At 33.8% G+C, this 72,089-nt stretch overlaps 1 protein-coding gene and 1 non-coding gene across 5 annotated transcripts in view; both read left to right on the forward strand.

The window, feature by feature from the left end:
- The window catches only part of LOC136206032 (protein kinase and PP2C-like domain-containing protein), a 10,122-nt gene extending 5,089 nt beyond the window's left edge, over positions 1-5,033 (forward strand). For all 4 annotated transcript variants that reach the window (XM_065996930.1, XM_065996933.1, XM_065996931.1 and 1 more), the window contains 7 exons: positions 120-171; positions 1,951-2,488; positions 3,189-3,258; positions 3,351-3,570; positions 3,646-3,750; positions 4,204-4,299; positions 4,470-5,033. In XM_065996930.1, the coding sequence (XP_065853002.1) occupies positions 120-171; positions 1,951-2,488; positions 3,189-3,258; positions 3,351-3,570; positions 3,646-3,750; positions 4,204-4,299; positions 4,470-4,664 (1,276 nt within the window). In that variant the 3' untranslated portion in view covers positions 4,665-5,033. The remainder of the gene's footprint in view (positions 1-119; positions 172-1,950; positions 2,489-3,188; positions 3,259-3,350; positions 3,571-3,645; positions 3,751-4,203; positions 4,300-4,469) is intronic.
- A 42,800-nt stretch (positions 5,034-47,833) lies between these two features.
- Positions 47,834-47,940, forward strand: LOC136207567 (small nucleolar RNA R71). The gene has a single exon (XR_010676703.1). It is a non-coding gene; the product is annotated as a small nucleolar RNA R71 (small nucleolar RNA).
- The last annotated feature ends 24,149 nt before the right edge of the window (positions 47,941-72,089 follow it).

Here is a 72,089-nt window from a genome sequence, read left to right on the forward strand (position 1 = left end):
TAAAATTTCAAGTTTGATTTTAAAGTATTTATTAAAATATTAGCAAGAACTTAATCGTATAAGTTTATCCATTTATATGGCTAATATAAGTAAGAAACTTCATTTTCATTCTTTTCCAGTGAGCTTCTTACTGGAATTGTCCCATATACAGACCTTCGTGCAGAAGCTCAGGTGAGTTTCTATATTTTTGGCTTGTTTCGTTTATTCGTTTGTTATTATTATTTTCAAGGGTAAGGGTCTATTTTTCCCCTAAGCTTATAGGGAATATCAATTTTACCCTAATCGTATAGAACGACCAACATTGCCCTCATGGTAGAAACCCTAGCTCAGTTTTACCCTATTATGAACGAAAGCTATTTGCCTGAACCATAAGCATATGATTCGTTCACCACACAAAAATAAGCATACGATTTCAGTTGCTATTGTGTGTTAGTGTAAACTAATTCTTTTGTTATATCATTAATGAGGATGATGAGCATTTACCAATTTGTAGCGATTGGTATATCAAATCTAGATTATATACATGCTGTGTTTTGTTGTAGAGTTCATTGAGCCTATGGCTGGAATGTTCCGACGGTTCCTCTTCTTGATGGAGAATATATTGATTCATGGAATGAGGAAGATGAAAGGACACATAGAGTGTTTAGCTATGAAATAAGGAGTTCTCCTAAAATTTATCCTATCAACACTAAAGATACTATATTCGGTGTTAGTCTTAAAGTTGTTGAAAATGAAGATTTCATCAGTTTTTACATTTTTTATCTTTAGCCTCTCTAGAAAGCTTGTCTAAGTTTGTTCCCCTTTGATTCCTTTGATGGTCTACATTTTGTTTTCCAAATGTAAATATGTTTGATCTCCTCCTAAGGAGTTATTAGTCCTCTTTTCTGGGTTAATAATCCACTGGAAATTTTACATTTTGCCTTCTCGTTATTTGTTTGTGCATTTTGTTATGTTTTTAGGAACAATATTATTTCAATTCATGATACTTTGATAGAAATTGCGGTTAAGAATCAATACAGCTGAGTTAACAATTCCAGTTTCCGAGAGCAAAATTGTTACGAATATCGACAATTTAGGCTATTTCATTAAAACTAAAAAGATCTCTAAATTTATTTGCTTAAGAAAGAGAATGTAAAGTTTATCAAAGTTCAAAGGGATTATTATTTAGGCTTAATGCTTCTCCAGCCCCATTAACTTGTCCAAATTGGTCATTTTACCCCTCCAACTCATCGAATGTCCTATTTACCCCTTAACTCCATAAAAATGGTATTTCTCACCCCCTTAACTTGTCCAAATTTGTCATTTTACCCATTCTCAACTCATCGAATATCCTATTTACCCTCTTAACTCCATAAAAGTGGTATTTCTCACCACTTATGATCATATTTACCCTCTTAACTCCATAAAAATGGTATTTCTTATCCCTTTATAGTAGTAAAAAAAGTTGAAAAGAGAAAGAACGAATAAAAAATACAAATAACAAGAACATTAATATAAACAAGTTAAATACATTATATGTAAGGATAATGTACCAAAATAGGCCTATGATTTTTGGGGAAGTATCAATTTAGGTTCCACTTACAAAATAGCATAAATATAGGTTTAACGTTTAAAAAAACTTATCAATTTAGGCTTCGATAACGGATTGTAAGGGGGTGAAAAATACCACTTTTATGGAGTTAAGGGGGTAAATAGAACATTCTATGAGTTGGGGGGATAAATGGACAAGTTGAGGGGGTGAGAAATACCACTTTTATGGAGTTAAGGGGGTAAATAGGACATTCGATGAGTTGAGGGGGTAAAATGACCAATTTGGACAAGTTAAGGGGGCTGGGGAAGCATTAGGCCTATTATTTACATTCTAATGCTGAACATTCTTTTCAGATTTCTATTTTCCTGGCATGATACTGAAAATTTGAACATTCGGGTTACATGATTCAATTGCTGCAGGCTCATACTGTACTGGAGATGAACTATACTGAGCAGCAACTTACTGCAGCAGTAGTGTCTGACAAATTGCGACCTGTTCTTGCTATTCCGGTATCAGGGGCATCTGAAAAAATATTGTCACTGATACCAAGGTGCTGGGATGAAAATCCTCAAAATAGACCTTCATTTAGTGATATAGTTTCGGAACTTGCTCCGGTCTTGGAACAAAGATTGAGATCAATTGATGAAAATTTGGCCCCGAGCGAACCTTATGATCCATCCATTGGCAGTGCCAACAACCTTCAAGCAGTTCATGAGGACGTTAACTGGTCAACTCAGGGAGAATTGTTATCAAAGAAATCTTCTTTAGAAGTTACTTCAGGTTTGAGAAATTGGCTTGATTCTTCGTACGATCCTCAGGCTTATCATCCTGTACTTTCTTGGGGATCCTTTGCTACATGTGGGAGAAGGGAAACTATGGAGGACACACACTTCCTCATGCCCCACATGTGCAGTGAAATGGATATCCATGTTTTTGGTATCTTTGATGGTCATAGAGGTATGCTAACTGGTTGTAAATATTCCATTCAGACTGAATTTGAGGAAAATATAATTTGAATGAGAATTTAGTAGATTGTTCATTTGGAAAGCTTCAGAATTATTTAACTGATGTAAGTGATTCATCGTTATAAGCTTTGGGGATCAGTTAGCAAGACGATCTTGCCTAAACATGTGCTTGATTTTGGAGGATTGGAGGGGGAGGGGGAGTGGGGGCAAATCCATCATTTCATGTACCTAGACATGAATTTCTCCCTCCTCCGCTCCCCCTCCAATCTTCCTGATAAAGCACACCGGAAGAGGTGCTTCCGGCATCTTATTTTTATATTTGATTAAGAGAAAATAGTAGAAGAGTAAGCTTGAGAATATGTCTTCATCAAAGAAACTGAATTTCTCTTGAGTATTTGTTTGCTTTGTCCGGGAAAGTAGCTTGCATCGTAGGCTGCTAAAGTATCAGTTATTACCATGAAAACGAGAAAAACAAAAGCACTACTGATAAGAAAATTCAATTGTTTAAAGTGAGGAATGACAAAGGCCAAAAATCTAATGATTAGGGAAAATCTGACATTATTATTAATTTTAGATCATTCTATTGTTTTTGAGAGTCATTGTTTCTCATCTCGATTGGTTCTTTGATTCTTAGCTCCCTCTCTCTTTCAAATTTCTTAGTAATTGAGTAGATGTGGCTGGCTCATATGCAGGTGCAGCAGCTGCTCAATTTTCTGCTAAAGCTTTGCCGGGAATTCTAAAAAGTTTAACTTCTGCAAGAAGGTTGTTCTTGTTTCCTCCTTTGGGTTCTTTTTGCTTTAATATTTCCATCTTTGATGTGTTTTTGAAGTGAGTAAACATTTTTATGAATGCAGTCCTGCCGATGCATTATCTGAAGCATTTGTTAGCACAGATTTTGCATTTCGGAGTGAACTGGATTCTCTTCGCAAATCCAGGGGAATTATTCAGAAAGACTGGCATCCTGGTTGCACGGCTCTTGCTGCTTTAATAGTTAAAGACAAGCTTTTTGTTGCCAATGTTGGAGATTGCAGAGCAATCCTATGTCGAGCTGGCCGTGTGTTTCCTCTAAGCAAGGTAAGTTGAACTACTTCAAACAATACTTTATAGTTTTCCGAGAAAATTTGAAACTGAGTGACTTTGATGTGACAGGATCATGTTGCAAGCTGTATTGACGAGAGGGAGCGAGTTGTCGGTGCAGGGGGAGAAGTTAAATGGCAAGTCGATACGTGGAGGGTTGGTCCTGCAGCACTCCAGGTTTTTTTCTCTTTTGATTTCATCATCTGTATGCGACTTTATGATTGACAACGTTACGTTACTCTTTGATACAAATTTTCTGTTCTTCTCATTTCATTTATAGGATTAAAGCATTCTGACTTCTGAGACTCTTTAATTTTGTTATTTTTACACGTTAAGCCCATAACATTTTATTCTTATGCATCGAGTCCCGGATCATTTATAAACCTATTCATTCATTCATAAATCTGTGAATTTACCATTCGATCAAGAGCTTGATTAATGTATGTGTTTATAAATGATCAGAGGCTCATTGTGTAAAAACAACAAAGTTCCAAGGCTTCAAGGAACATATATATTTAAGCACATATAAGAATTTGCGTAGACAGCAATGGAAAAACACTGAATTCTGTGCTTTTCTTCTTCTTCTTCTCCTCCCTGAGAAAATGTTGGTTAATTAAATTGGCTAAACAGGTGACTCGCTCCATTGGGGATGACGATCTGAAGCCTTTTGTGACTGCAGAACCCGAGATAACTGAAACTGTTCTGTCAGGGGAAGATGAATTTTTGGTAAGAATAAATTTCGGAAATTTTGAGATGAAACTCCGCCTAAGAAAAATAAAAGCAGTATTCACTTTAGGAAATTAAAGATTCATAATGCAGAACAAGTTCAAATGACTATTCATCAAACAAGAGAAAAACAATCTAAAATCATATGCTGATGATGTGGTGATTATCAGGTGATGGCTAGCGACGGGATGTGGGATGTGATAAGCAACTCAGAGGTTATAAGCATAATCAGAGACACAGTAAAAGAAGCCGGAATGTGTTCCAAGAGATTGGTGACAGAAGCTGCCGAAAGAGGAAGCAAAGATAACATAACAGTCATTGTTATCTTCTTGCGCCCTGTCTCTACCACGGAGAGAATTTACTAGCTCAAGCTTGATGTTAGCTATTGTTGGTAACTTCTGGTATGTATAAGAGTTGTAAGTTAGACTGGATGTGGAGAAGTGTTGGTGATTTAAACATTTGTGTATGTATGTATTTTTTCTTCTTCTCCAGATTGTTTTTTTATAACATAAGAAAATATTTGATCCAGTCTTGAGCAGACCCAGATCTTCTCCTTATGCCTGCCGGATGTTCCCAGTTGCGTTTCTAGAAGCTTCTCCCATGTAAGGTTGCTTTATGGAGTCCTTCTCTAGACATGAATCTTTGGTCCCGTAGATTGAGCCTTACTGATACAGAAAGCTGGCACTCTCGGTTCCTTTTTTTAATTACATACAAAGTCAATTTACTTCTATTTAGGCTAGGAGTTTCCACTCATATATAAAGCCGTCTAATTCTTTTTGTGAAAGGTATGCATTATATTATTTAGAGATTCTCTCTAAGTTAATGCATCAAACATCCTCCAGATGATCTAGATGATCTAGCCAAGCCCGTTCATTTGTCTAAGAACAAGTAGATTTACCATATTGAACCACCAGCTCTTGGCTGGTTTTACATGAAAGAAACCATATATAAATGATCAAAATTAAAAGAAGAAGATGAAGTAGATAGACAATTAAATGATCAAATTAATGATGATTGATTACAAACAAAAGCATCCTTTATGTGTGGCACTAGAAAGACAAAAGAAATGATAAGTTGAATCTATCCCTAACTGCTTATATGGCGCTAACTGCTTATATTGCAATGTATAGATTAATCCTCTGGGTTGAGTTGTTTAATATTTTATTACAGATAGTATCTGATATGTATTTTCTCCTAGTCATATTTTATTGCAGGTATCACTTTTTTTTCAACAGGTTTCATATTTGTTTTTTTACAACTTTTCCCTATATTAAAATTGATTTATAGTAAAAATAAAAATGAAGTTTCATTTCACTTTTTTGTTTACAGAATTCACAAGGATGCTAATTAGTAATTGGCTTAAGATGCAGGGCTGTCCCTGGGTATAGGCCCGGGGTGCGCCAGCCTAGAGCCAAGGGCTGGAGGGGGGCTCAAAAAAATTTGGAGTTATAAATAAATTGCTTAAGATAAATTGTTTATGTTTTAAATATAATAAATAAATTCAAAGTACCAGAATATTGTCTTGTCCTCCAACTAAAGAGGTCAGGGGTTTGGAGAAAGCGTAGTTATTTCATATATTTCTTACATATATACTTTTTGTAGCAGATTCGTATTTTTCTTGTAGTGTATGAAAATTAACTTTTTTTAATATAGACAGTGATAAAATCATACAAGATGACCTAATTCTTTCTAAAGCTCATTGATAAAAAAAATTTAAAAAGTCTGTCCAACATTTACATTTTAATTAATAAATTTTATATTAAAGGGGCCCTTCCTGCTTATTTTGCCTAGAACCTCTAAATTGTCAGGACCAGCCCTGGTCATCTAGGGCTGCAAGAATGATCAAAACGAGTCCTGAAATCACATCATCTATTTGTCACGAATAAAGTCAGTCCTGAGATTTCGAGTGGAACAGTAAATAGTTGTTTTTTTCCCATGGCATTTGGTTGTAAGTATGATTCAATGAATGCTATCTTCTTGCTTGGAGATACTGCCTTAAATTGCATGGTGAGCTATTTGTTCTTGGAGTCAATATATAAAATCATTTGCAATTATGAATTATTTCTCTGGATTATTATCTTCTGTCTTTGAATCTTCTTTGATTTAAACTTTTAATTCAATTAATTCTTTTCCATAGTCAATTGGGTGAAAAGTGAAAAAGGACAGTATGCAATACTGGTTTTTTAAGGTTAATCCTAGCAGGATATCAGGTGTATGTAACATCTCACTTTGTGCATTCATTTCATATAGATATATGCATTACATGACATTATTAGGGACATTAGAAAATAATATTTACACTTTACATGTCATTATGTCATTGAATACATGATAATTTATATAGATAATAATATTAGGATAAGTGAAAGTATATGAAATAGATGTTTAAGTGTGTCTTAAAAGTATAGGAACTAAATTGAATAATCTTAAAAGTATAAGGACTAAAGTGTAATTTGCTAAATTATAATAAAATACTTTATATATAATTTCAGATCCAATATAATAATAATAGTAATGATGATGATGATGATGATAATAAGAATAAGAATAATAACAATAGTGGTAATAAGAGTATAAACTCATGGGTAAATAAGGAATTGTATCCAAACCCATACGATAATCTTGTGGAAGGATTAGATGAGTCATTCATCTCAAATTCTCCAGAAAATTAGAGAGAGAAACACTTTTAAGAGTGAGAAAGTGAAGAAAAAGAGAAGAAGAAGTAGGAGAAGAAGAGAAAAGTATGTTTATACACCACTTTGCACAAATTATTTCATAATTTTGGAAACTGATTTTAAGGAAGTTGAAGAAGGGAAAGTTTTGAGTTTAGGTCTTAGGCAAATCTAAAAATTTATTGCATGCAATTTGGTTAAGTATTTTAGGAGATAAGGTATAATCTCTTAGACTAGCTCTAAGTTGAATCTTATGCATAAAACTGATACCGTAGTACGTTTTTGAAGCCTTCAAAGATTTTATTTGGAGAGATGTTACAAATAAGAAATGTTCATATATGTCTTAATTAGTGTTCTGGAAAGTTTGGTTAGTATTGAATTTGTATGTTAGGATATAACTAGGAAAGAAGTTCTTATGTGCTATGTTGCCTATGTGTTGACACAGGGTTAGATTATAATTTTGATTATAAATAGTACATAGCTTATACAATTCTGAATTTTGGATATGTTATACTCCTGTTTGTCTAGTTTAAGTAGGAAAAGGAATAAGATCATTTGGAGTTATATCTTTTGAGTTATGAATGATTTTGTGAAATGGTACATGAAAATTATGAGTAAAATAAGACTCAAAGAGAACTTTTGTAATAAATTATGTATAGTTGGACATTCTATAAAACTTTAGTATGATATGAATATATGAGTCTAGGATAAAATAAAATCAGAATTAGGTCATTTGGATAAGTGAAAGAGGAGTTATAAGGTTTTAATGTTAAAACGTCATATTAGTATAGACACAAATATCATTTGATGGAAACAAGTGTAATGAAATGAAAAATAAAAACTAATAAGTAAATAATATTGTGTTTAAAGAGGGTGTAATTTATATTTAATCATATGCTAAATTATATTATAGGTGCTCATAATATCGAAGATATTCCGGAGGAAGGTTCAAACCGTCATCGAGAAAATTAGCAGCCTAGATGTGAGTATAAACATGATATGAAGTTAATTTTAATTGTGTTTGTGATTTGAGAATTGTGGTGTTTGATGTGAATACATATTGATGTGAATTGTTGTAATTGACTTGAATAGATATGAATTGATACTAGTTGAACATTATTTATGATAGTTGATGTAAATGAGTATGTGTATATGTTAAATGTGATACTTGTTGAATATTACTTGTGATAGTTGGATTTAAATGAGTATGTGTATATGTTGTGTCATTTAATTGATATAGAACATATGTACTCGATTGCATGAAACGTAAATGAATGACATTGTGACATACCAGTTCAGTCACTGTTATGACTACTTGAATTTATATGGACTATTTAGACCTATACGGTCAATATTTGGACTACTTAGACCTATACGGTCAATATTTGAACTACTTGGACCTAAATGGTCAATACGTGGACTACTTGATTACAGGGACCGAAAGATTAAATTACTTGATTGCAAGGCTTTACAGTAATATATGTTACCTGTTACTTGATCTCGGGTAGTGACTAGGTGGAGGTGTCACAACATTAATAAAACGGTTCATTCATTTGCATATGCATGACTTGGGTGTGAGACTTGTTTGTGTGAATGTGTGTGATTGGTAATTCATTGATTGTTTATATTCACTAAGTTGCGACTCATATAAATCGCTAAATTTTCCAGCTAGTTGAAGTGAAGGTTAGACTGGGACTTTATACGCTTAAAGAACTGTACATTCTATGGATGAAAGGTCGGTCTGTTGGGTTCCATCTCTAACCCTATGTATATATTAACGTATATATGTTTAATATTACTACGAGTATAAGTTATAAATGCTTTTATCTACTGAATAGTCTCAGTTTAAAAAAAAATTCTACGTATAGGGTGTTACATTTATTAATCTCAAAACTTTCCCTTCTTCAACTCTCTCAAAATCAGCTTCCAAAATTATAAAATAATTTATGCAAGGTGGTGTATAAACATACATTTCTCTTCTTCTTCTTCCTCTTCTTCTTCTTCTTCTTCTTCTCACTCTTAAAGGTGTTCTCTCTCTAATTTTCTAGAGAATTTGAGATGAATGACTCATCTAATCCTTCCACAAGATTACCTTATGGGTTTGGATACAATTCCTTATTTACCCATGAGTTTATACTCTTATTACCACTATTGAATTCGAATTAATAGAATTCGAAAATTTTCAAAAATTAATATTTTAATGCTTTATTTTAGTTTATTTTCTAGTTTCTTTTCGACGAATATATCTTTAGAAGATTATTTCTAATAAAAAAAGAATATTCTATATAATATTTGAATATATTTGTAGTATTCTCATCATCATCATCATCATTATTATTATTATTATTATTATTATTATTATAATATTGGATTTGAAATTATATATAAAGTATTTGATTATAATTTAGCAAATTACACTTCAGTCTTTATACTTTTAAGATTATTCCATTTAGTCCCTATACTTTTAAGACACACTTAAACATCTATTTCATATACTTTCACTTATCCTAATGTTATTATCTATATAAATTATCATGTATTCAATGACATAATGACATGTAAAGTGTAAATATTATTTTCTAATGTCCATAATAATGTCATGTAATGCATATATCTATATGAAATGAAATGCACAAAGTGAGATGTTACAGTGTAACTTGCTGGTTTCAGTTCAACATTGTCTACTTACGTCGATGAGCCGTGTAGGAACCTATTCAGTTAGCTAGTGCATTGATTGTATAGAAATCCATAGTACTAAATCACGACTCGATTTGCAAACCTTAATTCAGTTAGAGACTATATTTTCAAGGTAGTCGAAGAAGAGTCGAAGAAGAATCAATCCCGACTTGATGATTACGTTTGTGTTCATACAATGTTGAATATACTTAGGGCCGGCCCTGGGCCTAGGCCCGGGGTGCACCGACCTAGGGCCTAGGGCTGGAGGGGGCCCAAAAAAAGAGTTATAAATAAATTGCTTAAAATGAATTGTTTATGTTTTATAAATATAATAAATAAATTCAAAGTAGCAGAATGATATTGTCTTATCCTCCAACTAAAGAGGTCAGGGGTTTGGTTCCTATGACTGTAATCTTTAATATATTTTTAATATATAAATAATATGGGTAGTTATGAGTAAGAAGACAAGTTTCATTTTATTACCTCATTTTAAAATAACTATTGTTTCATTTTATTACCTTAATTTGATTAAATTTAAAATTTAAAAATTAATTTATCCAATGATATGAACAAAAATCAATTTAAAATTTAATAATAAAAAAGCAACAAAAACAATAACAATAATGACAATAAATCTAATAAAATTAATAATACTGTTGTCAATAATTATTGTGTATAATTTTATCATCACTAATTTTTATTTCAAATTAAAAGAAAAAAGGTTTTCTAATGTAAGAAAAAAATAAATGCATAAAGTATATTATTATTATTATTATTGTTAGTATTATTATTTAACTCCTACAAATAAATGTGTAGGACAAACAATTATTTTATAGGTGAATTATGGAGGAATCTTCCCTCCAAAAATCTCCTACAACATTTTACATTCTGTAGGAGACTCTATAAGGGATTCCTACAGAACAAGTTTGTAGGAGAAATCGTAGTTATTTCATATATTTCCTACATATATACTTTTTGTAAGAGATTTTCGTACTAGATCCGTATTTTTCTTGTAGTGTATGAAAGTTAATTTTTTTTAATATAGTCAGTGATAAAATCATACAAGATAGCCTAATTCTTTTTGAAAGCTCATTAGTAAAAAAAATTAAAAGGCATGGCCAATCTTTACATTTTAATTAGTAGGGGCCCTTAATATGTTTAATTTAAAATGATACCAACAACGTGTAATTTGAAATAAAATACACACGATGATACAAAATAGGCAAAATGAACATGCTATAAAAATGAAAATAAACATGTCAAAACAACAAAGAAAAATGGAATAATACATCATCAGTTCCCTGAATTTGTTCGTAAAACTAGATTGGCTTCCTGAACTTTGTTAGTGTCTCGCTAGCTCCTTGAACTTGCTTATTTCGTATCACCAGCTCCTTAAACTTGTCCATAAAAATATATTAGCCCACTGAACTTTGTAAGTGTCTCACTAGCTCTCTATACTTGCTTATTCTGTAACAAATACAAAAACCATAATATTAACTCTCGATCCACATCCATCTCTCAAACCTGCAACACTAACTCTTATAATATGTTAAAAGGTAGGAGAAGAGAAAAAATTACCTTTCGAGTAGCTGAAGATGTATTATTAGAATTTAGGTTTAATAAGTTCAGAAAGCTCGTGAGACATTTACAAAGTTCATGGAGCTAATATATTTTTATAAACAAGTTTAGGGAGCTCGTGATACGAAATAAGTAAATTTAGGGAGCTAAGGAGATACTAACAAAATTTAGGGAATCAATCTATTTTTTTGGACAAGTTCATAGTGCTAGTGATGCAAGAAAAATCTTTTTATTCAACCATTAGTGTCACACCCGACCCAAAACGACATCGGGTATGAAGGAAAAATGAGATAACGATCTTCGAATTCGACTCATCAGTTTTAACTCGTTAAATTCTTAATTTAAATTTTCTAATAGATAAAAATTTATTAGGACCACCTAAAATTTATTTAATTATTTGGCTTGAACTCGATAATTCTATCGAGCTTCCTACGTATCCCAAATAATCATTTAATATTTAAACCGGGAATCAAAGCCACGTAGTTCTACCCATTAGATAGTTCTCTCAACTTATTGACACGTTGATGAAATTAATAGACTTTACATTTATTGCTATATAGATAATTTTATCGCTATACTATTCATGACACTATTAATGACCGTAAATTAATATTTAGTGTCCCGAATTTATTTGATAATTTAATAAATACGTGCATACCTATCGATTCGAAAATATAAAACTTTAAACTTAAATAAAAATCACGTTATCAAATCAAATCACAAATAAATATCGATCTCTTTATATCAGCATTTTATCAAAACAACTCGTTGTTGGGGTTTAGTGTCCTATGGACAATTGTTCTAGGATATAAACTAAATATGAATGAAGTGTTCTTTATATTATTTTTTTTAATAAGATATGGTTTCGTAACTATATAAAGGCAACCCCTTTTAAAGAACTAAATAAGTCTAACAAAAGGAAATCCCTAAGTTTGTTTAAAGTGATTATAAAGTGTTCATACAAGCATGAAGTGAGACGAAACTTTATAATAAACTAATAAACTTAAAACCACCCCAAGTCAAGTAATATGTTTAGGATTGACATATCACTGTTGAGACTTGCATGTAACAATGTCTTCTGTCAAGACAGAAAGCTGATCTCACAAGCTTCAGATATACAGATAATCTGGACAGTTGCATGGATCCAATGAAAGTGAGTTCATTAGGATTGGGGACCCGAATTGAGATAACAGGATGGGTAGATTCATCCTTGTCACCTGTTCATCTCATTGGTATTAATAGGTATAAGTAATCTTTAGACTCAAAGGAATGTTAATTGGTGATTCTGGATTATGGAATGTGATGCTTTGATCCTGTTGTAACACGATCCATAACAGAGATGACTCTGGGGTGTGAACGACAGACGTTGGGTATCACAGGAAGTAATTGCAGGATAATTATACATTGGATTGAGCATTTGTCACTCCCGATAAATGGGAAATACGTCCAAGGATCGCTTGTGGAAGACTTGACTCTAAATCCTTGCAAGGTGATAGCTTAAGACTTGAAATACAGATTTCACTTAACCTATCTAATTGGAGTTGACTCGGCCTGTACAAGTAAAACGAACGTCTTGCTATATGTGACTTGACATTATCCATAGTCATAAGATTCAGTTCAAGGATGTAGTTGATAAAGGATCGAATTATATTGTAACTAATACGGAAAGGTCAACGACAGAATCAACCTGTCTTCTTATAGCTCTGGGGGAATGTTTCGGATTTGCTAATCACATTTCGCGTACTCATTCCGTTATGCAAAGATTAAATATAATTCTGTGAAAATTAATTTAATAGTTGCATACGGCTAGAAGCAATAAGAACCTAATGGGTCACACATAAGACTTGGAGCCCAAAAGAGAAACACATGTTAATTAATTGATGGAAGCCCAACTGAGTCCACTAAGGCCTAGGGGTGGGGCGATTTTTATGTATGATAAATACATAAATATTTAATTTGATTTTAACAATTCTAATTAGATTATAATTGTGAATTAAATTAATTAAAGTATAAATAAGTTAGGAGTTTTAATGAGATTAAATTGCTCCTATTATTATCCTATAAGGTTATTATTATTATCTTTATATTTAAGATATAATTGTAAATAATAAATAAGAATTATATTCCGAATTAAATTCTTATTCAGTAACCTAATTCTATCTAAATAAGGTTTAGATACAAGAGAATATAAATACCCCCCTTATATGTGATTTTTGAAACACACATACTCAACCCGGGAGAGAGAATTCCGACCCACACTAGAGGACGCGATTATCCACCGCTTCTTTCCGTTCAATTGATTTTCATCTCTTTCTCTTATTCCTTGATCTTGTGTTGATTTATTAGAGACAATCTATTCTTGATTGTTTTATACGGTTGATATCTAACTTGATTTTGGAGTGTGTTTTTGTCTTGTGCTCGGGAACACGAAGTAAGAGTTATGGGCACTTCGATTGCAACAGTAGATAGAACATCGAAAGGTATTTCCTTCTATCTCTCTTTATATGAAATAACGATTAACGGATCTTGGGTTAATGGAAAAAGGTTAAAATTTTTATATTTCCGCTGCCAAACGTTTGCCTATTTTCCTTCAGTGGTATCAGAGCTTGCGTTAAATCCGTTATTTCATATATGAAAATTTAGAAGTTTTTCAATCAGATTGAATAAATATTTATAGTTAGGTTAATTAACAAAAGTATTTTGATTAATTAGTTCTAAAGATAAATAAGTTTTAATTAATTGTTAATTAAAATAGTTTATGCATATGTTCCTAATTATTTCGGTTGATAATCATTATAACAAAATCTATTAGTTTTATAGTTAGATTGATAAAAGTTAATTTTATTGATTCTAAAGATAAAACGGAAAATCTATAATAGGTTTTCTTATTTTCTGAAAATCGTTTTAAAATCGTTTTAAAACCGTTTTAAAACTGATATATATATATATATATATATAATTATAAAAAAATATAAATGGACTGCAGCTCGGGTCGCGCCTCGCGGCGCAACCCGGCCGCTGTCCCGCGGTTGCTGCCTCGCGGCAGCAACCGCGCAGCGGCTGGCCCCCACTGCCGTAAGGCAGCGGCAAGGGCTAGGCGCGACAGGGCTGCTGCCAAACGGCAGCAGCCGCGTCCTCGGGCCCGTCCCGAAACCCACGTATTTTAAAATCGTTTTAAAATAGTTTTTAAATATATATATATATATATATATATATATATATATATATATGTTTCAGAAATTAATAGTTTTCTGTTTTGATTATCGAATGAATGAATTTATTTAAAAGTTTGTTTTACCTATTTGTAAATCAAAAGTATTAAATGAATTGAAATCAAAATAATTGGGACATGCATAAATTAAAGTTTTGTATAGTTGTATTAATCTAAAAGGTTAATATAGAAGATACGAAACTATTAGAATTAAAATTGGATGAAAGTTAATTTGATGAGTTGATGTGATTAACCTAAATATTACATAAAATATTTTATGTAATCAACCAATTAAATTTATTTAATTGAGTCTATGCATGTTTGGAGTTATGGACATATTTGGACCATCTTTTTAGTCTTTTGGTATTTTTGAAATAGGGCCTGTGAGTCCTGCCTTTCTACTATCTATTGTAATTTCTCCTCTCATCTAATTCCCTTCAAGTTAATTGAAGTTTTCTTTAGTAGTATAGAAATTAATATGTAATTTCAAGGCGACATGGAGAAGACGGAGGACCTAAAGAGAAATATGTAATAGTTACTATTTCCCTAGGTTTGGCCTTTTATTCCGTCTCTGGCTCGACGGAATAATTTAGATGATATGTCACTACAACAAATATTCAATATTGTGACGAAAATTCGTCTAACAAAATAATTTTTGTCACAATTAATGTACTTATTGTGACAAAACATAATTAGTAAAAAAATGTGAAAATTCCAAACAAAATTATGACAAAATAATGTTTCGTCCAAATATTTATCACAATAAAGCACCAGTCAATCAATATTATGACAAAAAAAATTGTCACACATTTTTGTCATAAATACATAAGGTTGTGACAAAAATTCATATGTAAAATTTTTTTTATCACAACTAATGTATTTATTGTGATCAAATAATAATTAGTAAGAAAAGGTAAAAAAACCAAAAGAAATCGTGAGAAAAAAATATTTTGTCGAAATATTTATCACAAGAAAATAGAACTTAATACGTATTATGATAAAAACAAATTGCCACGTCATTTTTGTCATAAATATATAAAGATGTAACGAAACATTTATACGATAAAATAACTGTTTTCGCAATTAATGTACTTATTATGACAAAATTACAATTAGTAAAAAAATGAAAAAACAAAAGCAAATTATGACAGTAATATTTATCAAATTAGACTAATCTATTGTTTCGGAAATCAATTTATAAATTTTCATATTTATCTCGGGATTAGAATGTGTCAGAGATTAATATAAGATATATGATTAAGCCTTAATCATCTTGAGCTTTTAGTTCAAACGGTTTCATGACATGGTATTAGAGTTGCTTGGACCAAACGGTCGAGGGTTCGAGTCCTGGCAACCTCATAAATTTGTAGAATTAAAAACACATTACGGGTTGGGCCTGTGTTGTACACGCTGCAAGCCCAATGGGTATTTGCATGTGGAGGTGTGTCAGAGATTAATATAAGATATACGATTTAGCGGGTTGGACCTGTGTTGTACAAGCTGCAAGCCCAATGAGCATTTGCGTATGGGGGTGTGTATATAACATTTTTCTTACTACATTATGTAGTCACAATAAATCATATTTCACGGTTATTTAAATTTTGTCATAATAGCTAGATTAATGACAAATTATAGTTGTAACAATAATTAAAAACTAATTATGAGGTAATACAATTTTGTCACTAAAAACTTATTAAAACGGGCTTATTGTGACTAGGATGGTGACAAAAAACTTTGTAACAAGAAGTTTCTTATGACAAAAATATAACTTATTTTGACAAATTAAATTGTCGCAACAAGCTTGAATTCTTATAGTGTGTCCATAACGCCAATGTATGTGTCTGATGTATGCTAAAGCAAATCAAGACTAATTTAGATTATGAGACTTAAAATAAAAATCCCTCACTAATTAAAAGTTAAGTAAATAAGCAAGTTATTAAAATCGGTTGCCCCTCCCTAATATTATAATTCAGCCGGCAGTACTGGGGGCCTTTGGGTTGTTGAGCAAACTCAAGCTCGGGGTCTTATGGTAACATCTGAATTATTGAAAAATCATCTTTTTATGAATATGGGTAATACTTAAATTAGATTATGATAATTGGATGAGCAAACTCATGTTGTCATAAACTAATGGGCAATATGGTTGGGATTAATGTGAATAGCATATTAGTTACTAATGTGGTTAGTAACCCAATAACCTAGGAATCACATCAAAGATGTGATTGATTGCATGAATCTACCTAACAAATGAGACTAGCTTGTTAAGCAAACTCAAGGTGAAATCTCAAGAGTTAGGATCCTAGCTCACTAAAGGATTTGCGAAATTCTTCAAATTAATATGGAGGGCTATTAATTTGGCAAAATAGTGGGAGAAATCTAAAATGAACAAAAGGCCTATAGTTTTAGATTGATGTATTTTAAAGCAAATGAATAACATACGTTTACTCTTTCTCACTCTCAGGTTTAAATTAAAACACTCCTAAAATCATGACTAAAACCAATCTGCAAAATATACTTACCGATAACAAGTTGAACGGTTCAAACTTCACCGACTGGTTTCGTAACCTCAAAATCGTTTTGAAGTTCGATAAGATAGGGTATGTACTTGATACAACGATACCCCCTATCCCAGCTGATGATGCTCCCATCGAAGAGATTGATGCTTACCAAAAGCACAAAGCTGATGACGATCATGCGGGATGCATCATACTTGCATCGATGACACCGGAATTGCAAAGGCAACATGAGGAAATGGATGCCTATTCCATCATCATGCACCTAAAGGAATTGTTTGGGAAACAAACTAGGTGCGAACGCTACGAGATATCAAAATTGCTATATCGTTGCAGGATACAAGAGGGCACATCTGTGATGACACATTGTGTCAAGATAATTGGCTATATTACCAAGCTTTCTAGTATTGGATTCACGATGGATAACGAACTAAGCATAGACTTAATTCTTCAATCCCTCCCAGAGAGTTATTCACAGTTCATCATGAACTACCAGATGAATGACTTGCAAACCTCTCTTGAAGAGCTTGCAAATATGCTCAAGTCAGTTGAGCCCAATATGAAGAAAGACAAGGCAATACCGGCTCTTGTCATAGAGGGATCAAAGAAGAGGAAGGGGAATTTTCCCAATCCTAAATATCCCAAGAAAGGCAAGAGGGCCATGCCCACTAGAGCTAAGGGAAAGGAAGTGAAGAAGCCCAAGGGAGAGTGCCACTTCTGTGGTAAAGACAGGCATTGGAGAAGGAACTACAAGGAGTACCTAGCCTCCCTCAAGAAGGGAAAGGACGGTGCTTCAACATATGGTATGTTTTATATTGAAATAAATACAATTTCACAGTCTGAATCTTGGGTACTTGATACCGGATGCGGATCTCATATTTGTACAAATATGAAGGAACTAAATCGGACTAAGGAATTGAAGAAAGGAAGCATAAACTTGCGAGTAGGAAATGGAGCAAGAGTTGCCGCCCTCGCTGTTGGAGATTATGCTTTAAGTTTGCCCTCTGGGCTTGTAATAGAATTAGGGAACTGTTTGTATGTTCCTGAAATGTCCAGAAACATTATTTCTATTAGCCGTCTTGTTGACGACAGTTTTCATATTTCAATAAAAGATAAACATTGCGAATTTTATAGAGATGGGATTTTCTATTTTTCAGGAATATCACAAAATGGGATTTATGTGCTAGATGACAAAATTTCTGTTTTCGCAATTGATACCAAAAGACATAAGCTAGATAATTCGACTTACTTGTGGCATTGTCGTTTATGCCATATAAACAAAAGATGCATGCTTAAGCTATACCAAGATGGGCTTATAGATTCAATTGATTCTGAATCATTGGAAACATGCGAAGCATGTTTAAAAGGTAAAATGACAAAGACACCCTTTAGCAATAAAGGTGAGCGTGTATCAGACACTCTAGGATTAATACATTCAGATGTATGCGGTCCTATGTCAGTCCAAGCAAGAGGAGGATTCAGATACTTCATAAGCTTCATAGACGACCATTCCAGATATGGTTATGTTTACTTAATGAAGCACAAGTTCGAAGCTTTTGAGAAATTCAAATGCTTCAAGAATGAAGTAGAAAATCAATTAGGAAAGAAAATAAAGATACTTCGATCCGATCGAGGTGGCGAATATCTTTCAGATGATTTTTCTGAATTATCTAACTGAATGTGGAATATGCTCACAATGGACATCTCCATATACACCACAACACAATGGTGTATCCGAAAGGAGGAACCGTACCTTACTAGATATGGTACGATCTATGATGAGCATATCGTTGCTTCCAAAGACATTCTAGGGCTATGCCTAAAAAACTGCCCTCTTCACCCTAAATCGAGTACCAACTAAATCCGCTAGTTCCACACCATATGAATTGTTCGTTGGTAGGAAACCCACATTCTCATTCATGAGAGTATGGGGTTGTTCAGCATTTGTCAAACGCATAGTGTCAGACAAACTAGATTCTAAATCTGATAAGTGTTTCTTCATTGGATACCCTAAGGAAACTGTGGGGTATTACTTCTATCATCCAGATGATCAGAAAGTAATAGTATCCAAGCACGCAACCTTCTTAGAGAAAGAGTTTCTCAAAGAAATAGAAAAGGGAAGCATGATTGAACTTGATGAAGTTCAAGAACAAGAAACACCGACTGAAACAACAGAGGCGGTTGAGGAACCCGAAGTAGTCCCATTAGATGAGACTCAAGTGCCACCCATTCGTAGATCACAAAGAGTTCGTGAACTCCCAATTAGATATGGTTTTCTAGTGGGAGATGATGATGAGGTTCCTGTGTTAGACGACGAACCCGAAAACTATGAAGAGGCTCTTACCAGTCCAGATTCTAAAGCATGGCTTGAGGCCATGGATTCTGAAATGGATTCCATGTACACCAACCAAGTGTGGACTTTGGTTGATCCACCCGAAGGGATAAAACCCATTGGGTGTAGGTGGATCTTCAAAAAGAAGACTGACATGGATGGAAAGGTTAGCACCTACAAAGCTAGGTTAGTTGCGAAAGGATATCGTCAGAAACAAGGAATTGATTATGACGAAACTTTCTCTCCTATGGCTATGTCCAAATCAATCAGAATAATGCTCGCTATTGCCGCTCACTATGATTACCAGATTTGGCAAATGGATGTGAAAACAGCTTTCCTAAATGGAAACCTGCTTGAGGATGTATATATGATGCAACCTGAAGGTTTCATATCAAAGGATGCAAACAAGGTTTGCAAACTACAGAGATCCATTTATGGACTCAAGCAAGCATCTAGAAGCTGGAACAAGCGTTTTGACGAAACCATAAAACAATTTGGTTTCGAACAAAATTGCGAAGAAGCTTGCATTTACAAGAAAGCAAGTGGGAGCTCAGTTTCATTTCTAATATTATATGTGGACGATATATTATTAATGGGAAATGACATAGCTCTACTACAGTCGGTAAAAGTATGGTTATCAGGTAACCTCTCCATGAAAGACCTTGGTGAAGCAGCTTATATACTTGGTATAAAGATCTACAGAGATAGATCAAGAAGACTGCTTGGTCTTTCACAGGCTACATACATTGAAAAGGTGCTAAAGCGGTTTAGCATACTTGAATCGAAACGAGGTAACTTACCCATGGTACATGGAGTAAAGTTAAGCAATCATCAATGTCCTAAAACCGAAGATGATAAAAAGCGCATGGCTGTAATCCCGTACGCCAACGCAATCGGTTCGATTATGTATGCTATGCTTTGCACTAGACCTGACGTAGCGTTCGCGTTAAGTATAACGAGTCGTTATCAAGGTAATCCGGGAGACGAGCACTGGAATGCCGTCAAGAACATTCTTAAGTACTTGAGAAGGACTAAAGACATGTTCCTAGTGTACGGAGAAGGGGATCTGAAAATAGAAGGATTTTCAGATGCCAGTCATCTCACAGATGAGAACGATTTTAGATCCCAATCAGGATACCTGTTTATCTTGAATGGGGGTGCGGTCAGTTGGAAGAGTTCCAAGCAGGGAAGCGTAGCTTTCTCTACGACCGAGTCAGAGTACATCGCTGCTGCGGAAGCAGCAAAGGAAGCGGTTTGGATTAAGAAGTTCATTACTAAACTTGGTGTGGTGACTGACATTGTAAATCCCATTACACTGTACTGTGATAACAATGGAGCCATTGTGCAAGCAAAGGAACCACGGTCTCATAATGCATCCAAGCATTACCTAAAGCGATACCACATTATAAGAGAGATTGTGGCAAGAGGAGATGTGAGAATAGAAAGAGTACCTACTGAGGACAACGTTGCAGATCCGTTGACAAAGCCCTTAGCCCAGAAAGTACATGATCGTCATCTAACTTCTACTGGGATAAGTTGTAGAAACAATTGGCTTTAGTCCAAGTGGGAGTATGTTGGGGTTTAGTGTCCTATAAACAATTGTTCTAGGATATAAACTAAATATGAATGAAGTGTTCTTTATATCATTTTTTTTAATAAGATATGGTTTCGTAACTATATAAAGGCAACCCCTTTTAAAGAACTAAATAAGTCTAACAAAAGGAAATCCCTAAGTTTGTTTAAAGTGATTATAAAGTGTTCATACAAGCATGAAGTGAGACGAAACTTTATAATAAACTAATAAACTTAAAACCACCCCAAGTCAAGTAATATGTTTAGGATTGACATATCACTGTTGAGACTTGCATGTAACAATGTCTTCTGTCAAGACAGAAAGCTGATCTCACAAGCTTCAGATATACAGATAATCTGGACAGTTGCATGGATCCAATGAAAGTGAGTTCATTAGGATTGGGGACCCGAATTGAGATAACAGGATGGGTAGATTCATCCTTGTCACCTGTTCATCTCATTGGTATTAATAGGTATAAGTAATCTTTAGACTCAAAGGAATGTTAATTGGTGATTCTGGATTATGGAATGTGATGCTTTGATCCTGTTGTAACACGATCCATAACAGAGATGACTCTGGGGTGTGAACGACAGACGTTGGGTATCACAGGAAGTAATTGCAGGATAATTATACATTGGATTGAGCATTTGTCACTCCCGATAAATGGGAAATACGTCCAAGGATCGCTTGTGGAAGACTTGACTCTAAATCCTTGCAAGGTGATAGCTTAAGACTTGAAATACAGATTTCACTTAACCTATCTAATTGGAGTTGACTCGGCCTGTACAAGTAAAACGAACGTCTCGCTATATGTGACTTGACATTATCCATAGTCATAAGATTCAGTTCAAGGATGTAGTTGATAAAGGATGGAATTATACTGTAACTAATACGGAAAGGTCAACGACAGAATCAACCTGTCTTCTTATAGCTCTGGGGGAATGTTTCAGATTTGCTAATCACATTTCGCGTACTCATTCCGTTATGCAAAGATTAAATATAATTCTGTGAAAATTAATTTAATAGTTGCATACGGCTAGAAGCAATAAGAACCTAATGGGTCACACATAAGACTTGGAGCCCAAAAGAGAAACACATGTTAATTAATTGATGGAAGCCCAACTGAGTCCACTAAAGCCCAGGGGTGGGGCGATTTTTATGTATGATAAATACAGAAATATTTAATTTGATTTTAACAATTCTAATTAGATTATAATTGTGAATTAAATTAATTAAAGGATAAATAAGTTAGGAGTTTTAATGAGATTAAATTGCTCCTATTATTATCCTATAAGATTATTATTATTATCTTTATATTTACGATATAATTGTAAATAATAAATAAGAATTATATTCCGAATTAAATTCTTATTCAGTAACCTGATTCTATCTAACTAAGGTTTAGATACAAGAGAATATAAATACCCCCCTTATATGTGATTTTTGAAACACACATACTCAACCCGGGAGAGAGAATTTCGACCCACACTAGAGGACGAGATTATCCACCGCTTCTTTCCGTTCAATTGATTTTCATCTCTTTCTCTTATTCCTTGATCTTGTATTGATTTATTAGAGACAATCTATTCTTGATTGTTTTATACGGTTGATATCTAATTTGATTTTGGATTGTGTTTTTGTCTTGTGCTCGGGAACTCGAAGTAAGAGTTGTGGGCACTTCGATTGCAATAGTAGATAGAACATCGAAAGGTATTTCCTTCTATCCCTCTTTATATGAAATAACGATTAACGGATCTTGGGTTAATGGAAAAAGGTTAAAATTCTTATATTTCCGCTGCCAAACGTTTACGTATATTCCTTCACTCGTAACCAATCAAACGTTTTTATCAAACCAAATCCGTAATCAAATAAACGCTTTATCAAACCAAAATCATAATCAATCAAACTCGTAATTAATCAAACGTAAAACCTTATATCAAAATTAATCAAGTCTTAATCGAAAACATAAAACCTTATATCCATTCTAGAGTTTCTCCCCTTATGTATCAATCCATAATCACACATATCAAGAATCACATAGTCGAGACGTCTCTTTAACCTTGCCTAATCCCGTATTGGTCTTATCCCACACTTCGCTGCCAATACCCGACTAGGTCTTTACACTGTGTACACAAGCCATGTTCCTCACTGAACATGGTCTTCAAATATCAGAACCACCAATCCGGATCACTCTAAATGGATATAAAAAATCATAAAATCACAATATACTCAGGTCTCTTTTCACAATCAAACGTCCAATTTATTCCAAAATCATAAAACCATTTGACTTCGAATAACTATTTTCGTAAAAATAATCACAATCGTTAAAATCAAATAATCTTTTAATATAACTAAAATTGTTACAAATTCGTATAAAATCATCGATTCATAATTTAATCGAACTCCAAGAATTAAATAGCTGAAAATATTGTACTTAAATATTTTTATCTGACTATTTTAGGTCACCGAACCAAAACAATAATCTAAACTGAATAGTTAATTAGAACTATGAATACCCTTAGACTCTTAGACTCGTTAAACTAATCTTATATTCAAATTATTCTACTACTTCTATATTCAAATTATACAGACTTTATTTAACAAACATCGGTATTAGTCCTTCTAATTTATAACTTATTTTAACTCGACAATTTAAAGTCACTTAAATATTAATCAAATAACTTAAACTAAATTTTACACCAAACACTTTTATCTTATTTGTCACTGAAATTGTAACGTGTTAACTAAACTGATATCGTTAATTTTGATTGAAGGTTCAGTTAGACTCGTGACACTGCTATGAGTCTATACGTAAAAATTTTATATTACAAACACTGGTACAAATTTTATATTAATACAATTTAAAATAATCAACTATTCTTATTGGTCTATTTTGATATCTGAGATAGTAATTTAAACCGACGTTAATTATTTTCGACCGATTATACGTTTAAACTCGTGACACTGCTTAATACCGAATTAAATTTCACTTCCATAAATCTAAAGGACAACTGTCTAGATTTTATATTTTTATTAATAAAATATAGACTTGATAAATCACTACTGTTAAAATTTGACGAGTACTAAAACTAGATTTACTCAAAATCATACCGAAAATATTTATAAAATATAGGTACTGAAATATCGTCGTCAGCCACCGAAAATTCATCGTCGCCGGCCACCGAAAATTCATCGGGTGATCCGTTGTCACCAAAAATTCTATATCTTTTTTGTAAAAAAAACACAAAGAAACCTTATATTTATTAAAGTGAATTTTCATGAAATCATCCCCTTTTATAATGTACCAAATACTTCTTTATGTAATTGACATCTAATAAAACTTATCCTAATTAATTGACACCTAACCAAAACTTAGCCTAATTAATTGACACCTATTTAACTAATTTACCTTTAAGTAACACGTGTTAATCAGCATAAATCACCACAATATAAAGGATAACATTCCTATATTTATTTATTTTCATTTTCCATGTTATTTTTTTTTTCTATATATATATATATATATCTATATATTAAAACAATTTTGTTGATATCATTTTGAAATATAGTTTCGTGTACATCATAAAAACAATATTGGTTAATATCACATTTGATACTTAATAAAATCATTTGTTTTTTATTTACACAAAACTTTTAATTTACACCTAAAAGTATGAAATCAAACCCAATAATATATTTAAAATCACAATTAACTATTTTCAAAATCGAAAAAAAATTTAGACAAGGACGTGACAATTCTATGCCATTTTGGGTGGGATGTGACAATTAGCCTATTACTAACCATACTGTGATACCAATATTGATTTAGATATTTACAGATAATCAAATGTAATCATACTTATAATCATATTTTATTAATGCTTCACTATAAAATATCTCCTGCATATAGCAAAGTAGTTCTTTAATTCATTGAGAATGAGTGACTGGATTCAAAAGTTAGATTATTCAATTTTGGATTTTAGCATTTATTTGTATATAACATAAAATTATTATCAAATGATGCTTTTATTGTGTATTAAATAATTTCCTTTTATAGTGGTTAAATAACAGTGATAATAACTATCGAGTAAATCATATTACTTTGTTTTTTACAAAGTACCGTTACTTGGTTTGGTTTTCACCATTGGATTAATTTTATGCTCTATCATCCAATGGTGAAAACCACACCAAGTAAGGTTACTTTGTAAAAAACAAAGTAACCATAACGGGCATCCATATTACTTTCATCAACGAATAATTTGTTTGCCTGAACTTTTAATAACATTAAAAAAAATCTACTTATATTTATGTACTTCAAGGACAAAAAATAAAGGCTTAATACATCACCAATTCCCTGAACTTGTCCAAAATAGTATATTGGTTCTCTGAACTTTGCAATCATCGGCTCTCTAAACTTGCTTATTTCGTATCACCAACTCTCTAAATTTGTCCATGAAAATATATTAGCTCCCTGAACTTTGTAAGTGTCTCACTGACTCCCCAAACTTGCTTATTCTATAACAACTAAATACAAAAACCATAATACTAACTCTCGATCCTCATCCATTCAATCTCTCAAACCTGCAACACTAACTCTTATAATAGGTTGAAAGGTAGAAGAAGCGAAAAAAATTACCTATCGAATAGATGAAGACGTATTTTTAGAATTTAGGTTTAATAAGTTTTTGTATTTAGTTGTTACAGAATAAACAAGTTTAGGGAGTTGGTGAGACACTTGCAAAGTTCAGGGAGCTAATCTATTTTTATGGACAAATTTAGGGAGCTGGTGATACAAAATAAGTATGTTTAGGACGCTGATGAGACACTTACAAAATTCAGGAAGTCAATCTACTAGTTTGAACAAATTCAGAAAGCTAGTAATGTATTAGGCCAAAAATAAATAAAAAAAATACCATATAAGAATGATAAACTAATTTGATATAATGATTTCTTCGTTATTACTTGAAAAAAAAAATTATAAAATAATTTATTGTCTTATGGACAAGTTTACAAATAAAAAGTATAAACTCTAATCATAACAAGGAAAATCAAATCATTTCACAACAAGTTGGTTTTTTTATATAGAACAATTTATCAAAAAATTCAACATGAACACCTTTTCCTCTAATGTTTTTATAGAAAGGGTAATTAATTTATTAGTTTCTATACTTTGATAAAACACACTGTTTAGTCTCTGTATTTTCAAAAACACATGGTAAGGTCCCTAACCTTTTTCTTGATGAACTGTTTAGTCCCTAACATTTTTCTCGATGAACTGTTTTGTCTCTGTCGTTAGACTCTCATGAAGATTTTGTTAGTCAATTTGGATTTGAGTCAAAATCTATTTAAAATAAAAATGTAATGCCTTAACTATCCTTTACCACAAAATCAAATATGTAAGACCATTATCTTCATTGTTTCTCATCTCTATGTTCTTCTTTTCTTTTCTTTTCCTTTCCTTTAGACTCTACTGCATCTGAAATCAACTTTGAATATTCTTCTTCTTGATTATGGGTTAGAGATTCAATTCTTTCTCCATTTTTTATGAGCGCGAGTTGTGAGAGAAAAACATAAAGGTGTGAATTGCTTTTGACTGATAAATAGTAAAGGGTAATTTAGTTATTTCTGAATTCATAAACGGTAAAAAATCTAACAAACAGACAGAAGGACTAAACAGTTCATTGAGAAAAAGGTTAGGGACCTTACCATGTGTTTTTAAAAACACAGGGACTAAACAATGTATTTTGTCAAAATATAGGGACTAATAAATTAGTTACCCTTATAGAAAACAAAAGAGGAAGAAAGTAAACATATGAACTATTTTTTTTAATAGAAGTAAGGACCATGCAAATGTTTGGAAGCAGACATCCCAACATCCCAAGCAAGAGAAATACCCAAATATTATTAAAAAGATAAAACGTGAAACAAAAATAAAGGAGGGAGAACTAGAAAAAATGTAAATGTTCTAAATTATAAAGGTCATAAAAAATAAAAGAACTATAAAAAAAGGAGCAGATCTCCACCACATGATCTTAGTAGAGGTAATACCAAAGCAAGCTAAGCATTAGTAACTTGGTTCCATTCTCTTTAGATATGAAAAACCACTATATCCATAACCGAACACTAAGGTAAGCATTTTAGCCAAGCTTGACAAAGCTACTAAGGGACATCCACAGATCTAAGCTTAAGCAAGTGAACTACATACATTGAATCTGATTCGATTCATAATTTAGTCTAGCCTCTCTTCCAAGCCACATCAATCGTAAAAATTATAGCCTTCAACCCAACAATGTATATAAAGGCAAAAGAAATAGAAAAAACAAAACATCCACGAGTAAAACCATGAGATGTTCTGAAAATACATCCTGCACATACTACACCCCACACCCCAAGCATAAAACCATCAATATTTACCTTTAACCAATAGAGGAGGCGAGGTCCAACGTATCCGGACGATAATAGGGGCATGTGACGGTTTATGAGGGAGAAATAATTTCTGTAAAATAAGTGAATCTGAATGGTTACTTTAGCAACTTGGTGAAGTCCAATCGACTCCACGAGTGACAGATGGAAACTTGATAATTGTTATTTGAATTGAAGGCAACTCTGATTCGCAGATGGCTAGATTATGTGAACGCCAAATCTATTAGAGTTGAGGGACTAAAATTATAATTTTACAAGGACTGAATATGTAACTTTTGAGAGACTTATTTTATATTGTCGGAATTAAAAAATGGCACAGAAAAACTCTCTCCAAACTTTTATTGGAACTAATACTCTTTTTTATAAGCACACAAAATAAGAACTTTGTCTACGACACTCTTAGCTCAATTTAATTTTTTCTACATATATATAAAATACAATCCCAACGCACACACACACAGACACACACACACACACACATATATATATATATTAACTAACTTAAACCACAATTCAATACATATACTTGTCTAATTTAGAACCACATATTAATGTAAATTAATATTAGAAAGTAAAACTGCAATTTCACAAGTATTAAATATGTAACTTTTGAGAGACTTATTTATGTTGTTGGAATTAAAAAATGGCACAAAGAGAAAAACTCTCTCCAAACTTTTATTGGAACTGATACTCTTTTTTATAAGCATACAAAATAAGAACTTTGTCTACGACACTCTTAACTTAATTTTATTTTTTTCTACATATATATAAAATACAATCCCAATACCAACACACACACACACACACACACACACACACACACACACACACACATATATAAATATTAACTAACTTAAACCACAATTCAACACATATACTTGTCTAATGAAGACAACTCTAAGAACCTAGTGAGAGAAGGTCTTCCTTCTCTACAGGTTCTTTTACCTTCTTCCCTTCCTTCCATACTTCCGCCGCCCACCACCCCTCTTCTCCTCCTTTCCTGAAACCGACCCCTCTCCCTTTTCCCCTTCTTTGGAAAATATATATTTTTGCCCCGATCTCACAACAAAGTCCAAGACTACTTCTATCTTGTTGAGGAGGAAGAAGGAAGCTTGTTTTCCTTCCTCCTCCTCCCCCCGTTCTTTATTTTTCGTGCTAGTTGTTTTTCCTTTCCTTTTCTGTTTGTATCATTTTATTTTGGTTGGATCTAACATATTTTATCCGATCTCTGGATCCGTTTGTCATGCATCTGTTCGTTAAAATCTTTGTTTTTATAACCTATACTGTTGTAGCAGGCGAGGAAAAGGTAGATCTTATCTGTAGATCACTGGATCTACGAGGTTGCAAAAGAAGGGACTTAGATCCGATGTTTCAGAATGGTTCAAAGGATAAAGATTGGACTACAGTTGCTCCGCTGCGAATCTGGGGTTATGATAAATATATGTTTCAACGGTCTTCTATTTTAGTTGTACCTTTCATGGCTTTTTTTGTTTTTTGTAGTATTTTTCGTGCCTTCGTGGATCATGTAATAGGCTTTGCCTATATGTATGAGAGGTTTTACTCCTTACTATTTTCATGATGTACTATTAATCTTATTACTTAATGAAATGATAGCATTCTCATAAAAAAAAATGAAGACAACTCTGATTCACAGATGGCTAGATTACGTGAACGCCAGATCTATTAGAGTAGAGAGACTAAAAATGTAATTTCATAAGGACTGAATATGTAACTTTTGAGAGACTTATTTTATATTGTCGGAATTAAAAAATGGCATGAAGAGAAAAACTCTCCAAATTTTTAGTAGAACTGATACTCTTTTTTATAAGTATACAAAATAAGAATTTAGTCTACGATACTCTTAACTCAATTTTATTTTTTCTACATATATATAAAATACAATCTCAACACACACACACACACACACATATATATAAACACTAACTAGCTTAAACCATAATTCAACACATATACTTGTACTTGTCTAATTTGAAACCATAGATGAATTTATATTTGATTTTATAAAATTAATTATTTTGAAATAAAAAAAGATAACACATAACTATTTGAAAAAAAAAAACCATCCACTCTCTCTTGCTATAAGCAAAAATGTCCTCCCTCTCCATTAACCAGGTTTTGGTTTTTTCCATTAACATTGCAAAAACAAAAGAAAGATACAAAGAGAAAAAGCTTAGAGCTTTGCACAAATAATTCTCAAAGGATCATGGTGATCATAGCTAGCACTACAACAGATTCAATTGATGTTTGTGTGAAATGGTAAAGGGAGTTCACTTTTTAACTACTCAAAGTCGCATCAAAAGAGTCAACTCTCATTCCATGATGTTCAAAAAATTAAATGTTTAATACCCTTTTCAGGCTACATGAGATTCCTGTTTAAATATAGAACTATTTTTCGCGATATTTTCTATAATTAAACTCCATCACCATAAACAAAAGAGATACGCTTCTCCAAACCTTATGAGTGATAATCAATGGTTCTATGTTGTTCGTGTAAGGAAAGAAGCGAAACTACTAAGCTATTATTTGAAAGAACCCAAACGGAAGGACATGTCTTGTCATTATAAGCAACCAGTGAAAGGCCAATAGAGTTCTAAAAATGATCTGGGATGCAGTCGAAAGCGACCATGGGTTCTGCGATAAAGATAAGATCAAGTTAGTGAAGATGGCATAAAAGCTTCATAGCCTTTTAAGTTCGGGGGTTACCGAGGCCCCAACAATTCCAAAAAAGTACAATCATTGATATCATTGAGATGGATGGCTGAAATGTTTGGCTCAAGCTTCAGACGATTATTCAATTGACTGAATATATATTTTCTTTTTCCGTACTCCTATTTACCACCGATTGACTCTGCAATGTATGTTTAGTAGTCGAGATAGAAATATTAATGTTGTGTACTGCGACCTCCGAAATGCAAGTAGGCTGCTGAGTATTAAGTTTTTCTGCTAGTGAAGCTGAAACAGGTCTAATGATGTTTATTGGGATCGGAAAATCCACTCATTCCCTCCCATTGAGTTCCTTGCAAATTGGTTCAGTTGTGGAGAAATACCTGAATACAATTGGATTGCATTTAGATCACTCGGACGATCAACCTTAAAATTAGAGCCATTCATGCTGTCGGCCTCCGATGCACTATAATTAGGCCATATCCTTTATGATTTTGTAAAATTCTGCTTTCCATTAGAGTGTTGCACACTGGCTGATTCATATAGGACCATCTTTTCTACATTATTTGCATTTCGAGCAGAATGGTGGCTAGTTTCGATAAAGCTGGTTGTTTCCTCATCCATACCAAACGCGATGTCGAGCAACCCCTACTCCTGTTGGTGTGATGCTATATATGTTTCTTACCTTCCTGTTATGGTTTGTCTGTCATCTTAGACTCCTCCCTACAAGGATTCTTCCCGCAATTTATAGCTGAATGCCCAATCGACTTAGAAATCGAGCAAAGGTCCAACAACTAATCCTAATCTAGGTAAACACATTGCATCATAGAGTTAGTATCTACCCTCAGCTTGTATTGTAACTCCTTAGATAAGTCCAGATCAATTAGAACCTGAGGATAATGCCATAGTTCGCCATCAACTGTGTTTCCATCAAACCATAGAGGAATTTCTACCGCATGAGCGATTTTAGCAATGATTCTTTTATCCCCAAGATTCCCATGGCAGATGTTAAAATCGCATCCATACCTAAGTTGAGGTCGATTTGTGTGAATCCAGATTAAAACTTGGTGATACAAGCAAGATGGACAAGATTATGACGCAAAACATTCATGGAAAATCACCTTTAAAAGACTAGTTTGTCCTTTCACAGAAGAAACAATCGGAAATAACCGCTCAAGAAGGATTCCTCCTAAACAACTTCCCAAAAGGGCAAAACAACTTAATTACGATAGAAACGGCTCTTTTTGGCGGGTTTACAGATTTATGCGTGGGTTAATAGCAGAGAGAGAGAGAGAGTAAAAGAGATGTGGATGATAGCTATGATCCACTTGCAAGATTGATAATCATTGAATAGTTATCCTATGGCCAAGATTTAATCTTCACTATGCCAAAACCCCTTTCAGACGACGGTTAGAAACCGTCGTCCCGCGAGATATAAATCTGTCACAGGGCTCGCTGCCGTCTATTGCACCTTCAGACGACGGTTAGGTTCTGTCATTTGAAGATACTATACATGACATCATCCTAGTTTCGTACTGTCATATGAACATTGTTACGATGCATCTTTTTATTTATTAACGTCACTTTTAATGTCATCACATGACGTACTAATAATTAAAAATGTCAAGTCGCTACATGGGAAATTGGCATATTGGTATTCGCGGTGACAATTTTTATAATAATTTCTGTCGTAGTAACTTGTATCAGATGACATAGGTCTTAATCAATCATGTTAAGAGATTTATTTTAGATGACAAATTCTTTTAATTTAATGTCTTTTTATTGTTGTTTAGATGATATTTTTTTAAACGTAAATGTCACTCCTTGCCTTCTTCTTCGAATGATTCTGGAAATGAACAATAATTATCAAATGAACAAGAATTTCTGTATATCAATGATTTTAATTTTATTGGAGACTAATGCTCATAATCTGTTTACATTTGAACTACACAAATTTCTGAATGTATAGGTAAAAAAAGCAATTAATGTATCTCCAAATCTATCAATATGTAGTCAAACTTTCAGAGGCGTGGTGGTGTTGATTGGAAAGCCAAATCCAACTTGAACTGAAGCATATCTAAGTCATCATCTCCTAGAATCCCCAAAGTCTTGATATCTGCAAAACCAATTGATGATGCTCATTAATTACGTACCGTATACAGATAGACCTAATTAATCTCCTTTTACCCTTTCTCCATTCTGAGACCCTTCACTTACCCACCCACATTATAAATAGGAAGCGTTTACCAATTCTCAATATTCACCCAGGACAACCTAACACTATACTTATATTTTGTTATTTCGAGCATGGATAGACTTGTAAGGAACCTCTATCGTAATGTTGAGTTTCAGATTGACCAACTCCGATATGAGGCACCCAGGTGGCTTGTCAATATATATGGTCCTGACCGGCGACAATGGACTGCCGTGATGAATGGCCCTCCAAACACCCCTTATGAAGGAGGTGTATTCATAGTCGATATGGACTTCCCTGTCGATTTCCCCTCCACACCTCCAGTTGTAAGAACATGCATAAACTTATTAACACACATAAATCAGTTCATATATTTGTAAATACACTCATGATATTACTATTGTTCGCAGGTCATATTCAGGACCAAAATTTACCATCCTAATATCGGTCCCTTGGGGCATGTTTCTATGCCCCAGCTACTTAATCGCCCTGCCCATAGTATTGCCACGGTAAGATGATGCTATAAATCTATGTATTTTTTACCCGTAAATTTATCTATTCATGTTTGGGGTCTAGTTTATCTACTCATGTTTGGGGTCTAATTTAATTTATCTATGCATTTTATAGCTGCTGTGGAATATTTATGGACTGCTGGTAGAGCCCTTCATTGAGGGGCCATTTCCTGGCCGAGAGCAAATTGCTGAATGATACATCAGCAACAGGGCAGGTTATGTAGCAACTGCCAGGAGATGGACTGAAGAGCATGCAGTGGATATATGATATGCAAATAGCAAGCAATTGATGTGACATGCGAATAGCGTACAAGGGGGCGTGATGTGCGAATAGCAAGGAAATTTGGATGCTGGGCAACCATTGAGTTAGATGGTGTGGACTACTAGATGGACATAGAACCAATCTTGAAGAACAGAATGATTACTGATTACAAATGTACTTGGTAATCAATCTGATCTTCAATGTTGGCTCCATGCCCCTCTAGTATTCGACGCCATTTAACTCTAATGGTTCCCCATCATCCCGATATCCTTGTTTACCATCTGCACATTCTTGAAGAAAGGAGATTTGGATGCCAAAGAAACACCGAGCTGGATGGTGTGGACTACTGGATGGGCATAGAGCCATTCTTGAAGAACAGAATGATTACTGATTACAAATGTACTTGCTAATCAATCTGATCTTCAATGTTGGCTCCATGCCCCTCCAGTACTCCACTCCATCCATCTAGCTCCAGTGTTTCTTTAGCATCAAAATCTCCTTTCTATTCGCGCATCACGCCCCCCTTGTACGCTATTCGCACATCACATCATAATGCCACCCTTGCACGCTATCCTTTTTTGATAGGCAATACAAAGTAGACAACTTATTCAAGTAGACATATATATATATATATATATATATATGTATATTCAAATGGATCATAACATGCTATAACAAAGTAGTCAACTTATTCGTTTATGTCTATTAAATTGAATCAGTTCTACTTCCTAACACATAACATGCTAAATTGATATGAAACATATGTCTATTCCTGAATCAGTTACTTCATAAACAGAACATAAAACAAGCCAACATGCTTCATACATAGACACATAACATATAACATGCTAAATTGATATGAAAGATATGTCTATTCCTGAATCAGTTACTTCATAAACAGAACATAAAACAAGCCAACATGCTTCATACATAGACACATAACACATAACATGCTAAATTGACATGAAACATATGTCTCATCAGCATAACTCATGTTAAAATAGAAAAGAATCAGACAAGTTCATCATTTTCAGCTTTAAGAGTATGTATGATCACCTACCTTCCTAAACATAATATCAAGTTCATAACTTATGATGATAGCATCGAAAACCCATCAACATCCTGAATGGTTTCAATCAGATAACAAGCCAAGTGGAAGGTATATTGTAAACTTATCTCCTCACCATCCTGAATGGTTTCATAACATTTTCAGCTTTAAGAGTATGCCTAACATGTTATAACAAATAGACAACTTATTCGTGCATGTCTATAACTTGTTCTCATAGCATCATAAAGCCACCACTATGTACCTGCCACTTGGATTGTACAGTTCATGATGAAGTTAGCATGGTGATGAAGTGTATGATACTGTCACCACAAGCTTAGTCATAAACTTGTGTTGTTAGAATCATACAACTTCATCACCATGTTAAACACTTTTCCATGAGCATAACAAGCCAAGTGACATGATACATAGTAATGGAGATTTAGGAGTATGCCTAACATGTTATAACAAGTAGACAACTTATTCAAGCAGACATGTATATTCAAGTGAACATGTTATAACAAGCATACAACTTATTCCTTACTTATCATCATAGGTCATGTTCAAATAAAAAAGAGTATGGTGATATCTTATCATTTGTAAGCCATATCAGTACATGCAATTAGCCTAAATTTACCCTTTAATACATGCTTCATACATGCTCAATGACCCTTTTACAATGTTCCTCTAATACTTGATGCATGATTAATAAGCTACATGCCCAAATGAACAATCGTACACATACTCATACAGAACCTCAAACATAAACATCAACAGAACATCAAACATAAACATGTTTTATACACATACACATACTCAATCACTTCTATCAGTATAACTCATAGGTGTAAGAGTATTGCCAATCACAATGAACATTCAAAGCTTTAGAGTATGCCTAATCAGCCAAATGCTTAATGATCATTCATACATAAACTCTATGAGTCCTAGCTTCCTAAACAGTTATATCTAACCAATCAGTTCATACCAATCATTTCATCATCACCCACAACATCATACATATATGTAATCGTTCAGTTCAAACCCACATAACAATATATATATACTCAAAATCAGGCTAGTTTCCTAAATCAATGAGTTCTATGTTCATATACATACACATACTCAATCAGATAACAATCCAAGTGGAAGATATATTGCAAACCTATCTCAGCAGCACCACCCACAACAACATCATACATGCAACCAATCAGTTCAAACCAACATAACAACAATATATACTCAATAAGTTAAGGAAATCTTCCCATATGCTAAACGCAAGAACTGATTGACAATCTCTTCAGTCAGCCTTCGCATGTAGCATTCTTACTATCCCTACAAATATTATATGTTCAAATAAAAAGAAATCAGAACATCTTCAGCAACCGGCACTGTATTGCCCTAGGTTAAAAAATATAATGACCCAAGAATTTCAGCGGTGAATCTAACAATGAATACAATAAAATCAGTATCTAAGTGAGAGATCTAACCCTTTAAATCATAGCTCTGAAAATCAATAGATCCTTATTCCAGCTGCTGAAATCGACATACACAAAAGTAAATCGGATGAGGAAAAGAGAGAGTAAGGAACAATGAAAATTAATAGATACTTACCAGTACCGTGTTTATAGCTCACCCAGTGATTGCATGTTCAAATCAGCCGGAGATAGAGAGGGATGAAGCTCTTGCGTAACCTAAACTGGGGTTTGGGATTAGAGAGAGGGTTTATATATCAGCTGAAATTTCAGTCAAACAAGAGCGCCTACAATTTGGTATGGCCGCGTAAGTGAAATTTCATTTGCCGCTTTTTTATTTTTGGCAAACAATGACATTCATTTATTAGAAGTGTCATCTGTTGAGTAAGTGAAATTTAACGAAAACGTGCATTTTCTTTGGATAACATGATTATGTAATCGTAATGTCATCTGAGAATCGAGCGCATTTTTTATTTCGCTTTCAGATGACATACATTTAAAATACTGTCACGAAAAATATTCAGACGACACGAAAACAAATGTCTGTCATGTATCTTGTGTCATGTGAAAGGGAAAATGGCATAGTGCTTATTCTGTAATGAACAGTTGTTTGGCATTTTTGCCATTTTAATTAGGTTTCATTTTGTGTAAGTATTTAAGGAACCTTTTGTTATTGGTGGAGGCATCTGATCCAAAAAGCCACGATAGTGTTATTGATGAAGTTAAAGCTCCAACCTTTAAGGAGTAATTTTTTTCTCGCCAAGTGGCTGTTCACTCATCACAATAAGTGAATAGTCTTCTTAACAGGTCTAGTCAACCTTGATTGGTCTTTGTAAGTACTTTTGTTCCATTAATGAAATGTTTTTTATGAATTGTTGTGAATAGAGTTCTTAAATGCTTAGACTGGATCAATCTTTGTGATAGCAACAAGGGATGAAATGGGAGTGCTCTTGAGTTGCAAAATATCTATTTGCATGTGTCACTAGGGATGGAGACGCGAATAGTCATGCATCAGGGTTTTCATTTATGAAATGCTTTCTAAAACTTAATGATTGGGGTATAAATAATGTAAGGAGACTTGGTTATTCTATGCTCATAGTATATGGGAGGCCGGTTCTTATTGACCTAAGATGAAAGAGACCTGAACCGTAAAGTATGAACATTATTGTATAATGTGAACAGTTGTGCAACATAATTACTTGTTCTGGACCGTGCTATGCATATGCCTTAGTAAATCTGAATCAACCACCTTTATATTGTATTATCTTGTATTTTTAGTTCAACAACAACCAACCTTCACTCAATGTTTTCTAGCTATTAAGGTAACAATTCACATAGTTTAGCTCTCAATCCCTGTGGAAACGATACTTAGTTTTTGTTGAGCGATTTCTGCAAGTGCACGACTTTTGCTTGTAGTAATAAAAAGATATCGATCCCACAGGGAACGTTTTGATGAATAAAAACTTATTATTTTGATTAAATTCATTTTCTCTAGGTTAATAGAAAAATCGTTAATTGGTTTAAATGGATATAGATTCTGATTCTAATTTTGCCAATAGTTTAGATTACAAGTTATAGAAATTATGTTTAGGTTAACGTAGAATTCAAGGCTTATTTACACAAAGCAGGAAAACAACTTATAACTTTGATCTGATTATTAATGTGTAACAATTTATCGATTAATTCAACTTATTAGGCTTTGAACTGCAGACAATCTTTCCTCGATCGGCCTAAGATTGAAAACCTTAATCAAATTTGGTGTTTATATCTGATCAATCGAGTTCTCGTAAATAACCAACTATAAATCCAAATTTGCTTAAGTATTCAACAAAGTTTTCATGGAAAATAAGTTTTGTGTAAAAAGGTTTTTATGAAAACACCAAATAAATTACTTTAAGAATATCGCCTAGATCAAACTTAAAATAACAACATCAAAGAAGGAATTGTATTGAAAAGATAATTCATTAGTTTGTCATGAAACTTCACAAGTTAACAGAGAAGAAAAAGCTTGGATAACATTTTAACTCATTGAGTTCCGGGTTGTCAATCCTTTCGTCAACTTCGTAGGCTTGTCAGACCCTGGGTGCTTTCTATACTGGTTCCTCTCGCTGAATCCTTGGAATAGAACCTACTCACTTAGAACAATACTCGAACTTAAACGATAATATCTGTGTCGTATCTAACTAATTGAACAACTTGTACAACAAGTATGCTTTTACAAAGTCGAAACTAAAAATCTCTAACTTGCTTGAATGCTGAAATGCATCCCCTATTTATAGTTGTTGATGAGTTATGTTGAAGGGACGAGTCTGTTGGTGAAGAGTCGTTCCTATCCGGATGAATAAACGTGTCGTTTTGGATTAAAAACATGTAAAATGTGTCTGACAAAGTTGCTGTTTCTATAGAGATTATCATAATCTCGGTCGCGTCTTTGGATTGAGAGGGAAGAGTGCACGAATTCGCGTTTCTTTGCTAAAAAAACACGTGTCGCGACCGAGATATTGGGAATCTCGGACGCGACAGAGACTTTTGCTCTCTTCTTGAGTTGCTTCTTTAGTCTCCGGCGTGGCCTCTGAATCTCGTAGGCGTCTTTTACTCGTAAACTTGATTTCTCTCTCGTTTTTACTCCATTTTAGCTCCTATTTGGATTTTTCCAAATAATTTAGTACCTTGCACAATAGAAACAAATACAAACGTAAAATCGTTCTAAAAGAATATAATTAACATAATTTAAACATGAAACTGACGTAATTATGTATGTTATTTTAGGTATATTTTGGGCTTATCAAGTGTCCTACACTTAAGCTTTTGCTAGTCCCGAGCAAAATTGTCACTAAATGTATGCTTCAAACTATCTTAAAAACAGAACATACTTCCACATAACCCTTTTTTTTAAAAATTAGTTAAACCAAAAGATGAATCTTGTAAGGTAAATTTATACACAAAATATCAAACTAGCTAAAGTTAAAGTGATTTATCATTCGTCTTGTATTGATAATTTTTATAATGAAGCATTCGGGACGGGTGTAAGCACACATGTCTTTGACTCTTTCGTCTCAAGGCATTTCAAAGCACAAAATTTCCTTTCCCAAACGTAAACTAAAATATATAAACATGAATTAATATGAACTTAGATTTTAGTTAACTTATCTGCTAGTCACGCCCGTGATAAGGGTGGTATCGTCCGTGACTTTATCAACATTTATTAATTTGTATCCGTTTAAAAGGTCCCAACCATGCCATGGGTGGACGCAACCGCGACTTTAGACTTTAAACATGTTACTTTGCTTTTAATTTATTTTAACGCTCCTTTCATACCTCGATCGTGATAAAGGTGGTCGCAATCGTGGCCAAAAGTATATCGTTTTACTTATTATTCTTCCCTTTCATACCTCGACTATGACATGAGTGGTCGTAATCGTGACCAAAAGTTAAGAATACGACTACTTAATCTAATTATTAATATGAGTTATAAAACAAAATTTTAAAATGGGAAAGAAAAATAGTATATTCATCCTCTATTGACTTAAAATTCAACATGTATTATGGCTATAGTTTCTTTAAAAACTTCAATTGACTTTTAAAGTAAGACGAAATCAAACCGAGAAAAAAACTAAAAATGTTAGTTTGATTAATGCCTATAAACCTAATTTGAAAAATAGAAATAAGAATTATATTTATCATGTATTGGCATAATATAAAACAAAGATCGAAATAAAGAATTTTTACTTATATACATTCACTCGAGACGTTTTTTTTTATAAAATCGTTTCGGAGATTAGTAAAAATATTCAAACTTTAATTGCCCCATATAGAAATATTTACTATTTCTAACAATAATGATTACCTTCAAAATAAGCATATGTTATTTAATTTGAAAAATGTTAACATAAGTTTTAGCATATGAATTTTATGATAAAAACCTTATTATATAATGAAAATTATATTTTTGTGAATAATGAAAATTTAAAATAAGCATTCATACGAACAGTCATACGTAAAAATAAACATTCATTCGTACTCAAAAATAAAGATAAATGAAACATCACCTCCCACACTTAAATTGGACCATGTCCTCATTGGTGCAAAAAGTGAAAATTTCATTAAAATAGAGTACGAATTCATAGAAAACGAAACAAAATAAAAATAGAAAATATTGTACGGAACATAACAAACATAAAATAGAAATAAACGGAAATGAGCTAGAAATGAGGAAAAGATAAAACCTATCAATTTGTAGGTGACCCCGGGGGAGATGGTGTAGTCACAACTCATTGACGGCGAAAATATGAAAATAGCCGACGTCTAGTGGATGTCTGCTCCCTCCTCAAACTATGGATGTTTGCATCCACTGCGTTTATCCTTGAACTCATTTGGCGATTATTAGCAACGACTTCATCCAACCTCAAATTAATTTGATGGTTGTTTGCATTCACTTGGTCCAACACACGTTGCCAACCTACCGTCTCATCACGCTGTGCCTCTTCATCATGCCTCGCCTCTTGCCCGCCAACATTCTCTTCTTCCTCATCACCCACCTCTTCTTCCGCTTGGGTACCTAAACCTTGTGAACTCGATGCTCCACCACCCAAATTAGCAAATAAACTTCTAGTCCTAGACTTATATGTCCTAAACGTGGGTGGTCCTTGCTTAAGCACTAAATTAACCTGTTGAAGTGCGGAAATGTCCAAAAGAGGTAAACCAAAATTATGAGGAATATTTTGAAAATCCGCTAATTCACCCTTCGCTCCCAAAACAATTCCGGTAATTAAATTACCCATAGGAACTTGCCTATTTACTGAAACGGAAGCTCGGTGCAAATTATCAAAAATCATATCAATACTATCAATCCTCAAATCCTTAAAAATTCAATCAAGCACAAATAAATCCTGACTTTGGACTTTTGACCCTTCGACTCTACCAAAAAGCGAATAGGATAAAAATTTATGAAAATAGAAAACAAAATTATCCTTGATTAATTTACTCGAAGTGTTTTTTGGACGAAAAATATCCAAATCCGTCAAAGAGTTCCAAACCGAGTGGGTTTCAAAATTCTTTGGCTTATGATAAAAATCTTGTGTAGGAATACCAAACCATGCACCCATTTCTTCATACCCAACCTCAAATCTTCTACCCGAATTTCTAAATGTAATTCTACCAACCCGTTTATCATATGTCAATGTCACTAAAAACTCAACAATATCCGTCTCATTATGTGGAAAATGCATACTAGCAAACTTTTCCCATCCAAGTACGTTTAAATATTCATGAATCCGTTCGGAAAATGAAAAAGCACTCACCGTATCAAAATCCAAGAAAAGCATATCGGTGAACTCCAATTTGTTTCCGAAAAAATGTCTATATCGTTGTCCTTCCGCATCCATCTCGATGTCAAAAGTCGCTCCATACTAGACCCATAATCTGTTTGATGAAGTTGCTTGAGTTTTATGTGCAACTCTCTTTTATCTAGGCATGGTGTTTGAAATTTTTGGTGAGAAAAATAGAGAGAGATGAAAGAAAAATATGAACAATGGTGTTTGAGTTTAGGGTTTTGGTTGGAAAAGATGGTGAATAAGGAAAAGATATATTGGGAAGAACAAAAGATTTGTTTGGGGAAGAGAAAAGATGTATTGATTGGTGAAAAGTTGAGGTGATTAATAAATATGATTGATGGGTAATGAATGTGGAAGAAGAAAAGGTTTATAATTATGAGTTGGAATTGGAAAAGATGTAAAAATTTAGCCAGTTTTCGCACAAAATAACGCGTGTTACGATCGAGATTCTTGGAATCTCGGTCGCGACAAGAGTTTTTAAAGGAAGAAATTTTCTTCCTGAAATTCCTGTTTCGCTGCTCGTCTAGAGATTTTCAAAATCTCTACCGAGATTCTGGACCTGTAAATTGTAATCTGCATTTTTGACAATTGCAACTTGGAAACATTTATGTCTTCTTACACTTATATTCCATTAATGCTATTTAATCCCTGAAAAACTTAAAAAAAATTGAAAAATAAAATTAAAGGGTAGCTTTAAGGGCTTTCCTTAAACTAAAAATGAATAAGAAATAATGGAATTAAACACTTTATTAACTTGAAAACATATATACATCAATTAAAAACATCAAAACATATTTACAATTAATTATGAATAAACATAGTAAAATAATCAAACAAAAATTCAATCTTCATCCCGATGGATAGGAATTCTTCGTGCTTGAGTCCGGTTTATTTTTGCTTGTATTGTTACTTGTCTTTCTTGTGAAGAAAGAAACCGCGGACCAAGATGAAACTCGTGTTTGATAAGTCATTCGCTTTCCAAGAACTCAAAGTCAAGGACGGGAAATGGTTCATTCTCGCTCCAAGGAACAGAAATTGTGCCCTTGGTACCCAGAATAATTCCACAGACAATATTCCCATACCCAACCTTCTTGTTCTCCGAATGTGAGGTAGATATCAAACCTTCCATCAAAATCTTCGATGAATTCACAATATTTACCTGAAATATATCTCCTAAAACATACAAATCTGTGTCATGGACTACACTGCCAAAAACACGACTAAACAAACTATAGCAGAGAAATTTATGGAGATACAGTATGGAGTTTGAATTAAATGACTTGTTGAAAGCAAGACGTGGATTAAATCTCCAGAATCCTATCAACATCCTCCAAATATCTTGTGATGTCATATCTCTACCAGGATGGTGTTGTGATGTATTCTGTGGTGGAAATCCAAACCATTCATGCAATTCGGGATAACCGAACGTAAATTCTTTTCCATTGTTACGGAAACTGATTCGAACTCGCCGCTTGTCGACGAAACGAACTGTTGAAAAGAATTCCACTGCCCAATTTCCAATAATTGGGAATCGCATGGATGAAAACTTGGTCCATCCTAAATTGTTAAGGTAGCGATTCATATCTTCGCTAATTCTGAGTTCATCATTTAAGAACTCGTCCATGTACATCATGCCATAGAACACGACGTAGAGGAAATGCAAATATCTTCGTCCCTCATCTTCATTAAAAATGGGGAACCACGCACTGTAACGTGTTGATCAATGTCAACACATTTTCCGCAAACGGAATTATGTTTCTTCATTTGTTTTGGAGAAGAAGTCATGTTAAATGATTTTTGGTTGTCTGTAGACTTAAGAAAATTGTAAACAGAGAATTCAGAATTTCTGAAAGAGAAGAAAAGATATGAAAATTCTGAAAAACATTTAATTTATAGGTTACCAAAACAAAAAATTATGACTTTTAAAATTGAAAAGGTGCCAAATGGTACCTTTTGGTGAAAAGTTAACCTTAAAAATTCGAATTTATGCATGAGAAAATAGGAAGGAGAAGAAATACTGTGAACAACACATTAAAAATGCCGTGTCGCAATCGAGATTCTTGGAATCTCGGTCGCGACACGCTTTGCTTTTCAGTAAAGACTTAATGTTGAACCTTTCCAGTCGCGGTAGAGATTTTTAGAATCTCTACGCGAGGAGAAACTTTCCTAAGGCTGAAAAATGAAAATCTCAGTTGAGATTGTAAGAATCCATGTAGAGATTTTTAATAAAATTTAATTTTAGACTTAAAAACACATTTATTTTGTTTAATAAGATACAAAAACATTTTTTTTAATATCTTTTTCAATGATCAAACTTTATTATTATTAATTTTTTTCTGATCTAACTATTAATTTCTAATGAATTAAACTTAAACTAAAATAAAATAAAATTTTAAAAACTAAAAACTACGAACTAAAAACTACAAACTAAAAACTACGAACTTCTTAAAAATAATCCACAAATTCAATTACTTGGATTGGAGCTCCATCATAATAAATTTTACAACAATTACCATTAACATTAAATCGTTCTACTTTAGAATTTTCTAATTCCAAAGCTCCATATTCAAATGTTTTAGTAACTAAATGTGGTCCAGTCCATCTAGACTTAAGCTTACCTGGAAATAACCTCAATCGGGAATTAAAAAGTAAAACTTTATCCCCAATATTGAAAGTTTTGACCTTAATTCTGGCATCATGCCATTTTTTCACTTTCTTTGTGCACCTTAGCATTTTCGTAGGACAAGTAACGTAACTCATCCAATTCATTCAAGTCGAACAAACGCTTTTTACCTGCGCTTTGTAAATCATAATTAAGGGTTTTGATTGCCCAATATGCCTTATGTTCTAATTCTACCAGTAAATGACAAGCTTTACCATAGACTAATCTATATGGTGTCATTTCTATAGGTGTTTTGAATGCGGTACGGTATGCCCATAGCGCATTGTTAAGTTTGTGAGACTAGTCTCTTCTAGAAGACGAAACTGTTTTCTCTAATATCCATTTGAGTTCTCTATTTGAAATTTCTACTTGACCATTCGTTTGAGGGTGGTATGGAGTAGATACACGGTGATGTACTCCGTATTTCTTCACAAGCGATTCAAATTTTCTATTTATGAAATGAGTACCTCCATCGCTTATCATTGCTCTAGGAACTCCAAATCGATAAAATATTTTGTTTAAAAACTTAACAACTACCTTAGCATCATTAGTCGGGGTTGCAATTGCTTCAACCCACTTTGAAATATAGTCTACGGCTACTAAAATGTAATTTTTGCCAAAAGAAGGAGGAAAAGGACCCATAAAGTCGATTCCCCACACATCGAAGATTTCAACCTCCAACATGTTTGTAAGGGGAATTTCATCTTTCTTACCTAAATTTCCTGCTCTTTGACACTTATCACAACGGTTAATAAATGAACGAATGTTTTTAAACAGAGTAGGCCAAAAGAATCCACATTCTAATACCTTTGCTACTGTTTTACTTACACCATTATGACATCCATAAGAGCTTGCATGACATTCTAACATAATAGAATTATATTCTGACTCACTAACACATCTCCTAAGCATTCCATCACCACATGTTTTGAACAAGAATGGATCTTCCCAAAAGTATTTTTTAACTTCTGAAAATAATTTCTTCTTTTGCTGGAAGCTCAATCCATCAGGAATAATATTAGCAGCAAGGTAATTAGTTATATCCGCATACCATTATGCTATTAAACTTTTTACTTGCATGAGATGTTCATCAGGGAAATCAGCTCGTATGCATATGGTCTCACCAATGGGACCATTTTCATCTTCAAGTCTTGATAGATGATCAGCGATAAGATTCTCGACTCCCTTTTTTATCTTTTATTTCAAATATCAAATTCTTGTAATAATAAGACCCACCTAATAAGACACGGTTTTGCATCTTTCTTAGCAAACAAATACCTCAAAGCAGCATGATCGGTGTAAATGATGACTTTAGACCCTAACAAGTATGATCTAAACTTATCACATGAAAACTACTGCTAGCATTTCTTTTTCGATTGTTGTGTAATTTAAGTGTGCACCGAATAAAAGTGTGACTTGCATAATATATGACATGAAGTTTCTTATCTTTCCTTTGACCTAATACACATCCAACGACTAAGTCACTTAGGTCGCACATAATTTCGAAAGGTAAATCCCAACTGGGCTTAACAATTATGGGTGCACTGACTAAAGCAATTTTTAATGTATTAAAGGCTTGCAAAAAATCCTTGTTAAAATCAAAAGGAGCATAATTCATAAGTAAATTAGTAAATGGTTTGGCAATTACAGAAAAGTTCTTTATAAACCTTTTGTAAAAACCCGCGTGTCCTAAAAATGATCTTACTCCCTTAACCGTGGTTGGTGGGGGTAAATTTTCAATTACTGAAGTTTTCACTCTATCCACTTCCAATGCTTTTTCAGAAATTTTGTGTCCTAAAACTATTCCTTCATCTATCATGAAGTGACATTTTTCCCAATTAAGTACTAGGTTCGTCTCTTCACATCTAGACAATACTTAATCTAAGTTTTGTAAACATGCATCGAAAGAATCTCCATAGATGGAAAAATCATCCATAAATACTTCGATGATATCTTTAATGAAATCATTAAAAATAGAAGTCATACAATGTTGAAACGTTGCGGGTGCATTACATAGACCAAAGGGCATTCTTCTATAAGCAAAAGTTCCATAGGGACATGCGAAGGTAGTTTTATCTTGGTCATCCGGGTAAATATAAATTTGAAAGAATCCGGAATACCCATCTAGAAAACAATAAAATGCATGACCGACTATCCTCTCGATCATTTGATCGATGAAAGGAATAGGAAAATGATCTTTCCTAGTTGTCGTGTTTAGGTTCCTATAATCTATAAAACCCCTCCAACCTGTGTTGGTTTGTGTAGGTATTAACTCACCTTCATCATTTTTTACTACAGTCATACCTCCTTTCTTTGGTACACAATGGATCAGACTAACCCATTCACTATCCGAAATTGGATAGATAATTCCATTATCCAAAAGTTTTGTGATTTCATTTTTTAACTACTTCTTTCATATTCGGATTTAGACGTCTTTGCCTATCCGCTTTAGGAGGGTTTTCTTCTTCTAAATGAATCCTATGCATTACAATGCTGGGATTAATTCCCTTAAGGTCTGAAATTTTCCAACCTATACTTCCTATCCTATTTCTAACAATTTCTTTTAAACTTAATTCTCGTTCATTAGTCAATTTGTTAGAGATAATAATAGGCAGAGTATCGCCTTTACCTAGAAAAGCGTATCTCAAATGGCAGGGTAACTCTTTTAATTCTAATTTTGGTGGTCTTAAAAATGAGGGTGGAATTGGTCCATCATCACGAATCAAAGGCTCTGGAGCCTTATCTTCCATTTCTTCTTCAATTATTGGTTCAATTATATTTTCCTCTTTAGAAATATCACTAACACATTCATCAATCAAATCAAGTTTCATACAAACAAACTCTTCCATAGGATATTTCATAGCTCTATTCATATTAAACTCAATTTCATCTTCTCCTATTCTCAAAATTACTTTTCCTTCCGATACATCGACTAATGCACGTCCTGTATTCATAAACGGTATACCAAAAATTAGTGGACAATTAAAGTCATATGCAAAGTCTAGTATTACAAAGTCGGTAGGAAAAATGAATTTATCGACTTTTACTAAACATCTTCAATTATACCATAGTGGTTTGATCCGCTAGTTGCAAAACCATATTAGTGCGTTTAATGTCTTCCCTAACTTTTTAAATATTGACATTAAGTTAATGCTCGCTCCTAAGTCGCAAAAAGAACTTGGGAATTCGATATCTCCCAATTTACAAGGGATGGTAAAACATCATGGGTCTTTCAACTTAGTCGGAAAATGACTCGACACGATTGTACTACAATCTTCCGTTAGAACTATGGATGAAACACCTTCCCAACTTATTTTCTTAGAAATTAAATCATTCAAAAACTTATCATAGTTAGGAATTTGGGTTATGACATCCATAAACGTTAAATTAATATGTAAATTTTTAAGTTTATCTAAAAATGTCAAAAGTTGTTTATCATAGTCCTTGTTTCGGACTTTGTGTGGAAAAGGGGCTTTTGGTTGAAATGCACATGCATTAGCATCTTTGGGCGAACTCTTTGAATTTTCATTCACTTCTTTGGACTTTGTCGTCAAATCATTTTCCTGCAAAATGTTAGTAGCATTTCCGGGCATTTTCGGACCTAAATAATGTTTTCCCGATCTGAGAGTTATAGCCTTAACTTGCTCTTTAGGATATTCTTCCATATGGCTAGGAAGGCTACCCTCTTTTCGGGATGGAATTGACTTGGCAATTTGTCCAATTTGTACTTCCAAATTATGGATGCTAGACGAGTGGTTCTTAAACAATTGATCAAACTTGTTCTCAATACGTTTAAAACCTTCATCATGGTTGTTAATCTTACCACCAATAGCATCTATAAATTTTTCAATTTTAGAAGATAGTGTGCCAATAGTGTCTCTTGATTGATTTTGATAATTATTAGTTCTACCATGATTGGCACTGGTATTGTTATTCTCTTTCCAACTAAAGTTAGGGTTATTTCTCCATCCGGGATTATAGGTATTTGAATAATTTGATTTTGTCTTTGGACAAAATTTACCTGTTCTACCTCATCCGTACCACTACAATCCATATCAACTTGGATGGGATTTCAATTAACATCACACGGTGTCATAAGCTTGTCAATTTTATGCGAAAGCGTAGAAAATTGGGCTTGTAACATTGCAATAGGGTCAAGATTAACTATACCTTTAATAGATGATGAAGTTGAGGACGATGGTTTTGGAGTAACCGGTGTATGTGCACGTTCTGCAGGCCACATGCTAATGTTAATCGCCATTTCCTCTAAAAGTTCTTTTGCTTCAGCAGACGTCTTCTTCATAAATAACCCTCCCGACATAGCATCTAGTGAACCTCTTGTTGTGGAATTTATACCATTATAAAAAGTTTGGATTAAAAGTTCATTAGGAAAATGGTGGTGTGGGCATAAACGTTGAAGTTCTTTGAAGCGTTCCCATGCTTCATACATGGTTTCATTTTCATGTTGTGTAAATGATGTAATAATTTTTGCTGTTTTGGCTATGGGAAAATATTTGGATAAAAATGCTTAGGCTAATTGGTTCCAAGATTGGATTGTTCCGGCCGGTATAGGATTCAACCAAACTTTAGCTCTGTCCTTCAAAGTGAAAGGAAAAAGGTGAAGTTTGACTGCTTCGGCAGAAACGTCCGTAATTTTAAAGGTGTCACAAATCTCAAGAAAGTTAGTCAAATGGGTATTTGGGTTTTCATTAGGCAATCCATAAAATGTCACACTATTTTGCAACATATTCAGTAAAGCTGGTTTAATTTCAAATTGGTGTGCATTAATTTGGGGTCTAACTATACTGTTGGTAACACCGTTAACTCCTGGTGTAGCGTAATCTATAAGTCTAATGGGATCTGCCATTTCTACTACTTGTGGTTCTTGATTCTGTGTCCCTTTGTTCTTTTTCTTTTTCTTTTTATTTCTCTTAATTGTTCTTTCAATTTCTGGATCGAGTGATTCTGGTTGAATGCCCGAACTTCTAGTACCGTGCATGAACATAAATTACATGCACGAACTGAAATTTCCTTCAAAAAAAAAATGTAAGTAAATTTAATATGTATAAAATATAAATATAAATATAAGTATCTATAAACCAAGATTCAGAATAAAATACAATTTTTTTTTTATTATAAAAAACCAAATTGGCGTTCCCCGGCAACAGCACCAAAAACTTGTTGAGCGATTTCCGCAAGTGCACGGCTTTTGCTTGTAGTAATAAAAAGATATCGATCCCACAAGGAACGTTTTGATAAATAAAAACTTATTATTTTGATTAAATTCGTTTTCTCTAGGTTAATAGAAAAATCGTTAATTGGTTTAAATAGATATAGATTCTGATTCTAATTTTGCCAATAGTTTAGATTACAATTTATAGAAATTATGTTTAGGTTAAAGTAGAATTCAAGGCTTGTTTACATAAAGCAAGAAAACAACTTATAACTTTGATCTGATTATTAATGTGTAACAATTTATCGATTAATTCAACTTATTAGGCTTTGAACTGCTGACAATCTTTCCTCGATCGGCCTAAGACTGAAAACCTTAATCAAATTTGGTGTTTATATCCGATGAATCGAGTGCTCGCAAATAACCAAATATAAATCCAAATTTGCTTAAGTCTTCAACAAAGTTTTCACGGAAAATAAGATTTGTGTAAAAAGGTTTTTATGAACACACCAAATACATTACTTTAAGAATATCGCCTAGATCAGACTTAAAATAACAACAACAAAGAAGGAATTATATTGAAAAGATAATTCATTAGTTTATCATGAAACGTCACAAGTTAACAGAGAAGAAAAAGCTTGGATAACATTTTAACTAATTGAGTTCCGGGTTGTCAATCCTTTTCGTAACTTCGTAGGCTTGTCAGACCCTGTGCGCTTTCTATACTGGTTCCTCTCGCTGAATCCTCAGAATAGAACCTACTCGGTCTCTACCAAAGTGCAGACTTGACTTAGAAAAATACTCGAACTTAAACAATAATATCTGTGTCTTGTATCTAACTAATTGAACAACTTGTACAACAAGTATGCTTTTACAAAGTCGAAACAAAAAATCTTTAACTCCATTGAATGCTAAAATGCATCCTTTATTTATAGTTGTTGATGAGTTGTGTTGAAGGGATGAGTCTGTTGGTGAAGAGTCGTTTTTATCCGGATGAATAGATGTGTCGTTTTGGATTAAAAACATGTAAAATATGTTTGGCAAAGTTGCTGTTTCTGTAGAGATTATCATAATCTTGGTCACGTCTGTGGATTGAGGGGGAAGAGTACATGAATTCGCGTTTCTTCGCCAAGAAAAAGCATGTCGCGGCTGAGATATTGGGAATCTCGGTCTGGACAAAGACTTTTGCTCTCTTCTTGAGTTGCTTCTTTAGTCTCCGACGTGGCCTTTGAATCTCGTAAGCGTCTTTTACTCGTAAACTTGATTTCTCTCTCGTTTTTACTCCATTTTAGCTCCTATTTGGATTTTTTCAAATAATTTAGTACCTTGCACAATAGAAACAAATACAGACGTAAAATCGTTCTAAAAGAATATAATTAACATAATTTAAACATGAAACTGACGTAATTATGTATGGTATTTTTAGGTATAAAAGATATCGATTCTAGAAGGAACGTTTTGATAAATAAAAACTTATTATTTTGATTAAATTCGTTTTCTCTAGGTTAATAGAAAAATCGTTAATTTTTTAAATGGATATAGATTCTGATTCTAATTTTGCCAATATTTTGGGCTTATCAGTTTTGCCAACACTACACTGACCTAGTACACTTGCTAGAGTCTATATTCACCACACCACCTTGCGACCAGGGGTGAAACACATGATACCGAGCTTTAATGAAATTTCTCCATGTCCCCGAAACTATTTTGGCGAGCTTTAGTAGAAGGCATAATGATATGATAAAAACCTTATACCAACGAGATTAACTTCTAGTCCATTGAACGATTCTAAACTACGTTAAGTTTGTGTTTAAATTCTTAATGCTTCCATGGAGACTCCCCTTTCGATAGTGTGATACGACCAATGATTGAGTACGGACATGCTAATAAGCGTTCATTATAAACCGATTGTTGTATTTTAATGGCTTCTAAACAGCCTTCCTCCGAGATGAGAGGCTGATCCAAGTTTTTGAATTTTCGACTCAAGATTGCCTGTTAGTGTAGAGGAAAATGTGCGTCCGCGAGACGAGGAAGGAAAATCAAATTCTAAGTCGTACCTTTCATCAGTCTGCGACTGGAGAGATTCCCCTCTTGAAGATTTGTCGAGAACTTCTAGCGACAGGACTCGAATTCCCCATAGCTTTGATAAATGCTTCACGACTGAAAAGATGATATGCAAATTTCAGGAATCTTTGTTGGAGAACTGATTCAAAATCTGTTGGAAGAAAATACTGCTGAGATTGCTGATAATTAGTTGCTAGAATCTCTGAGTATCTGTTAGCTATTCTTTAGGGATTAAATTTCTGTTGAATAATATCTGTAGCTGATCTTTTTCAATTTATGTTTTTTGTAATCCTATAAATTGGGCATTATTCTTATTTATCATCTAAGTGAAATTACACTTCCTGCTGCTCCACGTTATATTTCCTTTCCTCTGTTTTTTCCTTCTAAATTACTGCTGCATTTTTCCCTTCTAAAAACAACATTTGGTATCAGAGCAATTTTGGCGTTTTGCCATAGGAACCAACAACAATGCAGTGAATATTGCCCAACCTTCCATGCCAATTTTTAAAGGAGATAATTATCAATTCTGGAGCATCAAAATGAAAACATTGTTCAAGTCACATGAGTTGTGGGACTTGGTAGAAAATGGATACAATGAGCAAGATGAGGAAACCAGATTGAGAGAAAACAAGAAGAAAGATTCAAAGGCACTGTTCATTATCCAACAAGCAGTCCATGAATCTATTTTCTCAAAAATTGCAGCAGCCTCAATAGCAAAGGAGGTATGGACAACTTTACAGCTGGCATATCATGGGTCATCCACAGTGGTCACGGTGAAGTTGCAGACACTTCATCGTGAATTTCAGAATTTGCACATGAAGAACAATGATTCAATGCAAGAATTCTTGACAAGGGTTGCAACAATTGTCAACCAAATGAAGTCATATGGAGAAGATGTCTCCGAAAGTAATACTGTGAGAAAGGTATTGAGGAGTTTAACTCCAAAATTTGACCATGTAGCTGCAGCTATTGAGGAGTCTAAAAATCTATTTACTTATTCTTTTGATGAATTGATGGGATCTTTGCAATCCCATGAAGCAAGAATAAACTGAACAAAAGAGAAATGTGATGAAAATGCATTCCAAGTGAAAGGAGTGGGTTCAACATCAAAATGGCATGAAAAAGGTGGAGGTCGTAGAAGAGGCAGAAGTGGATTTATCAGAATCGAGGCAGAGGAGGCGGCCGAGGATTCGAGCAAAGATCAAACAACAATAAAAGCAACATCCAATGTTTTTGCTGTAAGAGATATGGGCATGTGAAAGCAGATTGCTGTTTCAAAGATAAACAAGCAAATTTTGTAGAAGAAGCTGATGAAGAAAGTAGATTGTTTATGGCACACTCAGACACATCCAATACTCAAAGTGAAGTGTGGTTTATTGATAGCGGGTGTTCAAATCACATGACGGGCAGGAGAGAAATATTTAAGGATCTTGATGAGACTCAAAAGAAGAAGGTCAAGCTAGGTGATGATAACGAAATACAGGTGGAAGGAAAAGGAATAATAGCAATTAAAACCAGCTAAGATAAAACTAAGCTGTTATATGATGTTCAATTTGTTCCTAACCTAGCTCATAATTTATTGAGTGTTGGACAACTCATGGCCATTGGATACTCAATTATGTTTGACAATGATGTTTGTGTGATTAAAGATAAGCAATCAGATCAAACAATTGTCAGTATTCAAATGACCAAAAATAGGATGTTTCCATTTGAAGTCTCAAACTTGAATGATTTTGCCTTGGTTGTGGGAGAACAAAGCGATTCCAAATTATGGCATAAACGATATGCGCACTTGAATGGAAAAGGATTGCAACTGTTAGAAAGGAAAAACATGGTCCATGGGTTACCAAAAATTCAATCATTTGATTTGTGTGAAGGATGCATCTATGGCAAGCAAACTAGAGAATCATTTCCTATCGGGAGAGCATGGAGAGCCTCGGCATGTCTTGAATTGGTCCATGCAGATCTTTGTGGTCCTATGATTACAGAATCACTTGGAGGCAGCCACTACTTTCTCATGTTTACTGATGATTTCAGTAGAATGAGTTGGGTATATTTTTTGAAATTCAAGTCTGAAACATTTCAAAATTTCAAAAAATTTAAAGCATTAGTGGAGAAGCAAAGTGGTGCAAGCATTAAAGTACTTCGCACGGACAGGGGTGGTGAATTTCTTTCAAAACAATTCACTCAATTTTGTGAGGAGACTGGAATTCGAAGGGAGTTAACTGCACCATATACCCCAGAACAGAACGGAGTAGCGGAACGCAAAAACCGAACCGTGGTGGAAATGGCTAGGAGTCTCTTGAAGGAGAAAGGTCTTCCTAATCGGCATTGGGCAGAAGCAGTTGCAACTTCAGTCTATTTGCTGAATCTCTCTCCTACAAAAGCTGTTCAAAATTTCACTCCATATGAAGCATGGAAAGGGACCAAACCAACTGTGAGTTTTTTAAGAATTTTTGGTTGCATTGCTTATTCCTTAATTAATGCTCAAAATCGCCAAAAATTAGATGAAAAATCAACTAAATGTATCTTTGTTGGTTATTGTACTGAGTCAAAAGCATATAAATTGCATAATCCGTTAACTGGCAAGATAGTTGTCAGTAGAAATGTAATTTTTAATGAGACAGCAAGCTGGAATTGGAGAAGCAATGACACCAACAATGAAAGTCAGTCCCAAATTCCATTAATGGAGGAAGCAAATTCAACTCCATCAACTTCACAAATGTCAACACCAACAAATTCATCAACCTCAACCCCATCAACTTCAGCAGCCTCAACTCCGATCGAAAGCAGTCCGGTAACTACACCAAATATGACATCTAACAGTAGCAGCTCCGATGAATCTTTTGATGAAACACCACCAAGGAAATTCAGATCATTGAGGGAGGTTTATGAAGCGGAGGAGTTTGCATTAATTGTCCCAGATCCTACATCATATGAGGAAGTAGCAGAAAAAGAAGAATGTAGAGGGGCAATGAAAGAAGAGCTTTATGTCTATAGAGAAGAATTCAACTTGGGACCTGACAAACTTGCCTGATGGAAAGAAAGCAATTGGTGTGAAGTGGATATTCAAGACGAAGTTTCACGCTGATGGTAGCATTCAGAAGTACAAGGCACGTCTTGTCGCTAAAGGATATTCACAACGGCAAGGAATCGACTACGAGGAAACATTTTCACCTGTAGCTCGATTTGAAACTGTAAGGCTCTTTCTAGCATTGGCGGCTCAACTCAAATGGAAAATGTATCAATTTGATGTAAAATTGACATTTCTTAATGGAGATCTTGAAGACGATGTTTATGTCTCACAACCAGAAGGTTTTGTCATCCATGGGCAAGAAGATAAAGTGTACAAACTCAAAAAGGCTCTCTATGGCCTTAGACAAGCTCCAAGAGCATGGTACAACAAAATTGATGCATTCTTTCAGAAAAAAGGGTTTGAAAGAAGTCCAAATGAGCCAACTCTTTATTTGAAGAAGCAAGGAGATACTGATTTCATAATAGTATGCTTATATGTAGATGATATAACCTACATGGGGTCAAGTTCAAAGCTTGTGGAGGAATTCAAGTCTAATATGATGAGCACCTTCGAAATGACAAACTTGGGACTGCTGCATTATTTTCTTGGATTGGAAATTCAACAAGATGAATCTGGTGTGTTCGTTTCATAGAAGAAATATGCAATTGATCTATTGAAAAAGTTCAACATGACAAATTGCAAGATGGTAGCTACCCCAATGAATAAGAATGAAAAATTGAAGCAAGAAGATGGAGAAGAAGCAGCAAATCAGAGACAATTTAGAAGTTTGGTAGGTGGGTTGATCTATTTAACTCATACAAGACCTGACATTTCTTTTTCTGTTGGCGTTGTGTCGAGATTCATGAGCAATCCATCAAAGCTACACTATGGAGCAGCAAAGAGGATTTTAAGGTATATTGCAGGCACAACTAATTATGGAATTTGGTATACTCATGTATCCAATTTCAAATTGGTTGGATTTACAGATAGTGATTGGGCATCTTCACAAAATGATAGAAGAAGCACATCTGGGAATATGTTTGGACTTGGATCTGGCGCAATTACTTGGTGTTCCAAGAAGCAACCAATAGCAACCTTATCAACTGCAGAAGCAGAGTATGTTGCAGCCACTATAGCAGCATGTCAGTGTGTTTGGCTTAGAAGAATGTTATGTGATTTTAATCATAAACAACAAGAAGGGACCACATTGTATTGTGATAATGTTTCAGCAATTGCAATAGCAAAAAAATCAAACTTTTCATAACAGCACAAAGCACATTGAGCTGAGATTCCATTTCATTCGGGAACTGGTGGCGAAAGGAGAAATTACTTTGAAGTTTTGTTCAACTGATGTTCAACTTGCAGATATATTCACCAAAGCTTTGTCAAGTCAAAGACATGCTTTTCTTAGAAGCTTACTTGGTGTATGTGATTTTGAATCAAGGGGGAGTGTTGGAGAACTGATTCAAAATCTGTTGGAAGAAAATACTGCTGAGATTGCTGATAATTAGTTGCTAGAATCTCTGAGTATCTGTTAGCTATTCTTTAGGGATTAAATTTCTGTTGAATAATATCTGTAGCTGATCTTTTTCAATTTATGTTTTTTGTAATCCTATAAATTGGGCATTATTCTTATTTATCATCTAAGTGAAATTACACTTCCTGCTGCTCCACGTTATATTTCCTTTCCTCTGTTTTTTCCTTCTAAATTACTGCTGCATTTTCCCCTTCTAAAAACAACAATCTTCCTAGCCAATTGTGTCTCGTGATGAATATGCTTGATGAAAGATTGGTGGGAGAAAAGATGGGCAATCAAGAAGGAAGAATCCTTAGAGTTGTTCGTGTTAGTTGTCATGGTGTAGAAGCCGGCTAAGGTCCTCTCTCCTCAAGAAAAAAAACATGTTTTACTAAATCTACCTTAAATTGATAAAAAATTTATTTATTTATCTTTAAAAATGGTTAAATTCCAAAAAAAATCCCTGTGGTTTCATGGTTTTAAAAAAAACTCATGTGGTTTGTTTTTACAAAAAAAGGACCGTGTTATACATCGTTACAAGAATTACGGAAAATGGCTTAACACCGTTTAATTTGATGACGTGGCAAAGGGTAAAATTGTCCGAATTTGTTGGAGGATACTTCTTCTTTTTCTTCTTCTTCTTCTTCTTCTTCTTCTTTTTCTTCTAATTTCATTGTTTTCACTTTCTTTTTAATCTCAATTTTAAGTTTTTCTGATCTCTTTCTTCTTTTGAAGATCTTTTATTTAACGGGATCACCGAATCAATGACAACAAGCTGCAATTCAGTGGACGACGATTCTTGCCGAGAAAACTCGGCGGCACTCATTCTCAAATTCTTGGCCATGGCGTCGATTCTCCTAGCCGGAATAGTTGGCATCGCAATCCCGCTCATCGAAAAGCATCACCGTTTCCTAAGAACGGACGGGAACCTCTTCGTCACAGCAAAAGCCTTCGCCGATGGCGTAATTCTGGCCACTGGTTTCGTTCATATACCTTCGCCGCTAGTGTAATTCTGGCCACTGTAATAGAAGAAGAAGAAAATGGTGGCCCCATTTGGGGATTTTATTAATTTATTTTAATTTTCTTTTTGTTTTTTGTTATTTTTATTTTTTAATTTTAATTCGGATCATTTTACCCTTTGCCACGTCATCAAATTAAACGATATTAAGCCATTTTTCGTAATTCTTGTAATGGTGTATAACATGATCCTTTTTTTTTTTTTTGTAAAAACAAACCAGATGAGTTTTTTTTTTTAAAACCATGAAGCCACAGATGTTTTGTTTGGAATTTACCCTTTAAAAATAAATAAAAGTATCCGATAATAAAAATTGATAAATATTTATTTGTTTATTTATTATTTACAAATAAATAAAAGTATGTTATAATAAAAATGGCTTAAGATATCATTTGCCTCCTGAACTTGTCCAAAATGCTTGATTGGCCCCTGAACGCTTTGAAAATTCAGAGGCCAATCAAGCTTTTTGGACAAGTTCATAGGGCAAATGATGTATTACGCCAATAAAAATTGATAAAAATTTATTTATTTATTATTTAAAGAAGTGAGATTAATCTCTATAGAATCAGAGTTGGTAAGTCTAACAAAATGCATAAGAATTAATTTGGTAATATTTCTAATAGATACAAAGTATCTGAGTTGTAAGTTTACATATTATGAGATTATTGTTAAGAAATTTTTATTAGGCACATTCACAAACCTCTTCAAGGTTGACTGTGTTAACATTTATCCAGATTTTCTTCTTTAAGGGGATTCAAAACTCATATAGTTTCCTATATAAACAGGCATATACAGTTCTCTATTTTATACACCAAAGAAAAGAAAAAATGTCTGAAGATATGAAGATGAAAGGCATTCTGGAAGAAAAAATGTCAGAAGATATGAAGATGAAAGGCATTCAGGAAGAAGGCGAGGGTTCAAAGTTCCTTGATCTTTGTCTGTCAAATGATCGCATACTCAACTCTTCCAAAGTCGAGCTTAATTTATTGGGTAGTAATGATGGAGAAAAAGGTGAAAATAAGGAGAAACGTTTCGCCTGCAAATACTGTAGTAAGGAATTCAGCAATTCTCAAGCACTAGGTGGGCATCAGAATGCTCATAAGAGAGAAAGAGCAATGTTGAAGATAGAAAAAGAGCAGAAACTTTTTGGTATGCCGTTGGGATTAATGAATGCTCCTAATCCTGATTTTTACCCATTTGGATTAGGGTTTAACAGAGGATTAGGGATCAATGTTCATTCTATGAATATTCATAAACCTCTGAATTATCATAACTTTAATGGAGGAAGGTATGGATTTTATGGCTATGATCATCATTATTGGCCAATTGGGAATATGGGAATGATGAATCCAAGGCATGGAATTTTGGGGAGATCTGCTGCTCCTGCTGCTTCTGCTTCTTCTGCTTTATTTAATCCCAATATGAATGTTGGGATTAATAATGGTTTAGCAAGTGGAACTTCTGCTTCTTCTGCCTTATTTAATCCTAATATGAATGTTGGGATTAATAATGGTTTAGCAAGTGGAACTTCTTCTTCTTCTTCTTCTGCTGCTTTATTTAATCCTAATATGAATGTTGGGATTAATAATGTTTTAGCAAGTGGAACTTCTTCTTCTTCAGCACAGTGTGATCTTGAAAGTCATGATTTATCTCTTCATCTTTGAGTTTGTCATTCTGAATTAGTTTGTTGTTTATTCTTAATGTCTGAATAAATGTTCAGTTTTAGGTTTAGGTATGCCTTTGGGATTAATGAATGCTCCTAATCCTGATTTTTACCCATTTGGATTAGGGTTTAACAGAGGATTAGGGATCAATGTTCATTCTATGAATATTCACAAACCTCTTAATTATCATAATTTTAATGGAGTAGGGTATGGAATTTATGGCTATGATTATCATTATTGGCCAATTGGGAATATGGGAATGATGAATCCAAGGCATGGAATTTTGGGGAGATCTGCTGCTGCTGCTTCTTCTTCTTCTGCTTTATTTAATCCCAATATGAATGTTGGGATTAATAATGTTTTAGCAAGTTGAACTTCTTCTTCTTCAGCACAGTGTGATTTTGCAAGTCATGATTTCTCTCTTCATCTTTGAGTTTGTCATTCTGAATTAGTTTGTTGTTTATTCTTAATGTCTGAATAAATGTTCAGTTTTTAATTGAACACACCCACATCATCCTGTTGAATTCCATATGTATCAGAAGAAAGAATTGTTTAATATATTCATATATTTGGGTATTCCTCAGGGTTGAGTTGTTTAATATTTTATTGCAGGTAGTATCTGAAACCTATTTTGTCCTAGTCATATATCGTTTTTTTTTTTTTCAAAAGGTTTTATATATCTATTTTTCCGGAATAAGGTCAGTCCTGAGATTTCGAATGGAAATGTAAGCATGAATTCAATGAATGATTTGGAGCTATTTGTTCTTTGAGTCAATGTATAAAATCATTTGCAATTGATTTTTTGATATAGTTCAATTGGTACAAGCATGTATTCATGTGTAATATTGTGTAGCAAATGTAACAATCTGGTCCGGAGTGGGTGGCGTCGGGGTATAAGGCCTGAACAAGGAGCGGCCTTAAGGGATGACGATGGGGGCAGGAATTAACTGAATCCATGGAGAGGGAGTGATTGAAGCTTATTAGTAAGATGAGTACACGCGTTTTAAAGCCGTGAGGCCCAATGTGTTGGATTTAGACCAAAGCGGCCAATATATACATGGTATTGGGACAAGGTGTTACCCCAAAAGTTAGGTGAAAAGTGAAAAAGGACAGTATGCAACACTGGTTTGTCAAGGACATTGATTCTTTGACATAGTTCAATTGGTACAAGCATGTATTCATGTCTAATATTCAAGGTTAATCCTACTAAAGGATGTAGCTGGTTTCAGTTCAACACTGTCTAGATACCAATCAGATTAGCAAACCTTACTAATTAAAGAATTGAGAATTTTTCTTTTATTGTACTTATAATTCAGTTAGAATTCCCCCCCCGACTTGATGATCGTGTTTGTGTTTGTGTTCATACAATTTTGAATATACTTTCTGTTAAAATAAAATGTCTGTGAATATCATTAGTATTCTGTTCTGTGTGCTTGTGGTGAAACTCTTAACCTAGTGGTTGAGAGCTTACCTATGTCTTGGGAGGTCATGGGTTCGAATCACATCCGGGTCTGGTGGGGATTTTTCTTTCTTCTTTAATGTAAGCGCATTGCGCAATTTTTTTTTTAAAAAAAAAATTCTGTTATGTGTGCCTGAATATACTTGGAGTTACATGTTTATTATACCTATTAATTGTGTTCAAAGTTCGATATGCAGTTCATTTGTTTGGGCTTCTTTATGAAGAAACGATGAGAAATGGTATTACACCTAATGGCATAACGTTCAATCTTTTGGTAGGATAGAGACAGGTTTTTGCAGGAATTACCAGTTTCAGTTGTAGAGAATTATCAGAGGATAGAGAAAGTCATGGTTAAGTTCGGGTTCATACCCCAGCGGCTTGTGAAAACCGTGGCTAGACATAGCAAAGCCTGTTGTATGAACGGTTTCCTGACGGTTTTGAAAACCGCGGTAGATACTGTAGTGACAGTTAAACCAGTCGCTACAGCAGAAAAATTCAGTCTCTAGAAGTTTTATTATTTGTAGCTCTAACCAAATCATCTGACTCCTAAGTATTCTCTTTACTCAGATCTTCATTCACTACCCATCGATTTTTTTTTTCTTTCGGTGTGTTCCATGGACATTAAAGCAGGGGAGAGAAGGGTGTACAAGGAGTTCACAAATCTAAATAAATTATTATTATTAATTATTATGTGAAAAATTAAGTGAATGCCAATTTATCCAGAAAATTAATGCTCTAAGAGTCTTACGGGAGTCAATTCTTTTTTATTATTATACAATATCTAATTTAATTATTTTTATTATGTTAAAAATCAAGTTAAGTATTTTGATGTTTCATTTTATAGAAACATTATTATTATTATTATATGAAAGTATTAATTTTGTTAATAAATATGATCCAATTTTTTTTTTTTTCATTTAGTACACAGGCCCTAAAAATGTTTAAGACGACTATGTATTAAAGCTAACTTTAGGTTTTTGAGTTCATTTTTCCCTAAAAAATGACCGAATAGTCAAGAGGGCTCTGTTCTTGAGAAAGAGAGCGTGCGGCGACTGCTCTATTCTTAAGGAATAGAGACTTCTACTACTTTATTTTGGGAGAAATAGACTGAAAATGATATTTTTGACCCTAAAAATATCATTTTTACACTTAATCAAATAAAAAAGGCATTACATCCATTTGGATTCCCAAACTAAAGCTTAAAAGTCAATTAGGATCCTAAACTATCAAAATCATCAATCCGATCCCTGAACTAAACAAAAATCACCAATTGAGTCCATATCCTATCCTAAAATCAGAAACTGTGATTATTTAATATAGACTATAATCATCTCTGTGTTGGTTCAAAATGAGTTTGAGGAAGAGGGTCTGAAACTGTTCAACCAAATGATTTTTGGTGAGGTCTCAATTGATAATTTTTGTTTAGAATGAAGACTTAATTGATGATTTTTGCTTAGTTCAGAGATCTGACCGATGCTTTTAATAGTTTGAGGTCTTAATTGATTTTGAAGTCTTAGTTTGGAGAGGTAATTGGGTATTATGCCAATAAAAAACTACTTAAATAACACTAGAAAGCTTGAAATGAATAAAAAATTGAAAAAGTTAATATATTTCTTAGAGGTTATCCTTGAAGCGTGCCTCATGTTCGGTGTAATTTGATCCGCTAAAATCCTGCTCAAACCGAACCGAAAAAGGCGAAATCTCAAAATTAATGTTAGGTTAATGATTATTGGTTGATTAACAACCTAAACTATCTTAGAGTAACAAATGAAAACACTTTTTCTTTCTTAAAACATTGTCTTTCTATCATTAGTGTCTATTTAAACCTTTCTTGAAATAAAAATAAAAACTTTCAAATCTTGATTTAAAAATATTCTAAATTTCTCTCTCCCAATGCATCTAAACAGTGAAGTTGGGGCTCTATTTATAAGGAACTTTGGGAAAATGATGAAACTTCGTACGATTTCCGAATACAGCCGTCACGACTCTATTCGGAAAAAGTACGACGTTACAAATTTTCACCATTTGCTGACATTTTTTATGCAACCCTGTTCTTGTCAGGGATGCACAAATACGATAAATTTTCAAGACGGATGGATCCATATTGAGTTGTGTGACTCTATTTAAAAAAAATAGAGCCACACGACCTAAAATAGAGCTGCAGAGCCTGAAAAAATACAAATTTTATTTATATGTACTTATAAGGTGAAATGGAGGGAAATGATTTTTATTTAGTTTTTTAAATAAATCAAAATGATGTTAAACTTATTTGATGCCCATATAAAAGAGATGTGGGGGAGAAAGTAACGTATACGCTTCAATTTTTCATTTGTTTTTCTTCTATGTTGCACGGAATCAGAAACAGATACGGAAAGAAAACAGATACTGGGAAATATAATTTCTGAAAACATAGAAAACGAAAATATGGGGGGAACATGTAAATATTAAAAATATAGGGGGATGTTTATAAATATTAAAAACATAATAATACATTTTAAAAAATAAAATTGAAGAATAAGAGGAGAAAGTCCAAGCTAAATGAAGATTCAAGAGACAAATATTATATGAGAAAGAAATATGGGCAAGTTCTTTAAATTGAAGGATACAAGGAAGGAATCCTTGGATAGATCCGCTTATGAGAGCACCACATGGTCTCATATGTCATATGTATCTCTTAGTAGCATTTACATTGGAATCCTTAGACCAAGTTCACTATGGACCTAGATGAGACAAGGTGCACTTTGATTATCTGCCCAATGGACCCGTGACTAGGTGCCAAGGATGGGATAGATTTTGCTTAGAAACCATGAGTGAAGCAAGGGGATCGCTACTTACTTATATGAGAGAGGATATCATCAACCACTTGATTAGTGAGACTGAGAAGTGTATGACTGCACTTAGATGATATAATAGATACTATTGATCATTTGAAACTAATAATTCACTAAAGGATCAAAGAAAGACTTAACATCAGATGAGGGTGATAGAACCATTCCTCATGTTGAGCACTAATATCATATCAAAGGATCGTACAATGTTAATTACCATTAGGTTCTTCTTCTTATATACGAGATACCTCTCTAATATAGATGGTCATAAAGACTTGCTAGAGCCTGTCTAGGATCTATGTGCATGAGGATAACATCAGAAGGCCCACTACCAAAGTTTGATGGACCTATAAAATCGCACACAAAGAATGTTTAACTAGAATAAATATACAAAGGTTATTTGGAGATAAACATAATGGTTATGTATATTCCAAATAATGTGGTGCTACTGGACTCGGGTTAAAAGGTTGATTTTAATTAGATTAAATTCAAGCTCAAACTCAAGCTCATCACTAGGAATTCCGACCTAGGTTTGTAAATATCTTATAAGATATTTTATGGGCTAATTATAAATCTGACTCAACTAAAGGACCCCATTTACATATCTAACCCACCTTGCTTCCATTTTACCAAATTAGACACTTTCACCCATTTTGGACAAAATTACCTTTGGTTGTATATAACTGAATATCCAACAATCTCCTCTTTCCTTTTCATTTATTTTCAAATTCTCACAACAAAAGTCATCAACCCAACCCAAGATCTGAGCACATCCATACAACATTCAAGTTCATGTAAGTATCATCTCTTCATTTTTCATACACATTACTAGAAATACAAAGTTGGTTATCTAATGCCTTTGCTTGAATCTTGAAATTATTCGATATCGCCATATCCGCCCGATAGGTCGCATTCCGGAACTGTAAATACGACAACTGTTATTGTAGATGCGACAACATTGATCTTGTCGCAGCTGTGACAACACGGCTCCTATCGCATCGGAGCGTATGTCGCATTTGGCGTCGCATTTGGTATTGCTTGTCGCATTTGGCATCGTATTTGGTATAGCTTGTCGTATTCATTGTTGCATTTACAGATGAGTTGGTTTTATTTTGTTTTGATCACGTGTTTACTCCAAACCATAAATGCTCCCGTGTTTACTCCAAACCTTAAACCGCTAATAAGTTCAAACTCATAATCTCCAAACCTGATATAAAATCCTCTCACCCTGAACCACATCTCTCTGTGTTTACTTTCTTTATAGTAAATCTCCCGCGTTAGGACATGATGAACTATGGTAGAAGAAAAACTAGCAATCTTCATATCCAAGAACTGTCCAAAACATGTTTTGCTAAAGATTTCTAACTGCTTTTCACTCAAGGACTTCTTTATCAAAGCCACAGAATCCAAATTAAACCTCACGGTTATTTGAGCGTCCGAATCAAATGCCTCGGGATATTTGTAAATGGACCTCTTTTTGCTCTTTTTTGCTTCCCTAGGATCATTATGCAATACAACGCAATGAACAAACATACACAAATATTAAATTTCAATAACAATGCTTGTCGCAGTTGAGAGCATTGTTAATAAATACGACCAATTCTATGTATAATTCTTGTCGTATTTGAGTGCATTCAATCAAAATGCGACAAGGTTATATGTAAAACCTTGTCGCATTCAAGCACATTTATAATAGAATGCGACAAGATTTTATATATAAACCTTGTCGCATTCAAACACATTTATATAACAAATACGACAAGGTTTATGTACATAAACCTTGTCGCATTTGAGCACATTCACAGTAGAATGCGACATGGATTCCACAATATCCATTAACGTCGCATTCAAGCTTCCTATGGCAGAAAATAACGAAGAAGAAGATGAAGGAGATCACTTATCTTATGTTTAGTCCGTTCTTCTTCCTCATTCGCGGCCGCCGTCTTCCTTTTTCTGGCCATGTCGATGTTCGCCCGGTATGGAACAGATGAAAATCGCCCGGTATATGGATCAGATGAAAATAAGTTGAAAATGAAAATGCAAAACAGAAAAGAGCCGAGTATATATAGAGATGAAAGTTAAACGTATAATGAAGTTGAAAAGAACTGAAACTGAAGAAGATGAAAGAGGAAGACGAAGACGAAGCAGTGGAAGAGGAGGATGATCGATCATAAACAACTAAGGGTAATTTTGTCCAAAATGGGTGAAAGTGTCTAATTTGGTAAAATGGAAGCAATATGGGTTAGATATGTAAATGAGTTCCTTTAGTTGGGTCAGATTTGTAATTAGCCCATATTTTATACATATATTAATATATATATATATATATATATATATATTTTGTGGTGAAGCTCTTAGCCTGTTGCATTGCGCACAACTTTTATAAAATATATATTCGAAGTTTTTTTTTTTAAATCTTAAATTTGAGGAAATCCTAAATTTCTCTTTCTCAATCCCTTTCAACAGTAAATTTGGGGCTCTACTTAGAGGAAAATTCAGGAAAATGATGAAAATTCGTTCTGAATACATCTGCTGCGGCTAGGGCTGTAATCGAGCCGAGCCGAGCCGAGCTTTGGCCTGTTCAAGCTCGGCTCGCTATAAAATTAACGAGCTCGATCCCGAGCCGAGCTTGCTATAAAATTAACGAGCCGAACCCGAGCCGAGCTGTGGCTTGCTCAACGAGCTTGAGCCGAGCTTCAAGCTTGTTTCGAGCTCAAAATCCTCTTTTGAACTTGGTTCATTAAGAAAATTATCTAACCATGAATTGTTTGTGAATAAATTGTTAATTATATTTGTGAAGTTTGCTCGCAAATAACTCTTTAATTGTGTACATAAACAAGCTCACAAGCAAAGTTCGTGAATAAATAAACAAGATGCTTACAAATAGTTCGACTATTACTCATTTATTATGTTTGTGAATGAACTCATCTAATAGCAAATGAAATAATATTAAGTTTAGATATTTGTGAACTACCATAAAACTATATAGTTTTCTACAAAACTAAAACTTGTTCAGAAATGTTCAAACCGAGCCCGCGAGCTTTGGCCTGCTCAAGCTTGGCTCATTTACGAACCGAGCCAGTAAATCATGTTCACGAACGGCTCGTTTACAAATCGAACCGAGTCGAGCCGAGCTTTTATCGAGCCGATCACCGAGCCGCTCATGAGCGGCTCTATTCATTTACAGCCCTAGCTGCGGCTCTATTCATCAAATTTTAACCATTTCACAACAAGTTCATTTTTTATATAGAACAATTCATCAATAGATTCAACACTCAGTACTTAACACCTTTTCCTCTAATTTTTTCATAGAAAACAAAAGAGAAAGAAAGTGGTTGCTAAAAATTTATTTATTTATTATTTAAAAATAAATAAAAGTATGTGATAATAAAAATTGGTAATAAGTTTATTTATTTATTATTTAAACAGGTGAGATTAATCTATATAGAAGGAGAGTTGGTAAGTTTTGACAAAATGCATAAGAGTTAATTTGGTAATACTTCTAATAGATACAAAGTGTCTAAGTTGTAAGTTTACATATTATGAGATTCTTGTTAAACAAAATTTATAAAGAATCTGATCAAAATTGAGAAACATCATCAACCTTTCCCAGATTTTTTTTTTCTTTCTTCTTAAGAGGATTGAAAATCTTTTATTTTCCTATATAAATAGGCCTATATAGTTCACCATTTTATACACCGAAGAAAAGAAAAAATGTCTGAATATATGAAGATGAAAGGCCTTCTGGAAGAAGGCGTGGGTTCCAATTTTGAGGGTTCCAATTTCTTTGATCTTAGTCTGCCAAATGATTACATACTCAACTCTTCCAAAGGTGGAAACAAGGCGAAACGTTTCGCGTGCAAATACTGTAGTAAGAAATTCAACAATTATCATGCATTAGGTGGACATCAGAATGCTCATAAGAAAGAAAGAGCACTGTTGAAGATAGCAAAAGAGCAGCAACATTTAGGTATGCAATTTGGATTAATGAATAATCCTATTCCTCCTTTTTATCCAATTGGATTAGGGTTTAATAGAGGATTAGGGATTAATGTTCATTCTATGAATATTCATAAACCTCTGAATTATCATAATTTTGATGGATTTTATGGTTATTATCATCATTATTGGCCATTTGGGAATATGGTAATGATGAATCCAAGACATGGAATTTTGGGGAGATCTTCTGCTGCTGATGCTGCTTCTTCTTCTTCTGCTGCTGCAGCTTTATTTAATCCTAATATGAATATTGGGATTAATAATGTTTTAGCACCACAGTATGATCTTGCAAGTCATAATTTGTCTCTTAAACTTTGATTTTATGTTTCTTAATTGGTTTGTTGTTCAAGAATAAATGTTCAATTTTTATTTAATTGAACATCATGTTATGGTTTAGGGTTCTTATGTTGTTGAATTTCATGTAATAGAAGAGAGATTGTTTAATTTTAATTATATTTTCTTATTTTTCATTTTCTAGTGCTGTTTATTACCATGAAAAAAAGAAATGTGGTGGTTTCATATATTCAAATATTATAAATATATTCTACAAAATAAAATATAAGGTAAAATAAAACTCTTGGTAAAAAAATAATAAGTTATTTACAAGGCTAACAAAAAACTATTTACGAGGAAAAAAATTAAACAGCTTTTTATGAGGAAAATAAATGATTATTTATACTGATTATAAATTAAAATGAGTATCAATTATAATTTTGTTGTAAAATAAAACGGTCTTTAGCGATCCTTTTTGTCACCAAAACCCTTCCCCTATCCGCGGGATATTTAATTTATAGTTGTTCTAGCGTCGTTCTTTGACTTGTGATAATTTAACATTTGATAGAATCAACATGGATTGTTATTAAGATTAATCAACTTTGGAGTCCGGCAACCGATCCTAATGATAGAAACGTCGTCAGTATTTAGTAAAGACGGATTCCAATTATTGAAACGTCGTAGTTTTACTTGTTTATTTTCCTCTAAACCTTACTTTCCTTTAATGGTAACACTCCCACGAACATAAAGCTCTTCTAAAAACAAGAAAATGAGAAAGAGTTAAACTCTCTCCTATGAAACCCCAATCAGCTATTCTGCTTTCGACTCTCTCCTGTTGGGCTTTGGAGACTAATAGATCGGCCCTATTGCAGCGATTAGGGTTTCTTAAGGAGTATAAATATAGCATCTTTCTTTGTAATCTGGATCTCAAAAATTATAGTGAAATATCCTGGTTTGGTAGTAGAGGGCGAGCCTTGGCGCAACGGTAAAACGTTGTTGCCGTGTGACCAGAGGTCACGGGTTCGAGTCTTAGGAGCGGCCTCTTGCCAATTAAATTGGCAAGGGAAGGCTTGCCCCCAATACACCCTTGTGGTGGGACCCCTCCCCGGACCCTGTGTTTGTTTGTTTTTCGTTTATCTTAATTACATTAGTTCCTAACATCTCCCTTTCGACCATGTCTAACCAAACCCAATTAACGGAAACATAAGCTCAATGCATAAACACGCTGAGCTTCCGAGTTCAGTCAGAGGTGATATTAGGCTAATTCTAATTTATTCCGGCCATTTTCATTATGTAGGAGCTCAAAGCTATTCTGGAAGCTAATTCTAATTTCATTGTATATTTGAAAATATTGTACTGATTTTTTATACTGAGTTGAGAAAATTGCATTTGGTAGTATGGTCCTGAGATAGTTGATCTTTTATTTTGAATTTTCTCGAACTTGTTTGTGTTACAACCTAGGGTTTTGACCCATAATAGAATTACTTATTACTTTCCCACCTTATTCCTCCTTTGATATGTAACAGTTTGGTGGCCGGATGTCCCAACATTTTGTCAACCTTTTATTTTTGACAACCTTTGTAATATTGCTCATTTCGACATTTTTGATTCTTCTCCTCATCTTTTTGTATTTTTTCTTCTTTTATTAATATATCAGGGTGATTTGTTTCTTCGGGCGGGGTACCAACGTAGTTGGGATGTACGTCAGTAGTTTCCAATCACTACCCTGCCTTCATTAAAAAAAAAAACAAGGAACAGCCTTGTTAATTAGTCATCCGCTGCTGCAAGAAATATCGAATTTAACAGTATGAATGCTAACTTCTTGCTTGGAGATACTGCCTTGAATTGCATTTGTTCTTTTGAGTCAATGTATAAAATCATTTGCAATTATTAATTATTTCTCTCAATTATTATTTTCTGACTTTGAATCATCTTTTCAGTGATTCCTTTGTTTCAACTTGCCTACTTCTTCATATGAACTATAGTGTATGTCTTATTCCAGTGTAAGTAAAAAATGGTTTACATTGTAAACACGAACAAGGTTAATCTCCCACTTTCTATGGATTTAAATTTGTAATTCAATTGATTCTTTGACATAGTTGTACACGCATGCATTTTTATGTCAAATATTGTGTAGCCGAAGTTGGGTGAAAAGTGAAAAAGGAGAATATGCAATACTGGTTTTTCAAGGTTAATTCTAGCAGGATGTTTGAGTTGTCTGTCAATCTGTCGGGCTGCAACTTGATGGTTTCATTTCAACACTGTCTACATACATTGATTGTGAAGAACCTTACTAATCACGATTCGATTTGCAGACCTTACTAAATGATTGGTATTTTCTTTATTGTACTTGTAATTCAGTTAGAGACTATGTTTTCAAGGCAGCCGAAGAAGAATTGATCCCGACTTGATGATTACGTTTGGGATGATATACTTGGAGTTACATGTTTATTATACCTATTAATTGTGTTCAAAACAGAAAGGTTTTGATTGAGTTGATGCTTTCAATTCCATTCAATATGCAGTTCATGGATGATAAGGTCAACCTCATGAACAAGTCATTCCATATGCAGTTGTTTGAGCTTCTTTACTAAGAAATGATGAAAAAGGGTATTACACCTGATGGCATAACTTTTCAATATTTTGGTAGTTGGGCATTACAAGTATTGGAGAGAAAGGATAGAGACGTTAGCTCATCTCTTGAGTGATTCAGAATCAATTAATCTCGGACCACAGTAAAAAAAAGTCGAGAATCCTTATTTACTTTCTAGAGAAAGAGGGGTGAGGATGCATCCATTGATTCTATGTTGCACGGACACTCTTTTTTAGTAGTATTTATGCGTTTCATGTTCGTGTTTATATCTATTTCTAGTATCCTTGTCTGCGTCAGTTCTACTTTCGGTGCAACATAGAATTCCGAAACTTTCTACAATAGTTGAGGACCAAACTAGTCCTGGAACATTCAATTGATAATACATCAGCATTACTGTGTCATCTCTTGAGTGATTCAGGACCGATAAATCCCGGACCACAGTAAAACATTCCAAGAATCCTTAGTTACTTTCTAGAAAGGAGGGGTGGAGATGTATCCATTGATTATATTATATGTTGCCTGGACACTCCTCTACTTTAGTAGAGTCTTTGTTTTGTTTCCTTGTCTCTGTCCGTGTCAGTTTCAGTATCCATGTAACATAGTTGTGAATTAGTAATGTTCGATTATATTGTACAAAAGTTGTAATTCATTTCTCATACTAATAAACTTGTAAAGAATTGAAAAGGAATGGAAAGAGCTGCAGACTTAGATGGGTGAATTATTTAAGACGGGATTTGGAAAGGGATCAAAGTACTCCACATGAAGGGAACATTATTCTTGAGCTCCATGCTAGATGGGGGAACAGGTAAGACGATATTCGTCATGCTTTTGACTTTTGTATCATAGGTCTATAAACCGGTGCTTACGAAATCTGTTCATACAGGTAGTCCACGATTGCGAGGAGCCTACTTGAAAGAACAGATAACGAGATAAAAAATTACTGGCGAACTGATTTCAAGAAAAAGGCGAAAACGGTACTCGAAAACTGCGACAAGGCGGGAACTCGTAGGCTAAAAAGGCAGCAATTTCAGCAGCAACAACAGCAAATGCAAGAGCAGCTACTGCTACAACATCAGCAGCAGCAACTCCACCTAAACCAATTGGACATGAAAAAGATAATATCTATGAAGCACCGATACTTCCCGAAGGTCATCGTACGCGTATCAGATACTCCAAGTGCGGGGATTCGGTGGGGATTCGACGGGTACGTACGGGACACATCTGGGAAGTATCCCTTTTTTTCTTTTCTTTTTTAAATGAGGGGATACACGGGAACACTTCGAGAATACTTCAGGGGTTTTTAAAAAAACTTTGAAAGTATAAGGGTTTTTTTTTATAAAAAAAACTCAGAAAATATAAGGATTAAAATGAAATAATCCCAGGATTACTAGTATATATAAGCACGAAATCGATTGAACCCTAAACTAAAATTGAAAATCTTGTGTTTTTATAACTACTTTATGAATATGATTTGATTAGTGATTTATATATTTATATATCTTTTGAATTTTCATTATAAATGATATATATATATTATTAATTATATATAAAATTTGTCGTATCCCCGCGTACCCGTATCTCATATTTTTTAAAAATGCCTTTTGGCGTACCGGTACTCGTACCCACACCCGTATACGTATCCGTATGGGTGCTTCATAGAATAATATTTTACTTGATGAAAATTATGAGAACAAAGTGCCATATGTTCCTCAAATAAGGCAGCAACCAGAAAATATTCCCATCAATTTCTATCCAAATACGTCATCTTCTACAGATGATAATCAACAACATGAGTATGGGTTGCTGAATGTATTTTGGCGCATGTGCGTCAACCAAACCTACCATGCATAATAACCTAGTTGCTCCATTTTGTTAACACTTTTTATTTTCTGAAATTTATCATCTAAGGAGAAGGCTCGATGAAATCAGTTTCAGTTATGTTCCGTCTCATTCCCTCGTCTTCAATATGCAGTTCTCTGCTTTTTGTCTTCCTACTAGAAGAGAGGGAACTCTTGTATTCAATGCACTGCAATATCGTCCCCCTTTCTTAGGGACCACTGTGGTCTCTAAGACTAAGGACGACTGTTGCCCCTAAGTAATTTACTGTTCCATTTTTCGAAAACAAACCATAACCTCATATATAGATATAAATCAAATAATAAAATCACAAACTCATTTAGCTTGTTCTTCCCAAAATAACTATCAGTTCTCATATTCTCTACAATAGCATAACATGGCTCTGCAACCCTCAGTATCCCTGTTGAGTTATCAAGCTTGAGATTTTTGCCAATGCTCTTTCGTTCAGATCTTATTGCCCCCATGGCTTTCTTCCTCACTTTGTTTGCTACCTAACACTATTACTAATTCTCTTATTACATATGACACCAACAAAAAACGTAAATGAGAGGAATTATTATGACAAGATTATAACACATAATAGGCAAAATTGAAACCCAAGTCCTATATATAGGGAACAATATTTACACAGGCCAGTTGAGGCCACTTGGGGAGCTGTATCTTCATCTACTTATGGTGTTCTAATTGTATGATCAATTAGACCATATTTAAATGTCCCCTGAGCATTAAATCATTTCATTCTGCTTGAGTCCTTTGTTAATTTGCAAATGCACATAGAAATGAATACTCAACTCACTATTATTCATCAACAAAACCACAAATTCAGCAAAACATTACTGACCTTCTCAGCTCCTGATTTTCAGCAATCTAATTATTTCTTTTGAGATCTCTAAGTTAGGAATGCTAGTTCGGTATGGCACCATATATACATGGATGAATACTGATTTGAAAAAGAAGCTATACTCCAGAAAATAGAAACAAGTATGTCAGAACCAACAATCCTCTCTTTTTACGTATAAAAGTAGATGTGCCTTTTTACTTCAGTTTTTTTGTATAATGTTTGCAAGAAATGAAGATGAAATTCAATGCATATCCAAATGAATTTCATTAGTCTAGAAGTCAATATTTGCAATATCTACTACTTTTTTGTAGAGAAATAGGCTAAGTACAACAAACTAAACTACTAAAGA

The sequence above is a fragment of the Euphorbia lathyris genome, chromosome 9 (assembly GCF_963576675.1).
Source record: "Euphorbia lathyris chromosome 9, ddEupLath1.1, whole genome shotgun sequence".
Lineage (NCBI taxonomy): Eukaryota > Viridiplantae > Streptophyta > Magnoliopsida > Malpighiales > Euphorbiaceae > Euphorbia > Euphorbia lathyris.